The 65,264-nt window shown below is 39.6% G+C and overlaps 1 protein-coding gene across 3 annotated transcripts; it reads right to left on the reverse strand.

Moving 5' to 3' along the window:
* Positions 1 to 37,860: 37,860 nt before the first annotated feature.
* On the reverse strand, positions 37,861 to 55,723 carry HIBADH (3-hydroxyisobutyrate dehydrogenase). Of its 3 annotated transcripts, none has more exons than XM_010712839.3 (5): positions 55,542 to 55,723; positions 52,842 to 52,975; positions 51,982 to 52,058; positions 45,339 to 45,495; positions 37,861 to 40,895 (listed from the first exon to the last, which is right to left on the reverse strand). In XM_010712839.3, the coding sequence occupies exons 1-5, from the start codon at positions 55,675 to 55,677 to the stop codon at positions 40,737 to 40,739; spliced, it is 663 nt and encodes a 220-aa protein (XP_010711141.1). In that variant the 5' UTR covers positions 55,678 to 55,723; the 3' UTR covers positions 37,861 to 40,736. The 3 variants fall into 3 exon arrangements, with proteins under 3 accessions (XP_010711141.1, XP_010711142.1, XP_010711143.1); XM_010712840.3 differs by having other exon boundaries at positions 55,566 to 55,722; XM_010712841.2 differs by lacking the exon at positions 55,542 to 55,723 and adding an exon at positions 54,335 to 54,392.
* Between the last annotated feature and the right edge of the window lie 9,541 nt (positions 55,724 to 65,264).

Consider the following 65,264-nt stretch of genomic DNA (forward strand, 5'->3'; position numbering starts at 1 on the left):
TTTTTCCATACAGCTGAATGGTAGTTGCCACAAAAGCACACAGTGAGTCATGACTCCTAAGAAATTCCTGGATGAATAGTTGCAAAGGTGAAATGAATGGCTAACACCTGCCAAAACCTGCATGTAGAGTGCTGATGTCATCAGCAGGGCCATCATTTCACAGGCAAAGCCTCCGCTCAGGTCTTGACAGGTAAGGGTAGGAGGCTATGACCTTCAAATGGTCTATTTTAAGATGCATTTTCTGTGTGGTCCTTTTAAGTCTTGCTGAAGCCTGGGCAGGGCCCAGCCTTTTACTCATCAAGTCCTTATTTATGTTTATTTATAAGCTTTTCTATGGAGGTCATCCTGGTAGTACGCGAGTGCATTATGTATATTAATGGCCTTGTCCTCAAGCTATGCTGGGAGTGATGAAAGTGTGATGCCTCCTTTTAACCGCAGGGAACTGATGCATAGAGGGGTGAGGTGATGGGCCAAGGTCATGCACAGTGTCTGAGACAGCAGCTCCTGCACCCCAGCCTCAGCCTTAACTACTATTCTCACTGTGTTAAGTTGCAGCTGTTCAGTTCTGTTGGAGCTGATGGCATTCATAACACTTCCCAGGGACAAGTCTAAAGTGGTTGTGATGTACCAGTAATGAGGTAGATGAACAGACAGACACACAAGCATGCCATACTATTTGCTAGGATCAAAGCCTCATGAAGAGTTTCACAGACAACTCTTAAGCTCTTCTGGCACATTCTATAAGCAGAATGGAGGCATTGTCATCTAACAAGCAGAACTGAGGATGAATCTCTGCCTTTCCTTAGGCTCAGCACAGGAGCATTGGAAAGCTGTTTAATTTCACAGCAGCATACTGTAAAACAGACATCCTGACACCAAAGCCAACTCACCAAAGCCTTTTTGAACAAAATATTCAGATTAAAAGCAAGAAGCAATCAACATTCCAAACATTTGTTATCCTAAAATACCAAAATGTGTGTTAAAAAACTGTCCAGTCAAGCACTGGGAATACGCAGTTAGCATCACAATGACACTTAATGCAGTTAAGTATCAGGAGTAGCTATAACAGCAAAGTATGATATTCACCCACTTGCCAAGACCACCATTTGGGACAGCCCTGCACATGGAACTAGTTAACCTACATGATAGTAAAACACTAGCAATTTTTATTATATTGACCTTAGTAACTAATCAAGAAAATGAGAAAACACAAAGGAAATTGCAACCTGCTCTGAAGGATACTGCAAAAAGTGTATTACTCTAATCTCTTAGAAGTCTAGTGCGTTGCAGCATCAGAACAGATAGCTCAGGCTAACCGGCAACAGATTTAAGGTTTCAGGACACACAGCAGCTGAAACTGAAAGTAATGTGAAGGAAGGTGATGTGTTTAGCCTCAGGAAGCATGGAATTAAACTGTCTGCTGGTAGGAGGCGAGAGGGGGAAAGGCTGGGAACACAGCAGTCCCTCATTTCAGCAACAGCAACCCACAGGAAGGTGGGAGGGGGAGGAAAGAGGGGGATGAAACCACAGCAAGTTTTCCCTTCGGTACACCTAGCAGGAGATTAACAAAGAATATGCTTAATTATTGCTTCCTGCCCACCTGCCTAGTTCCTTCAAGAACCAGAGCTCTCTCACTCAAATAACATACACTTCCTTGGCAAATGCCCTCTTAATGGAAGCAGTTACAAATTGACCAAGTCAGTTCACTTCTTTTAACTAAGAAGAATTCCAGTTACTATCCTTTTTTTATTTTCAAACAGACTTGCTGATAGATTTTCAGTTTTCAAGGATCACAATCTAGATGTCATGCTGGGGTAAATCAGCGTAACTTTTGTTCAAGGCAGCAGTATCATATCCATTTACACCAGTCAGTCATCCATCAGTTCTGGATGATCAAACTCACTGTCCTAGTTACTGCCTTCAGTAATTGTGTTATCCTAGTGGTGCTAGATTTATTTGGTTAATAATTCATGTGTTGCCTTCAACTTACGACTCTGTGTTACACAAGTGATGTGCAGTAATTAAGTACCTTTAAAGCATCTTGAGTGCTGTTGGCAGGAACAATAGCAAGTATTTAAAAGAATATTTAATATCACGCACTGCCGGCACGCATGCTGGGAAGCAAGCTCACATCCCAGAGCCTACCCTAGGCCAATCACAGGAGAATGGCTTAATTGGTTAATCATATAAATTACAGTCACTTAATCATTTTAATCACCATCAGCCAATTAGCTCAGAGTTATGGGCTCTGAGGTAACAGTTATGCAAATGTTTGTTCCACTGCAAGCTATTAGCAGCCATATTTTCTATATCAAGCTGACAGTGACTGATGTGAAGAGAGAAGAGAAGGAAAGTGAGCATTTGTTTCATATAAACTTCTCTCTGGTTAGAATGGAGCAAATTATGGGAATGACCTTAAAGCAGAGCAGTTGTCTTTTCAGCATAGAACATAGCCTCTGTAGATTATGCTGGTGTGGGCTTGCTGAGGTGCCCACCTCATTTTTTGTGGAACACTACGGTGATTGTCTCAGTGTCCTAGCATCACTATCACAATTAATGAACTGTTTCACTACTAGGATAGAAATACATGTTAGCATTCAGCTACTGGAAATCTACAATAATGAGTAGCTCAACAACACTGGACAATTTTCTGGGGTGGGGCACAAAACTTTCACTGTGTAAATTTGGGTTTCACCTGCTCTATTTCTATTAGAGTGACTCCAAAGTCTCATCTCCGTTAATGCAGTGGCACCATGCTGGCTTGAGTAGAAATACTACACATGGTGAGGATAAAAAGTTGGATACAGGCCTTTTTCAGAGGTGAAAATGGTATGGATGAGATTTTTCAGTATAATACAGTTCATTTGCACTATTTGGATAAAAACAGGTGACACTGCAAGAGCTCAGACACAGGACACACAGAACAAAAGGAGCATGATTTGTATAGGAAAACCCATGGTGCATCAGAGCTGGGACATGCAAGGTGTACATCAGCAGTATTAGCTTTGTTCAGATAATACATTATCCTTCGGTCCTGTTACCAACTCTGTCTCACTTGATACACATGCAGAAGTTTCAGAAATACACTGCTGTGATTAAGTTGATATGGAGAAGGAAAAAGTCCAGTGATACTATTTCTTATAGTAATATATTTATCAACCAAAACTACACATAGTAGATAACTACGGTGCAAATAACACGATTCTCTGAGGAAATGGAAGTCTCAGCTTGATTTGCCATTGAAGGAGTAACACATCTCTTGGAGAAACACTACGCAGCTGGAAAGCCTCATACAAAACTCTACAGATAACAAATGTGCAGCTAGAAGAATGGCATGGTTAGGATGGTATTTTACATGCTTATAGTTGAAAAGACTATCACGGTGGAAAGAGACAAAAAAAGTAAATGAAATACTCACCCATATCCTAGGCTCACAGTAGAGAACTCCACAGAAAAGAGATCTTCAGAAAGAGATCCTTCCCTAGTGGCAGGCAGCCCTTAAATGGGGTCTAGGAGAGCTCCACCCCTTCCGGTCACACAGCTGAATTGCCTTCACCTGTGCTCCTATGGCTGACTCAGTGCTTGCCTCAGGTGATCAATCAGTGGTTCAGGCCATGACTCAACAGTTTCCATACAAAAATGCACTTGTTATACTTGATGTGAGAAGCCACAAGCAGCCCATTTAAAAAAAAAAGCCATGCTACAGTCAAGAAACTGAGATAAAAGTTTAAGGGCAAGTTTTCCATGAAACTTCACTAGCTTCCATAGCAACCATACCATTTTGGTTTGATTTTTGTTGTTGTTTCAAAACATTCTGGGTAGTAAAGTTCCATAACTGAGAGACTAAAAATAGCGATTACATACGTAAGTGTATGAAGCTCTCCATTGATCACTAACCAGTACAGGAACAACTAGTGACTGGAAGAGCTTTGCTTGGAGTGTTTCCTCTTGGGTACAAGGGAAGAGGAAAGAAATATATTTCAGAGTCTCAGTAATGCTGCTAATAAAGGTGCTATGCACGTATTTGAAATACCTCGAAGAACAAAGCTCTACGGATAGGTTGCCACCTCTGACATACAAAAATATCTGGCAAAGCTGGGGAAAAAATGGCCGATACCATTGCAGACGAGTCTGTACATGCAAAACAACTCTGAAGCCAACCAGTAAAGTCTACAGAACAGGCAGCCAAGCTGAATGGCAACCACCCAGAGGGTAATCCCATTCATAATAGCTCTGTGAGCTGGGAAAATATTTGCATACACGTTTTATGGAGGAAATTGAAATTGAGATTAAAGCCTTGATCTAATAAAAAGACTAGGCCAAACAGTGTTCTATGCCTGAGGAGACAAGATATATTTGTGGCACTGCACATACAAACACAGCCTGAGTGGCTGGGGAACCAGAGTTGCAGGAAAGCCGAGACCTGAGGCTCAATCCCAAATAAAATCAAGTTGGGAATAACACATCCTTTCCTTGCAAAGGAATGACATGCCTTATTTCACTCTTACAATGCCCCAGTGTTCCTGCATTTTTTGATAATATCAGTTAGGAGAAATCAGGTACTTAAATAATACTTTTACATTTCTGTCTTTAAGCAAAATCTTACCTTTCTGTAGCACCAGAGATGTTACCATTGCTGGCATTACCTTTCAGCTGTGTTGACAGGGTCCCCTGGTCTTTGCCATGCCCTCAGCAGAGAGACTTATGCCTGGTAAGCACTGCTTCCCGTCAAGGTTATTCTGCGGCTTCACAGACAACTGCCCGAAATAAATTAATAACACTACACACCTATCAATATTTATTACAATTACTTAGCAAGAATATAAAACAAAGGCTTCATCCACCGACATTGTCTCGTCAGACTTGTGCAATGACTCCAGGACCAGGCTCCCAAAAACTCCCCCTCCCTACAAACTATGTCATGTCCCATCAGAAGGTTGAGGTTGCTCTTCTGCTTCCATAAGGAAAATGGAGCACAGTCTAAACAGGAGATCTTCCCACAGAGGAATGAGAAAGCTGATAGGACTCTAGTTAGCCTTACAGTAAAATATTTCCTGGTGCCAAAGAGGATTGTTTTCAAGGATATTCATTTATTCTATCAGAGTGAAATACTCTAAAATCTTTCTAAGGCTGTAACTCGTATACAAAGCATATGCTCAAGATATTGGTTGTACAAAACCACTGCAGTTGATAACTAAGTGGTCACATTACAGAACATTGCTTTTCAGATATTAAGAAATAGGTACAGCTGTGATTTTGGGTGTGTCACTCTTCAACAACATTAAGGAGAAGAAGAGTTGTGTTATTTTTTTGCTAGTGTGTCAAATGACCATTACATTTCATATTTTGTGGCTGCTACTGAAAAAACACATTTCTCTGGATGCTTAAAAAGATGTCTTAGTGTCTTTAATTTTTCTTCTTTTCTTCCCCATTTCTTTATAAGCTCTATTGTTTCCCTGGTTCTTCATTCACTTCAACCAAGCAGTGCAAGAAGTGCTAGATCAGGCTTCCTGAAAATTAAGCTCAATTAAGCCAGGTGGCCTTTGATTGTTAACGATTGATTAGAAAGGAAAAGACAGATTTACAGCAAGTTCAGTCAATAACTGAACATTTTTTTTCCTTGGTAAAAGAGACTTCCTTTCTACCTATTGTTATTTTAGGTATTCTATTAAGATGCCTCTATTCATGTTGCTATGACTAGATAAGAAAGGCTTTTTTTATTCTCTTGGCAAACTTGTCACTTAGAAAAGAACATAATGCTGCTGGTGGTTTTACTGATTAGTGGTAGTGTTGACTATATTAAATATAGTAATGATGTTAATATGTTGCTGTTTAGGTACACAGTGATGCTTGCTTTCTGCATGTAGGGAGGTCACACTCTACCACACTATTTGTTTTCATTAGTGTGGTGAGGGTGGAGAGGTACATCAGTGCGTAACCCCAGAGCAGGAGTAAACTGCAGGTAGGAACAGCACTGCAAAAATGTTTTCTTTCTGATATTTCTAGCCTTACAAAAAGTATGATGAATCTTTGACCTGACTTAAGCAACAGTGTGTCTAAGGAGTGGCTTGCATCACAAACTCAATATTTGTTTCAGGCATTTTATTCCAGACAGACAAGTTTTCTGAGGTTGTGAATAGCAGAAAATACAGGTGGATGGCTAAATCCAGGGAAGGGCTGTGGCAGCAATGCACAGCACCAGTGGCAGTTTAGTATCTCAGGGAACAGTGTCTTAATTTTCTGAATTGTAATTTTGGCCTGAACTCCTATTTGGATGCTGCTACATTTACAAGCCTTAGTATCAGTCATAATTTAAATTGCAAAGTACCTCTGAGAAAAATGATAGTCACTTCTAGTTTTAGAGGCCTAAATACTTTCGAAAATCTGATAATCAGCTGCACAGTAGAGCATCTTGCAACCCGCCGCCAAAGCTCGGGGAACAGGCATGAACAGGATTTTCTCTTTTCCTTCCTCTCTATCTGATCTTTCTGTCAGACATCCTCACAGGCTGCGGGAAACAATGAGCAGCTGAATTACATCCAAAAGCAAGGGAGGGATGCATGGAAGCAGATAAAGTAATAGGTAAAGAAAACCACTGGTAAAGTGTTTTATGATGAGAGTGAGTACCAAAACTCAAAAGTCTCCATCAAGCACCATCAAGTATGGCCTGCGTTTATCCAGGGCATGTCATTTTGATACAGTGCAAAGGCAGTGTACAACAGCAGTTTTATTGAGGGCACGGGGAACCGCAGATTCCCTACTGACTTTCTCCCTCTGCAGTGATTGAAAGTATGGATCTGAATGAAATCTAAGGGTGACAGGGAAATTAAGACAAAATCACAGCTGTACTGCTTAAGAAACTTAGGAATAGAAATGACATGGTCAAATTAATGGAGGTGTTCTGTTGTTCAGATCTGGGAACATGGAACACAAGCCAGGTCTGGGCAATGGATGTTAAAGAAGCAGTAAAATGGGTAGCATTAAAAGTATAAAAGGACTATTATAAACTCCTGATGTAGCCTTCTTAATAAAATCTGAAAACTGGCATTGCTTCCAGTAAGGGCTACTGAAAGTGTGACTGTGTTAGTTCAGGTGGGGCCAAGAAGAGGGAAAGGAAGAGAAAACAGAGCATCAGGAGAAAGTGTGTTTTTCTTGTCTGATTTTGGTTTTTATTAGCAGAATTTGTAATGGGGGGAAAAAAAAAAGAGTAGCTGGATTCCTCCACTTCATGTAATGAAGGGGAGCCTGAAGAGTTCCCACAAAGAAGGATCTTGTTTTTCTGACATGCGACCTTTTCCACCTTTGATTCCAGAAGTTTCAGGCCCCAGCTAGCAGTCAAGACAGAAGTTAAACTAAAAAGACAGAAGAGCTTCTCTCCTTATCTTTGTGCTGGCAGTAGGGAGACATCATCTGACTTCTCTAAAAACTCTTAGCTCATTGAGGCAAAGAAAATGACCTTGATTTGGCTATGGACTGGAAAAAAGTAAGCTACTGTTACCTCACAAAAGTCTGAGTCGCTCATCCTCTGGAAAGGTCCTTGTCTTTTTCCCCACTGACTGCACTAAAGCAACATGCCCAACAAGGCGCTGTGAACCTGGAGGCATTTGTGACAAACCATGATCTCTCAGTATGCTGTGGATCATTCTTGCCAGTGCCAGTGCCACTTCCATCAAAGATAATGACTTCTTATTGTTGTGTGCTAAGTTTCTGGAAACGTGTCCAAAATTCAATTCTGGAGGAGTGTCCCTATCCTGTACTAGGGGCTAGAGGATTTATTCTTTGGTTATTACCGAGAGAACTCTGTTCTGTCCGTCCTTTTCTCATAAACTGTATTTTTAATTAACTAATGAATTTTCCTCTGAAAAACTCCATCTTCTTCTCATTGCTCTTACTCCTTTAGTCCTTAAATAATAACATGTAAAATGATTGAGAACTAGAAATAAAATAGATAAAAATGAAACAGCTGTTGACCCTGATCTTACAACTGTTCTTTTCAATTTTAGTTACTCTTGTAAAGATCTTTAATGAGGAAGACAGAGCAGTTTTATTATCTTAACTAATTCCAATCATTTTCTTAGTTGTGTCATGTAATATTCTGCTATTGATTATGTTAAAGCAGATTTTTTCTTAGAAAGAAGTAGGTTGGATACATTTGTGACTGGTGAAGAGATTTGGTTTACTGTTGTTCTCTCTAAGTGAGAAAGTAAAGTAGAGAAATGATTGAAAGACCATTTCACACCAGGTTTGAGTTGGATAGTGGATTCACATTGACCTCAGTCTGCAGTAATGCAAGTGTGAATTAGGAGCACTGTATTTAATTAATTTCTGCTTCTTCAGTGAATGATAAAACGTATTTATCTGCATATATTTATCCATTTACAGGATATAACTTCATGAACTGTCAGATCAGCTTCAGAGAAATCATATGATCTGATGACGTAAAGAATGAGGTAGGTGGCACTAAGTACGTCCCCTCCCGCTCAGTGTGCAGCCGTCTTGCAGGATTAATCCCAAACTGAGGGGTGTTATGGTTCACATTTATTAGAGTGAGCTGGTCATTACAAAAAACAAGACGCATTTCAAATTTTGATTGAAAACTAAATTGGTTGCTGGTCAATTAAGCAGAAATTAGATCATCATTCACTAGGCCAAGGCATCAACAGTATGTTGATGCATTTCTCAATAGCGATTTCTTGAAATCATTCTCAGCTGTAATCAGAGAAAGAAAGAGGTTAATTTCTCTGCTTTCTTGTAGCTCTGTCCCTTGTGAGTCCAAGATGTGGCAGCTGTGGTCACACTCTGGTGCATGGAAGCTCAGGAGATTTGAGGCTCTGCATAAGGAAGTCACATGATGAATGGAAGGCATGAGATGACAATTTGCAAAGTGTGGTTCCTGAAGATACACACAGGGTCTCATGCCTCCCAGATTGGGAAAAAAAAAGTGTTTTAAATAGACAAACAAACAAACAAACAAAATAATCTCACCAACTATGAGGTAGAGTATGGAATAAGAGTAGGAATTTCTGTGTATTTAGCCCCCTGGAAATGAAAAGACTGTGGTAAGACATTACAGGACAAAATGTTCTAATCATTGCTTGAATTTTAACAAGTAACTATGGAAAGAGGTGAGGAATCAGCATCAAGGTCACTAGTGTAGTAAATACAGTAATTGTTCACTGAGGAATATAGTTATGTCAAGAGCACTTTGTAAAAGTCAGGAAAAGCAGCTGTTTGATCCTGTGTTCATGAGTAATACGTGTCTTACAGGTCTGTGACTGCTTACTATGCATCATACTCTCTGTATTTCCATTTTTATTTTACTTTAATCCACATAATTACAAATGGCTAATATTCCCACAAGTACAAAGCTACAGGGATGTACTTTCATCTCCTTCTGAGGGCTTTATGTCATTTTAAGAATAGGAAAACCTCCCACAACTGGATCAAGTGTTTGCTCTGGAATAAAATTATATCCATAACTATAAGAGAATGTCTCCCAGTCCAAAGGCTGTCTGAAGATTCCTCTCAAAGATCAAAGGACTGTGCAAAGCACTGTATGTGGGAATCTATGTGCACTTTAAGCTCTCTGCTGGATAACAAATGCTGAAGCACTGTTGCAAAAACTTAAAGATTTCCTTTTGATTGTGTTAACCTGGTTTGTACCTCCATCATCACCATCTTTCCTTTACTTTCAAATGAAATGACAAGAATCAGAGGTAGAAAAAATAATACTAGAGAATTGTTCATTTTAACACTAGAGACATCCATTTCAGTAACATATTAAGTGCCTTGAAGATTCAAAACCATTTATCAGCATATTTACCAAAAAAAAAAAAAAATTCAACCTCTGGGCTGGTGTTGGTCAAGCACAAGGTAAGGACAAAGGTTAAGTCAGCATAGTTCAACAGCAGAAACTGTCCTTTTTGACTCTATGGAGGATGAAGGAAGGTGGACCAATGTTTTCAGTACAGTGAATATGGCATTAGAGGCCCGCAAGGAAATATGGAAAAGTACCCATGAAGACAATACAGTACAGAAAGTAACAAGTTGTGCAAGGAGTCAGGGTGTGCAGACTGAGAAAGAATCACAGGATGAGAGAAAGGAGACATCACATTGGTTGCAACATTGATCTCAATAGGCAATGAAAGAACAGGCAGATGACAGAAGTTGCCCATTGCAGTGAAGGTCCTGGGGCAGGAAGATTCTGCAATCTAACAGAGAGGCTGCAGGAGTCCTGGCCAAGAACCATGCTTTAGAAGGGGAGAAAATGAGGAAGATGTCTCCAGAGTCATAAATGGAACACAAGATTTTACTCCAAGCCTCCCTATTCCTCTGCCAGCACACAACTATGAGAACTGGTGAATATTCCTAGTACTGGTCTCGCAGAAGGATGCCCACTTAGGACTACTATTGATTAATCCATGAGCTCACCTACTAGAGGTCTAAGAGTTCAGCTCTGCTGATGGCCCATAGAGGCATCAGTGTGTTGCCACGTGATGAAGTTTGTTTTTCCATGAGCTTTCCTGAAAGCCCTAGGAAATTACTCTCACAAAACCGTATTTAAAGGACTTTATTAATACAGCACAGCTAATCAGAGGACAAGCTAAGAAATGCCAGAAGTGCCACAACCAGTTGACTGTTACTCCTCTGGGGTGTCACAGTGCCCACTAATAAAATGTCACAACCAAAATTATAATAAAAAAAGCAATCAGATTCTCCTCCTTCACTCTCCAGTGCAAGAGTGCTCCTAAGGGACCAGTTAACTTCCGCATGTGTATGTACTGTTCTTTAGGTCACAGTACAGCAGACTGAGACACAGAAGTTCAAGCCAAAACTGTTTTGCAATTAAGAAAGTGTTGCAAGGTGAAGTTGTGAGGGGAAATAATAAAAAAGGAGGTCTTAAGTATCATATATATATATTTCTACTTCAGTGGGTCTGAAGCATATGTTTTACCCTAAAGTACATTCTTGAGAAATATTGTGTTGAATTAGGCCAGACACGGGTGTTTAAGAGAATTCATGAACAAGGAGCAAAGCCATGTATGCTACACATTGTTCAGTACTTGGCTTAAAGTTCTCCGGCTATCTGAGGACAAAACTGATATAAATCACATTAGAGACATGAAATATGAATAAAACTTGAGAAAGTACTGACTGAGGAGCAGCTCTAATTGCAGGCACCTTACAACTAATGGAGATCCTGCTATATCTCAAGGAATTGCTTTCCAGCAGGCCAGTGAGATATCAGCAGAAATTAAGAGACTTTTCCACTGTCTCAAAGAACACTTTGGATTGAACCGGTGTCTTCCAAGCCTTAGCCCAAACTTCACAGCCCTAAGCGGTTGTACGTAAACCCCTCAATCCTAACTATAAATAGGCTTAATACATTTTAAATGGAAAGATTTTGAGAATTGTGTTTTCTCAACAATACAGAACAAAGCAGAGTCCAAGATTAATCGCTCCAGCCTTGTAATTAAATGCAGACATACTGTACTCTGACTGTGATTCTTGAAAGCTTGCCACTTGATTTTTTTTCAGTGCAATAAAAAAGAACACCACCAAATTTTTGTTTGAGTAAATGCAGTTTGCAATAGCTGGTGTGACAATAGGTCATTGGCATCATTACAATTAGAAATGCTTTCATGCATTAGTTGCAAATAATAATAATAAAAAAGTCGGTAGTGAAGCCACTGCAAATTATTCTGCTTATTAACATCCAGTATTCTTTAAAAAGCAGTGAATGCTCATCTGTTTATTTTGTGGTTCTGTTGGGGAACAGCCCTTGGATCTGCTTTGGCGCATGCCTGCCCACATGAGCCCATGCTCATAGTTGGATGGATGTAAGCCTGTCTGGCCCAGAAGCCAAACCCTCCGATCAGAGTAGTATTGTCAGTAGTGGTGTGTATTCATCAGTCTGGAACAAAAGCCAGGCTATTTGCTCCCAAATCAAGGTGTCTGCAGCCAGAACCAATGTCAGTCTTCCTCCATTCATGCCCCATGATCAGTTTTTCCCCAGCCCAAAGCAGGTAGGTGCTGTTGTCCCTCTCCAGACCTGACCTTCACTGTTGGCTCCATCTAGGAATTAAATGCATGCTGAATATTTATGATTTAGCTGTGCCAAGATCAAGCCTTTACTTCCCACTAAAAATCAGGTGGATGGTTTAATAAACAAGAAATCAGTTCCAAAAACTGAATCAACACATTATATGCCTTCAGGGCTTGGACCCCCTAGGCTACCTTCTGCTTCTCTTTTATTTGCAACCTGCACATTTTCTTTGCAGACCTAAGGCATTCGGTTACAAACAAAGCAAAAGCTGAGATTTTCTTACAATAGCTTATGTATTCTTAAATCAGATATCGGATTTGATGGGCCACAGTAGCTTAAGGGCAATAATTTCCATTTTCAGGGCATTGCTTCCCTGACCACCTATAGGTTGATGAGTCCCCTGGGACAGCAAAGGAACCACAGTGCTCCTATTTTTGCTGTGGGGGCCCTCTGATGATCCCTGGGAAGCCCTGCCCAGCACTGAACCAAATTTTTACACTGTCAGATATTGATAAAAGAAAGGAGAACAGTTTTAAACTAAAAGAAGGGAGATTTAAATTAGATATGAGGAGGAAATTTTTTATTTAGGGAATGGCAGGGTGCTGAAAAAGATTGCCCATAGAAGCTATGAGTTGCCCATCCCTGGAGGTGTTCAAGGACACGTTGGATGGGTTCCTGCTCAGCCCCAGGACTACAATAAGCTGCCTCTGAGTAACAGCCAAGATCAGGCCAAGAGTTGGCAGTTATAGATCAGGGACTGGACCAATAAGGAACATGTCGTGCTTGAGTATCCTCTGCTCTCTCTTCTTGTGTCTTCTGCTCCGTTTTCTTCTCTGAAATGCCTGTATATCAACACATGCAGCATATACCAACTGGAAGTATTAGAGATCTGTGTGCAGTCACAGGGCCATGTTCTCATTGCAGTCATGGAGACATGGTAGGACAGCTCAACGTGGTTGGAATGCTGTCATGGATAGCTAGGTATTTTTTAGGAAAGACTGACCAGCAAGGAGAGGTGGGGATGATGCTATGTATGTGAGATAACAACTGGAATGCATTGAACTCTGCCTAGAGATGAATGATGAACGAGTTGAGAGCTCATAGATGACAATTAAGGGGCTGGGTAATATGGATGACACTATTGTAGATGTTTAACATAGGCTGCCAGATCAGAAGGAGAAAGATGATGATGCCTTCTTCTGAATGTAGCTGAATGTAGCCTCACAATCACAGGCACTGGTTCTCATGGGGGATTTCAACCAGTTTGATATTTGCTGGAAAAGCAGCACTTCCAGGCACACACAATCCAAGAGGTTCCGGCAGTGCATGGAAGATAACTTTCTGATGTGGGCGATGGAGGAGACAACGAGGAGAAGTGTGTGCTGCTGGGCCTTGTTCTTACAAACAAGGAAGGATTGACTGGGAATGCGAAGGCTAGAGGCAGTCTTAGATGCAGAGATCATGAGATAGTGGAGTTTAGGATTGTACATGGGAGGAACAAGGCAAAAAATAGGATTTCAACCCTGGACTTCAGGAGAGCCAATTTTGACCTCTTCAGGGACTTGCTTGGTATCTCACTGAAAGGTAGGGAGGTCCAAGCAAGGTGGCTGATATTCAACCAGCCTTCCAACCACTTCTTCCAAGCTCAAGGTATGTGTGTCCCTAAGATTGAGAAATCAGGCAAAGGTGGCAGGAGACCTGAATGGATGAGCAAGTTGCTCATGGAAAAACTCAAATGGAAGAAGAAAGTCTGCAGAATGTGAAAAAGTGGTCTGGCTACTTGGCAGGAATATAAAAACATTGTCAGGGCATGCAGAGATGTGACAAGGAAGGCTAAGGTCCACTTGGAATTAAATCTGGCAAAGTAGGTCAAGGACACACTTTGTTGAGTGTGTCAATAGGAAAAGGAAGATTAGGGAAAATGTGGTCCTGCTGCTGAATGAGGTAACAGAGGATTCTGAGAAGGTGGGGTTATCAAACTCCTTCTGCGCTTTGGTCTTTACTGCTAATGCTGCCTTTCAGGAATTCCAGACCCTAGAGGCAAGAGAGAGTCTGTGAAAAGAATGGTCTCCACTTGGTTGAGCAGGATCTGGTCAGAGACAGTCTAGGTAAACTTGACGCACACAAATCTGTGGGCCCCAATGGGATGCACCCATGAGTGCTGAAGGAGCTGGCAGAAGTGACTGCCAAACTGTTCTCTATCATCTCTGAGAGATCATGGAGAATGGGAGAGGTGCCTGAAGATTAGAGGAAAGCCAGTGTCTCTCCATCCTCAAACAGTGCAAGAAATAGGACCCAGAAAACTACAGGCCAGTCAGACTCACCTCCATCCCTAGGAAGGTGATGGAGAAGTGTGTTCTGGATGTCATCTCCAAACAAGTGGAAGAGAAGAAGGTTAGCAGGAGTAGTCAACAAGAATTCATCAAGGGGAAATCATGCTTGAGTAATTTGGTAGCCTTTTATGATGTCAGGACCAGCTAGGTAGATGAGAGGAGAACAGTGGATGTTGTGTACCTTGACTTTAGCAGGCTTTTAACATTCTTTCTCATAACATCCTCATAAGTAAGCTTAGGAATTGTGGGATGGATGAGTGGATGGTGATAGCTCAGAGGGGTGGAATGAGTGGTGCAGTGTCTAGTTTGAGGCCTGTAGCTAGAGGTATTCCCCAGGAGTCAGTAATGGGTCTATTTTTTGTTTGACATCTTCATCAGTGATCTGGATGAAATGATAGAATGCATGCTATGTAAGTTTGCTGATGATATCTTAAGCTTTACCTGGACTACTGTGTTCAGGCTTGGGGCCCCCAGCACAAGGAAGATGTGGGAGTGGGTCCAAAGGAGGGCCACAAAGATGCTCAGAAGGCTGGAGCACCTCTCGTATGAGGAAATGCTGAGGGCTTGTTCAGCCTGGAGAAGAGAAGGTTCCAGGGAGATCCCATAGTGGCCTTCCAGAATTTAAAGCATGCTTATAATCAGGAGGTAGACAGTCAGATTTTTTCATGGTCTGACAGTGATAAGACAAGGGGGAATGGTTTTAAACGAAAAGAGGGGAGATTTAAATTAGGAGTTAGGAAATTTTTCACTCAGACTGTGGTGAGGCATTGGCACGAGACGCCCAGTTTGTGGGTGCCCCACAAGGCTAGGTTGGGTGGGACCCTGAGCAGGATGAGCTGGTGGGCAGCAGCCCTGCCCACGGCAGGGGAGCTGGATGATCTTTAAGGTCCCTTTCAAACCAAGCCATTCTATGATTCTATGAAATGCATGTTGCCAGTGTGTAGGGCCACCTCTGTCCCCCACTTGCACCATCTGTCCTTTGACCAATTTACCTTCTGTCTCCGGATTCCCAGAGAGGGGCTAAAGCATTGCTACACTTGCATCCTATGCTAAACAGACTTTGTATCACAATGGTTTCTGCTATGCCCCTGCACTGGCTGGTAATTTGAAAGGTGCTTTATGATCCCTGCAGAGTGAAATAAACTCATGAGAGGTAAAGCCTTGAGCCTGAATAGTGCCATAAAGCTGTTTAACTCCAGCCAGTTAGGCAGTTTCAAATAGTATCCCCTTGGGGGCTGAGTACATTCCTGCGGAAGAGGAGACAGAGGATCAAGATGTTCTGCAGGCACTGTGCTACTATCAGTGCTGGGACTTCTCCTGTCAGTGCAGATCATGCCCTTTGTTCCTCCATCCTTAGCCTGCTGGTCTGTACATCAGTCACAAAGTCACTCTCTAAGATTGTGAAGAGGTCTTCTGACTCTTACTTGGATTTTCAAAGCATCTCTAAATTTGATCTGATCCTTTGCTGACTATCCCAGTATACCTGCTATTTTTTCCCCTCAGTATCAAAATATAATACAGGTAGTGAATTAATTGATGGTTTTTCTTCCCATAGCAGTACTGTCACATTTGCATTCTGCCTTAGATATTCATTATAAATAAGACACTAAAACTGAGGAAGCTGCTGGTGTTTTAGGGAGTCTCTGACACACTTGACAAATCCTCCCAGAAAAATATAAATTGTTTGCTTTTAAATTTATTTCAGATCAGAATAAAATCATTCTTCTGATGCTGTTAAATATAATGCAATTTCTAAAAAACTGTGGCATGCTCAGCCAAGATGCAACAGTATCATTCTGTATAGGTAAACCACTCCTGCAGAGTGTCTTAGACATCCTTTGAAATAAAAGTAAGTTCTTAATATCAGATCTATAACCAAACTGTTCCAGGCCCATAGGAATGCAGGGAGAGAGCTGACTTCTTCAGTGAGAGTTGCAGCCATTATTTTGGCAGCACTGAATCTAGATTTATGGTATTCCATTAAGAAGGAATGCATTAACTCTACAACTGTCACCACTGCATTGATGTCAAAGGAAGTGCTCTGCCTGGCTTTGCTGACTTGATTGATGGAAAATAGTATATCAGTCTAGTTGCTCTCCCTCTGATGAGAAAGGCAAGTATCCTGGATCCCTGAAGCTAAAGCAAAACTCCATTTTTTTCCCCTCTCTTGGATAATTTTCATGCATTCTTTGGCCCTGGCCATGGAAAATGAAAAACAAGACTGTTGACTTTTTTTCACGTTGTCCAGAAAGGGAGCAACCCAATAGGCAGAGCAATGCAGTTGAGCCCTTTTCCTTTTCCACTCCAGTTCAGTTCCAAGCTTGCATGTTGCACCAAGCACTACCATGATAGCAGGCCAAATTGAAATAGTGAATTCTAGCAACTACAGATTCTAAGATAATCACAGGTTGAAACCCAGTCAAAATCTTGATTGTAGTGCAGAGATTTCTCACCACGTATCCACTCTCCCAGAAGGCTGTAAAAATATTGGATTCATCTCTGGCAAATACTTAAAATAGCACCTATTCCTGCAGCACATTAAAAAGGCATTTATTTTTGCAAAACAGGGAAGTCCTGCTATTGCTCTTGAGCAGACAGAGAATTAAGACACACAGGAAATGTCTAATAAGTAAAATAACCAGGGCCCATTCCCGGCCCCGAGGCCAAGCAGCACAGCTTGGTTCAGCTTTACATATCATGGTCTCTTCTTTCCCTTCCCCACCCCCTCAAAATGAGGGTATTTGAGTCGAAATTGCCTGCTGGGAGTAGTCCCTGGCACATGCTCTCCCCTGAAGCATCTCTGTGTGTTGTCTGGAGGAGCAGCAATCAACACAGCCAGAGCTCTGGTGCTGGTGAGTGTGCAAGCAATTAGAGAGCAGGGACAGTCACTGGCCTGTGTGCTGCCCTGCTCCGTCTGGCAAGCAGACAGCTAAAGGAGCTGTGAGCCCTGATATGGACCCATTAAGGACATGGCAACACAGAGGCATTCAAGTCCATGAATTTTGTTCTTGAAACTCTCCTCTAGTCCTGTTGGCTACATTTTGAACAGCAAACTGCTCCAGGTGGGTAACGTGTTGCGTTGGTGCTGTGGTGATCTGAGATGTTTGCCTTTCTGTTCTAAAAGACCTTGGTCTGGATGCCATTTGTTTCTCAGGGAACAGTGTACAGAAGAGATTGGATCCACGATGAGCTTGATCAGACCTGCAGATGAGATTCCCAGAGGTGTGCACACATGCATGCAGAACCCAAGAGATGTTGCCGAGTAAAACCTTTCAGATCCATCTAACAAACATAGGCAGAGAGTTTTTGTCCAAAACAGTACATAAGAGGTGGACATAGCAATAGAACATATTTTTCTGATTATTTTTCTTTGCGTCAAAAAATAAATTCATATTACGGAAGATGTAATTTTATCAACATCTTGCCCATTGATGGCTTTGATTCCATCAGGATGTCTTCTGTTAGTTTTCTTCCTACGTTATTATTAGAAGTTGTCCCTGAAGACTTAAATGTTCTCTTTACAGAAATAATCTCCATAATTCATAATATTTTTGGCCTGAAATTAGACCTTCCACAAAGCCTTCCCTTCTCAGCTGAAAGATTAATCTCCCTACTGTCTTGTTTCACTGCCCTCTTCTGTTACATATCTGCTTGTACTTCTCATCCAGAGCTTTTGCAAAAGCAAGCGGCGTACAACGAACTCATTAATCAATGTTTCTGGAGTTAAGATGTAGGGAAGTCTCACCCTTGCACGTCCTCTCATCATTGCTGTGCTTATCATCATCTTAAATTGCTTTTTCAGACAGCCACTCACCTCACTTGCTGTTTCATGCTATGCCAGCATCACACCCTCTGTAAGAAATCACAAATAATGGCATGTAGCGAGGTTCCCATTCCATTCAGCCAAAATAATCACTTAGAATTGTTACCTATATTTCCCTTACAGCCTCCTGATCAAATCAGTATTTCTAACACACAAAATTTTACATTTTCTATCAGCCAGTTTTCATCCCAGTCTCATGCTTTTATTAAACTATGTTAGCTACTGAATTAATTTAGTTCGCTGAGTTATTTCATAAATTATTGACAAAGATCATTCTGAAAAACCGTCATCCCTTAATTCTTTACCTTCCAAAATGTATTTATATATTAGGTTTCTCTGAATTGCCCGAGTAAGAAGCGAGACTGCAGCTTTCTGATGGTGCTACTGGAAGAACACTTTTATTCACAGCATGTCAGATTCAGTACAAATATCATAAACGTAGCTGTGCATAGAACAGTAAAAAAAAAAAGGTCCTTTCCACAGCAGGGGGCATTTTCTTTGTATTTGCTGGGCCACCATCTTGCCTTTTTCAATGCACTTAGTCATGACAGTTTGAGAGTCCCAGACAAAGTGATTCAGCAGTCTTAGGCAAAACATAGCACAGATGTGTTTGGCCAGTCTGCTGGTTAATTGATAACGTATCAGCTGGTAGCCTGAGGGGGAACCGGCTGCAGATGTCCTGTACTGAGAGCCATGTAGCTGTGATGACCATTAGGAGTGCTCTGAACTTCCAATTTTGTATTCTTGTAAAGAACTCTGATCACCTGATGAGCAGTTAAATATTCTGAAATAAATACGCTAAGCATATTCTCGACTATTGGATTTTATTATCAAAATCTGCAATTTCCAGGGACTTGTTTTTAATATAGCCATAGAAAGTACAGATGGAATGAAGAAGTGAAAGCTTTATTTGATAATATATATTTTTAATTGTTTGCATAAACCCTTGTAGGAAACAACTCTGCACCAGCCTAGCACACACTCTCATCTTTCAGTTTGATTACAGGCATCCAAACAACCACTGGCAGGACTAGCAGAATGCAAGCATCTGCATGTCTGCATCAGTTTCTATCGCCGTGACAATTATTTGTATGAAACTGGTTCTTTACAATAATACGCGCTCTACCATAACAGACCCAGTCAGTTTGCTACAATGACTCTTCAGAGGATTTAACTTTTTATTATATCAAATCAAAAAGAAAGAAGCAATGTGACTGAATAACTGGCTCTTGATCTAAAACACGTTTTATCCATTCATTTTTCAGCAGGCTATCAAAACTGCGCTGCATAAAGTTTATTTTAGCTATCAAAAAAGCTATCAAGATGCGTTACTCATTTTAAGCAAATGTTCCTATTGTAGTGTCAGATTTACATGTTTTTCTGGCTTTGTCTGACTCAGATGAATTCTTCATGGAGATCAAAGTGATAAAGTTTCTTATATCAGAAAACACACTTAAATCAACTTTCAGTACTTCAACGAAAGCGAGTTTCCCTTGCTGGAGCAACTTAAAGTACGTACATACATTTTGACATTCCTGATCCCAGTCCTGTGATGCTCTCAGGCCCAAATACTCTGAGTGGCTCCAGAGACACAGAAAAAGTCATGCAAATATTCTGAATTTGTACCCATATAAAAACAGGTCACCATGTTGAGAGTTTGACAGAAACTGAAATTACTTAACTTTCCCACCAAGACCCCAATACATCATTCAGGATAATTTTTACTGTCTTCAGTGGGCTCTAGGTTGCATATTTAATGAGCTGTGTAATTTTTGGTATATCACAGCCACCTCCTATAGAATATTGCTGAAACTGTAACATATCTTCACACATACTCACCTACTTATGTAAATGAAAGAAAAATCAGGTAAAGAACTTAAAAACTGTTTTTAGTGGAAAAAATACAGATCAATCCATCAGAACATTTTGTGAGCAGTTGTCTTTTACACAAATACTACAAAAGTTGGAGGATCCAGAATGGAAATGGCTGGGTTTTCCTTGGTTACTGAAATGTTGTAAAATTCTGAGCTGGAATTTTTTTTTTTTCCTGTAAAATGGATTGAGGTTGAAGCCTCACTCCAACGTAAGACAAAAGCAAATGCCAAACACTTTTTTTCTTTCCCAGAATTTCTGTTTTCCATCCAGTCCTACCTGCACAAAAGTGACGGCAGAATTGACCCCTCCATCTTCTATTTGCACAAGCTCTTTGATTTCGTACCACATTATTTTGTTGGACAGTATTTCTACCTGAGTTGATCACTGTAACTCATGATTTACTAGTCAACAGTGTTTTCAAATAGCTAAACATTTCTTCTAACATCTTATTAGCAGTAATGAAGACTATGGTACAGCTGTCTGATTTGTCCTCAAATAGCTTTTTCCACCACATGCTCTATAACTTCTGGAGGGAAATTTTCTTGGACGCCCTTACCTAAATGGGGCTCCTTTTGCAATTGCCACTTAGCAAGCACTTCTGTTCTGTCGCAAAACTTCAATTTCTCTGCTCTAGATGCTACAGCAAATGGGCAAGCTTGAAGCACGTGGGATGTTCCATGCCATGATTAAAGATAATGTCGATCCACTGCTATATTGCTCAAACAAGTACCACCAGCCCACGTGACAGAAATGTACTGACCTGTGCAAAGACAAGTTAAGAACTTGGCAAAATGGCAAAGTTAGAAAGCAATGTGTTGAAGGCACGTGTTTCAATGGATTCCCAAAGTGCTAACTGTGAATGTCCTTAAGTGGTGCGTGGATAGTTTAGATCTAAGCCTAAGAACAGTCTAAGTACCTACATAGTTTTTCTTACCTACTGGCTCTTAAGAGTGACCAATGAGGACTTGAAAAATTAAGCTAAATAGGCATCAGTAAAGCTATTGGATGTTCTAAAACACTTTCTTCTCTGCTTCCAAACCTATTTCTACATCTGGCATTAAAACCAAGCCCCAGTGAGACTATCAGATATGAAACCCTGCCATCCAGATCTTAGCACTAAGTCTCATTCAAAGATATCTGTCTTTCACAACCTGAGGAGAAGCATCCCCTTTAAAGATGAGGGCAAATATGAGATTTGCAATAGAACAGATGATTTCATGAAACTTTCACAATGTTGAAATGAAATCTCATTGGAGACCCTTAGGGGATTTCTCTGCCTTTAAACCAGAATCTGAACCTCAGCCAAGGTTCAGCCTTTAACTTGAAATCTAAACCCTAATTTAAAGGTGATCTTGGACCACATCTGTTCACCATCTTCTGAGTTTACATACTAAAGAAATCTCAAGTTGGCTTTGTTCTTTGTAAAGGTGATGTGCTGCTGTTTGAAAGGTGAAGAACAGAGTGATTTCATTTTATTATTATAGTAACTTACATTTATATAGTATGTTTTCATCCCAGACGATCCTAAAGTGCTCTAGAAACTATACAAAGGAATCTCTTAATCTACTTCTGAAATACAGCACTTAATGCAATAACACATAGTGGTTGAGGAGAGGATGTATGCCAGAAATCTTTAATGACCACAAGCAGACAGGACCTTGGTTTTAAGTTTCACCCAAACACGGTAGCTCTATCAGCACAGTCTCTTAAACTCCAGGCTGGGTCAACAGTTCAATTCCGACTCCAAAGAGAGATTGCCACCTACTAAATCATGGACGCCGTGTTCAGCAGCGCCGGCACATTCCACAGAACCCTTCTGCTCAAGCCCTCCTTGGCCACAAATCCCCTCTAACCTGTAAGATATGATATGCCTATGCTGGAAAGTGTAAGGAGTGGCAAAGCAGGGAGGAGTATCAGAGAAAAAATGTTTGCCACCCAATCTATACTTTTTTCTTGCCAGACTGGTCAACCTGCCAGATCTACTTTCAGTTATCTTGTTTATAAAAAGCCCAGAAAGAAGCTTGCTTAAAACATAATACCACTGAGGCATAGTTGCTAGCACATAAAGGTTAATCCATAAATCACATTAATTCATGTATTGATCACATCATCATCTTTAAAAATAAGCATAACAGGCCCTCTGGTAATATAAAACATGAAGGAAAAAAAAAAGTATACATCTCAAATGGTACCTGAATTATCTCTCTCCCCAGAAAACCCAGATTCAACTAATACAATTGACAATTCACTGTTTGTTTTTCATAGAGTGTATGTGCAAAAATAAATTTCTGAATCAACATGCATATTTTGATGAAAGCTATCAAAAACATCTTTTAAGCAATGTGATACAACTCAGATTTATGTCCTAAATATTTTTTAATCACCAAACTTCTAGAAATATGCAGAGATGAAAAAATATCCAGGCAATACTTTTACAGTATATATGTCCTATCACAAAAGAGCAAATAATGAGAAAAAGTACTGTCATAATAGCAGACAAGATCAGCAAACAAGGCCAAAAGAGGTTTCAAGCAGCAAGGCTTACACTTACTAAAGCTAAAGACTAAGTTTTTCAAGACTAAGTAGCAGGTTGGGAATTCTCATTTTTGATTGCCCAACTAGGCAAAACTCTAGTTTTCACTGAAGATCTTGAATTTGGCACTCCAAATCACTTACCCTATCTTAATATTTTAGTTGGAAAGTGAAATAAAAGGAAAGAATGAACTGTTTTTGTGGATTTTATCTGTGATAAGAAAGTGGAAGAAGCAAATACATCTTAACAATTAACTGCAAGTTTTGAACTTGGCCATTTTCATTTCCCAAGTAGAAAGCCATGAGAATAATACAGGAATTGAATCTACTTGCACAAAACTAGAAGGTTACAACTACAATATCAGGCAAAGGCTGCAGAAGAAGGATCCAAAAGATAAGCAGGAATAATGCTGGAACTCAAGAACTAATGAAGTCAGTCTCATTTCATTCCCTTCAAATTGATCATACACTTTTCCTGTAAAGTAATTTCATAAGAACTTAGCTTGGCCCCTCCAAAATTAAGAGTATTATAATATAAGAAACAATATCAAGTCAGCTTTTTCCTTGGTAAACAATGCAAAGCCTTACTGTGCTATTAAGGTACACAATCCAATTACTAAAATACGTAAAATTGAAATAATAAACATGTAGTTTTGATTAAATGAGGTTATAAAAATTGTGGTAGTAAAGTCAACATCTGAATCAATCATATTTATGAAAATTAAACTAGCAGAGCATGCATATTTTACTTAAGCAAGCTAGCATTACCAAAGGATTCAACATTTATTAGGGAAAGCTTTGTTTTCGTCTAAAATGATATCACCCAACACATGAGCTCCATCATTTCTTCAGTGCTAAGTAAGTGAGCTTAGTGGTAAATGCCTTTAGTAATTCTCATTGTTTACTACTTCCTATCATGGACATTTTCATTATTTTTGGTGCTGCAAAGTATTAAAATAATCACAATTTTACCCGAGCAAACAACGACTATCATTTTTGCACTCAGAAAGTGCAAAGGAAGGCCCATAATGCCGGTCTGCCTTACTCACACTGAACACAGCAATGCTCCTTCTGATCTATGAATACCTGTTTCTATGAGAGACTGCTTCTAGCTGATGCTGTTTGAATTTTAGCCCTAAAGCTTTCCCAGTTTCCAGACTTCTGCCTCAATTGGTTGCAACAGAAAAATAAAATTCAAAATCAAAATTTCAGGTTTGTCTTTGCATTCCATTTGGAAAAATGCATTCATAAAAATGTATATTTAGAATCTGAATGATCCAAAACAGATGGAGCGTGGATAATTTTCTCCCATGTGCTCCCATTTCTATCCCTAGTTTGCTTCATACGCAAGAGCAAAGGGTCATATATAATGCAAATGGTAGTAAGAAGAAATGCAGTATCAAGTCTTAGAACCCATCATGTGTAACAACACCTTGAGGGCCACTGTCAATTGCGGGAAGAAAAAAAGGGTGCCTGCTGCCTCGGGATGCATATTTGCTCCATTTATGGCCCTTCTGCTTCCTTTATTAGCCCAAATTGACACATTTTCCTTGATCTCTTTCTCCTGCTCCAGAGATCCATTCAAAGGTTATTTTCCCGATGAGGAAACAGGTCTTTAGGCAGATTTGTTATCCTGAATTTAACAACTATAAGGCTAATTCATCCCTCTTCGTGCAGAAGAGATATCTGTTCATCTGCTGGCCATCACAGTTGTTTTGTCCAACCCTTTCCTGTAGCCTCTGGCAACAGATTTGTGTCTCCAGTCTTCCTATCAGACACGTTAGACTATCTCCTCTAAACCTCGACCAGTGATGTCCAATTGCTTGAGGGTTTAAAACAGTTAAAAGGGATGTGTTTTTTTCTTTCTTCTTAGTAGCTGCTATTAGCCTTATCCTTATGTTTCAGTGAGTTTTCTTCCAGCAGGGAAACTGCCTGCTGCAGGGTGCTTTGTTGCTTTCAGAAATCTCTAATTAGGTCCCTATCTGATTTAACAAGAAGTCAGGCCTGTCCCCAGTCATCCTGAAAGCTTTACAAATCTTTGCTTTTTGAAGATCCCAGTGAGAAAACAGCTTCCCACCTATCCCACAGCTAATCTTTTCCACTTGCTTTGAAGGTGTTTACTAATACTTTACCCTCCTATCTAAATAAAATCAGAGCAATTACATAGGAAAACACTGTAACATAAATTTCCATGCTCAAAGGATGGTTGGGAATGGTTCCTTACCGAGGGTAAGGCCCTGTACTGGCAGTAACAGGGTTCATAAGGTAGAAACAGCTCCGCTACCGCTTTGGCAATGTCAGGATATTATTTGAACATCAGAGCCCTTGTTTTTCTTCTGTCTTTTTTTTTTTTTTTTTCCTTCAAAGACTGATTTATTTTATTTTAATTTTTATTTTAATTTCTTTCATTTTAGTCACTCCTTGCCTGGGAAGTATGGGAGGAAAATGGAAGGAGCAGCTGTTTGAAAGCTGGAAACACAGTCTGGAAATTGAGACCAGTAGAATACAGGCATTGATTGTGTGCTTGAGATCCCCCTGGGCTTTTAAAAGGAAATGTAACATTTCCAGAGTCTGAAGAGATTATTTCTGTACATATAACACAAGTGGGATTAAGAACAAGAAGTTTCTCTGATAGCAAAAACTGAAATAGCAATACTGATGTTTACCCCCTTAAACTTCTTTCATGGCTTTCATCCCCAAGGACAGTCCGTCTTGGCTCAGTGATTGCCTATGTGGCCCACCTTTCTGTGCAGTTTTCAGCTCAAGCCACGGACCAGATAAGATTCTTTCACAAAGTCATACAAAACAACTTATGAGAGGTGCTGGGTGCCCTCATCTCACAGCGCCAGGTCCATAGGAAACTAGAAAAATGAGTATAAAACTCAGAGTGCAGGAGAGCAGGAAAAATGTCAGCCTGAGCTTTCCTTGTTGTCACATTGTTCCCTCCAGGTCCATCACTTGCTGCCTATGACTGGAGGCAGAGCAATAGAGTCAGACCTGATGTGGTGTCTATTCTTACACAAGACCACAATTCAAAGGAAAAATTTTGCATAAATTGTTTCACTGCAACTACACAGTCATTCATACAGAAAACAAATTGCTGTACTTACACTAATAGCCACATTTCCAAGTGCAAATTTTAAATTTTAAAAATTTATTCTCCAGTCAATTCTACCAGCTCAGTTTAGTGGAAATAGGGAGGAAGAAGAGCTGGAGACACAGCTGAGAATACTGATTATATCAGAGAAAACTTCATCTCTCGACACCACTGAGAAGAAAGACCCAGAAATAGCTTTCATTGCTATGACATATCAGTAAATGCTGAAATCCATCATGAATACACCTGTATCTCACATCTAGCTATCACTGGGTATCTTGTACCACAAATTAATAGTACCAAAAGCTAAAAAAAAAGCCGCATACATTCTAAAGGACAAATGTATTGAATAGTTGTTATTGTGAAGTCTCTTCTCCCAGGTAACTAGTGATAGGATAAGAAGGAATGGCCTCAAGTTGGCCAGGGGAGGTTTGGGCTGGGTATTGGAACAATTTCTTCTCAGAAGGAGTGGTGATGTATTGGAAGAGGCTGCTCAGGGAGGTGGTAGGATCACTGTCCCTTGGAGGTGTTCAAGAATCATGTAGATGTGGCACTGAGGGACACTGTTAGTGGGCATGGTAGGGGGATGGACTGATAGTCAAACTAGATGATCATAGTGGTCTTTTCTGACTTATGTTCTTTGTAAGGCCAAAGCCCTTGCTTAATATTGAATTCAGATAAGACAGAAATTCAAGAATTCTGTCATCTATGACCCTGACTATGAAAGCCAGTAGCTGAGTGACTGAGCTAGAAAAGGCTGTTAGATGCATTCCAAAGAATGAATTTGTCATTTTTCCTCATTAACTGCTTGATGCCATCAGAAAGCATTTTATTTGCCTCACTTGACTTCCTCAGGACTCTGTGCTGGTCATTGGTACAGAGTTCGTTCCTCTGCCAGGCTGCAGGGGCCACCAGCCTCGGTAGGCTCCCTGCCTTCATCAGGCCTCTCTTAGCCTCCTCTTTGGATACCCAGCTGATTCATGCTTCCTGAGCACATCCCTTACATGTGCTGTCCACGCACTGGGGCCACGGCCCTGCAGCAAGCACTGGGAGGCCAGGTGGGCTGTGTCAGAGGGGCCCTTGGCCAACACAGTGCTGCTGGCAGCCGCCCCATGCAGGTGATGGTCTGGCAGTGAACTTGTGCTCCATCTGATGTAATCTGTCACTCTGTGGCCGTCCAAAGACGTCTCTGCCTGTGAGAGAGCATGTGTGTGGTTAGCACCCTCCAGGCTGTCACTGTTAGCAGTAGTACTAATGTGGGCTCGGCACAGCTGGCCAAAATACTCCTGGAACTTTTGCCAAGATCATATCCAGCTTTCTAATGTGCGCATATCTCTAAATATCAAAGCTTATCCTAAAAGCAACACTGGGACATCAGCGGTGCTAAAGAGGACTGTGAAGACGTTGATGTGCAAATGAGTGGTCTGGCTAAATCTCAGGTTAACTCTAATTTGAAAGCTACTTGGTATAGAAATTGTTAGATGCAGCAGGTGACTCCTTCGGAGCTAGTTTCTGCATGTCAATACACAGCATGTGCTTGTGGTAATAACTGAGGAGGTAAGCTAGCAGTAAGCTGGCAGGTGGCTCTTTTGGGGAGGGTCTCCATGAGAACTGAGATTTAATTTTGGGGGGGTATGAGGTCTGTGAGTAAAGACATGGCAAAATTCCTGCATATTGAATGTGCAAACTGACAGTGCAGTACAAGTGAGATTTGTCACCTGGCAGTGTTTTAGAAGCACTCTGGCTACATTGCAAGGGGCTCGCACACATGCAAGTCAACCTTATGATCTAAATCAGAAGAAAAAGGCAAAGTATAAGGCTAGCTCATCAGCACAATAAAAACAAAAACCTGGAGACATATTCACACATTAAAGCTATACTCAAGTCACCTGTGAGAGTGATGAGCCAAAAAGAAGGGCTGAGAGGATATACTCATTCATGATGTAACATACGAAAGCTCTGTGAATGCTCAAAGAAAACAAGCAATCTATTTAAATGTATTGGGTCTGTTAAAAACTTGCATTCTGCATTAAGGTGATAACAGAAAACAGTGACATTTTGCTGCCTGGCTCTTGCCTCCTGCTAAGTACATTGTATTATTGCCAAATGGTGACAAACAAAATTGAACATTTCTCCAAAGGTCACATCTATCACAGCTTTTATTTTCTCATTTGATTCAGTGTATTAGGGTCTTGCTATTTATTCTATTTTATCTGCTCATTGAAGTACACCATTCCTTCTCTGGATAGAAACCAAATGTTATTTAGAGAGTTGAGTGACTGTTTCACAGCAAATAGCCTATCCAGCCAGTTCAGATTTTCTTTCTGGTCATTATTTGTTTATGATCAGCTTGCTATTTGTTATCTCAAATTAGAGGCAGTACTTCAGCCTAGATCAATGGAAGATTTAGACTGCCAGGCATGAGATCATTGTACTTCAACAAGTTATGGCAAATGAAATTATTGCCAGTTGAATCTGGAGTATATTCTTCTGCATATTAGCAGAAAAGCCTCCAAACAGGACATTGCACCTATACTCGGACTGAAGTCTGCATTTCACTTTGATTATGACTATCACTGCTCACAAGGCCACGCTATAAAGGGAAACAGACAAATTTGTAGCACCAAGTACAGATTCAGACAAAATCTCTTTCCCACAGTAATAAGCATTAACTTGATAGCTATACCACTGCATGCTGGGATGAATTTCCAACTTAGAGCCCGAGCTGTGTTCACTGTGACTCCTTTTATGTATCCTTTTTGGGCACCATTACAGATCTTTCACCTAGAGCCTGGATGTTATTTTTTTTCCGTTTAGTTCTGCTTATAGAATGAATAGTACAAGATCTTTTAGAAAGGAGGCTTGGTCTTTCACAGAGGTCTTGGGCACCTCTCTGGTTGTGTAGGCAGAACATTACAGTGAAGTCGTAGGTTTCTGATCTGACCCCAGGGCAGAGCAGAACACACCATCTCATCGCAGAGCAGCGTGCCTGACTGTCTGTGGGAAATGCCTCAGATGAGGACATGCAGAGAAGCAGGGTTTAGTCCTTGTTTCTCCCCAGAGAAACTCTGCCCATGGGAATTTCATCAACGTGTGCTTTTGGGGTGGGAAAACAGCGGGCAGTGTCTTCCATTTGGAGTTAGACATCGTTATTGTGGAAAACCAACAAAAATCCCTGGAGACAAAAGCTGGCTTATGAAACACCCACTTTGAGAAATTCAAAAATAAGTATCTTCTACATACAAAACGGTACAGCATTTTTACCCTGCCATCCTTAGACCAAGCCACATCCTAGCTGCAGAAACCACTCAGCAACAATCCCGGTTCTTTGAACACCAAAATGGGATCTCTTATGGGAACACTGGGATATTTAAGGTCATCAGTTTTCCAGTTATATGCAAGACAAATGCCCATCCATGATATGACTGTTAACAGCACCACAGAGCACTGACAGGTCAGGCAGCACAATCATAATGGTAGCAAGCAGTGACTTCACCTTTAGGGTCTCACTGATTTCTTCCACACACCTAAGGCTGCAGGGGATGACAAAACACTGCTCAGCATGGCCACATCTGCAAACGTCACCAACAGGTTGTTCTCATTTTCCTCTTCATCTGTGAAAAGTTTAAACTGCGCAGTTTCCTAACTGGGACCCTGCAAATCCTGACTTCTATATATTTAATATTAGGCCACCAACTTTTAAGTTGAGAAGATTTGTACCTTTGGCATTTTTGAGACATCCTATCACATGGTTATACGATGTAGAAGTCGACTTCATTCTTCATGTTGACTGTTTCCTCCAAAATTATTTGTTTTCATGGTAGAATCATAGACTCATAGAATCATTATGGTTGGAAAATATCTTTAAGATCACCTTTAGGATATGATTTTTATACAAAAATCCCAGTACTTCTTGTAACTTGAAGAGCCATATTCTAATTTGAATTGCACCCCCCAAAAAAGAAAAATCAGCCACATGTGAGAAAAATTCATGCCCTACTGAAATAAATTGCAAAATTTCCATTAAATCCGTAAGTACTCAGATTTTCTGAGTTGCTTGTGGTAGAAAAGTGCCCAAGTGGCACAACTCAAGTCAAAGAAGGAAAGAAAGATGTGCACATGTCAGTTGCAGCCACAGTGGTTTTTCTACTTCACATTCATAACAGTACAATACATCTCAGGTCTGCCTTACAGCACAGCTGATTAATATGCCTAATGCTGCCACGATTTTCCCATGCAAGGAAGGAGACAAGGAAGGAAATTCTTTAAGATAAGGATTTTTTTTCAATATTAAACACTTCTTAGTAAATACCTTGGCAATATTCCTTTCGTACAGTACAGATTGTTTGCATTTATGGCATGCAGTAAATTAGTAGGACCTATACACTGTTTTTTATTACTTTAGGTAGAAAGATCACAGCCTTCTCAGTGTAACTGAGCAACTGTAAATTACTGTTAACAACAACATGAGAGAGAAGGAAGTGGAAAACATTAATGCTTGCTTTCTATTCTTCCTTTGTGGATTTTGGGAAGGGAAGCTTTTAAATAAAATGAATAAATGAAATGAAAGAGAGACTAATAGGTTGGAAGCCCTGCATCTCTACCAGGGCTGCTGAGGACTTTGTAGCTCACCATCAAAGGAATTCTTTGCAACTCGTGCGGTTGTCAGCCATTATGTTGTTAAAATACATTTTTCACAAATGCAAATGTATTTTGAAATCTTTTAAAGTCTAGAGTCATAAAAACAAGGTCTCACAGAGCATAGATTTTAACCAAAGTTACTGTATCTTGTTTCCACAATAATAATCTGGTTATCTCTATTGAAATACAAAGCTTACTGGGTGCTGCAACTCTTCTAACAGAGAAGCAACTGGTTTATACTTAGGCTGGTATCAGCATGCTTCCCAGAGAGAACACTTACAAAATGCAGGATATGGTTTTGGGGACGATGTTTCACCAAACTGAAGATACGTTTCAGTTTGGATTTCTCTTTGGATGAGAGAAAAGAGAATCCCCACAGAAGTCCGTGAGTGTGGCTATATACAGAATCAGTGTCGATAAATGGAGGATCAGACCCATACTGCTAGAAGGCAAAGGCTTGCAATCTCACACTGATCTGAGATGGCACAGACAGATCTCAGCTGTTACAACAAACAGATTTTCAATAGCAGTGAAAAATCAACTTCTCTGGCAAGGAACTTCTACATTTCCAGCAAGTCTTGGAAGTTCAACAGTTGGTTTTGAGGAGCTGGTGTCCACTGTCCATGTATTTTATATATGGAGTTCTCTCCAGACTAATTGCAGTGTGCTCTTGGGTACAGAAGCCCCAGGAGGAAGTCAAAGTGCATGAAGCAGACCTTCTGTCTACTGCAGTTCTTTAAACAGACGACACAACATGTGTAACAGCTGTGTGAATATTAGGGATTGCAGAGTACAAGAAAACAGAAGTGCAGTTCAAATGGAGCAGAAGGGCTAAGGGAGACAAAGCGTGCCAGTTAACAAGAAAATGGAAAGGAAAACCAAAATCAGTGGTGGCTGAATCTCAGGTTGGGTATTAGAAAAAAAGGAAGAACGGTGATGCATTGGAACAGGCTGCCCAGGGAGGTGGAGTCAACATCTCTGGAGGTGTTCAAGAAATGTGGAGACGAAGCACTGAGGGACATGTCAGTGAGCAGGGGGGGATGGGTTGATGGCTGGACTAGATTATTTTAGGTTTTTTTTTCCAGCCCTAGTGATTCTATCATTGTTTTTAGGGATGAGAGTGATGTGTCTGTGGATCACGAACATGTACATTTACGTGTGACAGAAGAAGCCAGAAGAACATATGTCAGACTGGCTGTGGGAGGAGGCAAGAAGAGATTGTATTTTTATAAACTGGTCCAGAGGCAAACAGCAAAGTTTGCCAGAGAGGGAGAAATGAGAATCAGCAATAAGATAAACAACAGAAAGCTTGGCTTATGCAGAGTACATTGAAGATGCTGCCTTGTCCACCTTGGAGGTGACGTGAAGCAATATGAGCAGATGCAGACACCTAAGTGGATGAAGACAGAAGAGGGTTCCATGAAGCTCAGAAAGATGCATTTGTTTGGGTACTGAAGTGTGAAGCCACGCACGGCGGGGAGCCCATTGCTGCCCCTGGTTGGCCTCTGGAGGTTGGTGGGAGTTGGGCAGCAGCTGCAGTGCTCAGGGGCAGGGCACCCCAATGGAAGGTGTCGCACCCTGCATCACAGCTGTGTTCTACTCAACCTCACTTTTCACCCTCGGCCATACTCAGCACTCAGAGCACCAGAAAAGCACAGACTCCAGTGCTTTGCAATGCACAGTGTGCTGGCGTGGTGTGAAGGGGCTAAAGACAAAATACATTTCTGCCTGCTATTTGTATCCTTAAGCGTAAGATTTTATTACAGCTTGCTGGATAGCTGCGTATTTTACCAAACCCTTTAAAATAATTCCAAGAATTTGACACATTGGTCTCCAAGAAGAAAGTGAAGAATTCCAAGAGGTGTTTTACATGCTGTGAAATTGCAGGTTCTTGCCTTTGTTCTAAATTTACTAGTAATTAATTTCCTCTAGCAATCCCATATTTGAATCTTGGCACTATAAAACGGAGGGGCTGAACACAGGCCTTCAAAGGCAGACAGCTGACGGACTAACGCAGAGTGCCCTGTAATAATGTAGATCTTATTTTTTGAGGAGGTGTTTGGGTAATGTTTCTATCGAAGCCTAAGTGAAAAACTAGCATCTGGCTGGTGAAATAAATAAATGAAAGCCAAGCAGGGATTTACAGGGAAGAGTTTATAGCTATATTTAGCATGCTCGAGAGTATGATATGTGTTTTCCTCAGTCCAGCCTTCCACCCTATTTTTTCAGGCACAAAGACACTAACCTATGTTTACTTTTCAAGCAAAAGGGAAACAGTGTAAGCAGTGAAAAAACAGATTCATTGCGCTTACCCTGGAGTTACCAGGGTAAGGCAGAACTTTATGATTAACTTTCCCGTGTCTAACATAGGTATATTGTGTTCAAAACTACTCATATGCCTCCATGATACCCCTGACTGTATACCTGTCACCCCAAATTTTGTGAGATTGTTAATGCAGAAAGAATCTAGTTTATCATTTTTAAGATCTTCCCAGCTGCAGCAGGTTTACTCTGAAAGTGCTGACAGCAATTTCATCAATGCTTCATGGGTTCTATTTGTCCCAATTTTCTGGTTTTGTCTCCATCAGAAAAAGCTGTGGTTTTACTGCTTTCTTGAATAGCAAAAAGAATAGCAAACCATTGGCCAGGGTGAAATAAATGGAGAAGTAATGTACTTTAAAATGCAAACGATACTGAAGTACGGTGCTCTTCAATGCTCGAGGGTGAATCCCACCATCTGCTCTGGCTGTGGCTAAGGCTGACCTCCCTTTGTGTCAGGGAAAAAAAAAGTAACTGTGCAGATCAAAAGAAGTTTAAACAGGGAAAACCTAACTCCCAAATTCGCAGGCTGCACATGGCTTCTGCAAACAGAACAGCGAGCATCCAGGAGGAATTTATTTTATTCTGAGGTGATGAGTATTTTACAGCCTACAGAAATCCTCTTTGGCGAACCCTTCAGCCCCGGGATCCTTCTCATTCACACACCCATGTCTGCTTCACAATCCCCTCTATGTATCCTCTTCATCAAACCAAAGATGAAAGCCACCAGCAAGCAGAGAGAAGTCACTTTCTTCCGAATTTCCAGGTATGAGCTATTTGTGCAGTTCCCACCCTCCGGCATTTAAAGGTGCTCAGGAAACACACCAGACCGTTGGTCACCATTTGCATGTTGACATCTTTCCAAGGAAAGATGCTGTTTCTAAGTCATGCTCCCCCTTCTCACAAAGCAATTTTTGACTGAGACTGCTAACTAAAAGGAATCCAGTAGCTTTCCTGCAAGTAAATAGCTCGTTAATGCTGGGAGTAGGGCTTGAGTGCAAAGACTGTCCTATGCAAATCAGAGCTGATGAGCCCTTAACTAATCTGTTTACAGACCAGAGCTGCTGGGCAGGCCTCAGCGATTTTCTATCAAAGCAAAGAACCATTCTTTATGGGCATCTGGTTGTCCCTGAATTGGTAGTTTAAGCATATACCCTTGCTTCAAAGAAAGATCAAAGGATTTATTACTTCTAAATGAGTGCATTATTTCCACTTACTACTTTCTTGTTTGCAATGTGTTATTAACAGCACCATGGCAGGGTTACCTCCAGACTTGAGTCTCTCATAGATTCTAGAACGCAATTTTAGATGGGATATATAGCCAACAACATGCAGGCTGTTGCATGGATGGAGAAGAAAGAAGAAAACGTATTAGAGCAGCCAGTTACGGAAAATTGATTAAAAAAACAAAGCAGCTACAACTTAACATACAAAAATGGCAAATTATCATTTGAGCTTTAAAAGAACACAATGTATGTGTTTCAAAATGACAGCCACAGTTCTGCAGACAGAGCCAGTTCTGGCTCCTCCTCATATGAAAAGAAACACACATCACTCCTGCTCGCAGCAAAAGCCGAGATACCGCAGACATGAAGTAGCACAACGAAGGGTTCAATGAACAAATTCCTATTACCCCATAAATGCCTACCATCCCCATCCTTTTGGCTTACTGTTTATAGCTCCGTTTACTTATTAAGTCTGGAAGAAACAAGGGAGACACATTCATTATGTGCTTTCTGGCACTACTGGGAGCACATGGAAAGCAAGTAAGACCTAACATCTTATTTACACTCACACTGAAGGCCCACAGTTAGCTCAGGCACAGAGCTGAAAAGGGAATTTTCAAGAGGAAGTGCAGAAGTAGATTCCAGGCAGCAAGGGCCAAGGCAGACGCAGCTGCCAAAACTATAGCCACAAGCGGCCCATGGGAGAATTTGGAGAGGCTGGTGTGATGTTTATTGCTCAGACTTCAGCGTTGGGTGGTGCAATGGGGACAGGAACTGCATTCTGCTGCCTGGGAGCTCAGCAGCGGTATCTAGAGATATCTGTGGACTTGGCGTCTCCACCTTTATTACAGTGCCAGGGGGAGCCCATTGCAGTCCCTATCTGTTTTACAAGAGGCCACCTCACACTGATAGGGCTGGCAAGCCACACCGGCACAGGGTCTGCTTAGTTCTCCTCTTTTTATTACACCCAGACTCAGTTTGCATCCACATCAGCTAGCAGTTCCCTATCTAAGACAAGCAGAAATAAAAAGCATCGTAGCACTGGTGGTTGGGGACACAACCTAGTGGCCTTGCAGGAAGAGCATCATGTTGGTTTTAGCTACTGTGATAGATGTAAACCTACTGATTTCCACTGGTTTAGGAGTGTTGTTCTCACTTTCTCCTGGCAGGGACCAGATGTTGGCTAATTTTTAGCATTAACTGCAAAAACAACCCCAGCAAAGCCAAAGGCAGTGATGGAGTAATGTAATAGCCCAGTTTAGTGTCTCCACCACAACTCACAGGAGTAACAAACTCAAACAACTGATACACTGCAGGCTTCTGGTTCCATGCAATCCATAGCTGCAAACAAGCAGAGTTTGCACTGAAGCCTGACTGCAAAGGAATCCATGCATGTCTTAAATCCACAAATCTGAAGCTCCAGCTTCCATCACCATTGAGTGGCATCAGTTAGCCTTCCTTGTGGGTTGCAGACTGATTGGAAGCCTGATGTTATTATTACATAACACCAACAATTCACATCACAGTTAAACGTAACAGTCAGCAGACGTTTACCAGCAAAATCCTGTCATACATAGTACAGATAAAGATACTAATGCATAAAGGCACTGGAAATAGCTACTCACAGGCTAGAAGACTTTTTTTTTAGTGTACATAATTGTGTAGAGACAAATGAAAGTAGAATATTTAACCAAATACATATCAGTATGGCATGTAAGGATATAGCACTAAGAGACGTGATTTAGTGATGGCAGTAGGGAGGTCAGGTGGATGGCTGGATTTGATCTTGATGCTCTTTTCCCACCTACATGATTCTGTTCTATGGCTCTATGATTCTATGTAAGCAAACTGCAGCTGGCTCAGGTGTGTCTACAACCAGTGACTCAGCCCAGTTAACACTGTGGCACCATCTGGAAGAAGGCATTAAGAACAAGTATAAGATATATTATTGTAAGTATTCTTTAAGTTACTTTCCAAATCCCTTTCCAAATCACTATTACTTTTGTTTTACTTGTCCAGCTTTTCATTTGAATTTCAACAAAACAAAATTTCAATATACAATTAATTTTTTTTTCTTAAAATACTGTAGGCATTGAAATGCTCTGTAACAATACTTGCTTTTCTTTCCAGGGTAGCTGTATTTCAGGTATGAGCAAACTTACCTTTGTATCAGTTGCATGATATATATCTGCACTCCAAGTTTTTTTGAAATCAGTAACATTCATAGAACATACGTTAGCATATTTATTATTTCCAGGCCTAACATTTAGTTTACTAAATAGAGCGCTGTTATCACCAAGGAGAGGCTCAGCAACACCGAATGAAGAAACACACTGAGCCATCTCCGACCTTAAATGAAAATCAAGATCTCATTTCAGGCCAAGGTCAAAAGAAAGAGTTGGGTGTCAGCGCAGAAAGAGCCAGACGGCTTTTTATCATACAGTTGCTATAAGAGGACATTAGGTACTTTAAAAAGGTTTATCCACCTGTTTCAATTTACTGCAAGTGCTCACCATCTATGATGAATACGACCACCAACAAAAAATCATTGCCATATGGATGCCTAATTCTATGTCATACATCTACTGAGTGCACCAGCCATAAAAATACTCATTCTCCGTCCACCTAAGAAAATTTTCTAACTGTTGTTATTATTCTTATTGGAGAAAAAATTATGTGTGACTGTGCCAGCGGACAGGACGGTCTGTGACAAATCATATATAGAAAGCAACAAATCTTAAAAACACCAGCAGCCTTTAAAGACCATACATCCATTATGCTATTGCACACAATGTCAAATATGTCTTGTAAGCTTGCGCTTTTCTAAAACACTGCTTATTTGTTTGTAGACCTTGAATTAAATTTCACCCCCTGCAGAATTTTTCAGTTTTGCAAGGCTTGCAGCAAGGTCTAAGAACTTGATACAGATGTCAACAAAAAGGCTTTGCTTTACGTAAAGTCCTATGACTTTGAGAGGATCCTACCAATCCGTAAATCCAGAACGCCACAGAGGGCCCAAGCTCCATGCACTGCTTCAGTGAGCCATGAAAACACAGCGGAGACTTCTACTTTGCATCAAAGTTTCTACAACGTGTTAGACAGTTTCCTCTTGTAAGACAGAAAATATTCTCAGCTTTTCTTGAGCAAAATGGAATTATATCTGGTTTTATATGGAGAAGGAGACAGTAACGATGACACAAAGGCAAATCAAAAGCAAGAGGCACCACTCCAGTCTTAAAATACCCTTTGAGTAGGGTCTGGATAGTTTTGATCTTGCTGATCAAGATGGAGAACTAAGATTGCAGAAAGACATCGATTACATAAATATCATAGCCCTTGTACAACGGTTTTCTCTGCTCGCTCCATGAACAGGCTCAGTCCTTATGTTCTGCAGATCATTTGAGAACATCCTTTCATGTCAGTTGTAACATTTATACAGCTGAAAAGATGGGCAGCTCTGTTCTCAGGCTGGAAGTGACAGCAGCTGTTCTGTGCTCTCAGCAGCTCTATCATCTGCTGCAGGACAAAGCTGGAACACAGATTGGCAATATCACCCCCAGCAGCTCCAGCTGGCTCCTTCCTTTCACAGCCGGCACCCCAACTTTTCAGAATCCTGATGCCATCAATGTGGCACAGTCCTTGCCTGAGAGATGCCCTGAAGCTGCATCTTGGCCACATCTGCACTGGAATTACATCCCCATTCCAAAAATGCTGTGAAATCCTGGCAGTACTGTAGTTAAAGGCAACACTCCCATTGATTAAACCAGAGCCAGACTATCACGTATAATACTTTTACTTGGTCAGAATGCCTCCTCTTCCACCCGAGGCTCGTAAGAGCCATAAATAAAGTTAAAGCAACATCATACTCAGCAGTTTTAATAGAAGGCCTCCTCTGTTAAACGACCACCAAAAACAGTTGCTTAAGATGGGTTATACAGAATCATAAATGAGAGAAGACTGCTTAGGTATATTTTTAAAAACCATCACTACTTTTATTGGTTGATAATGTTTTGCTGCTAGTCAATAAATGCATTTGATATAGGTGAATTTCCAAGCAAGCATGATGGGAGGGCTAGTTTAACATTCCAAACAATTTTAAAAGAAGTTACCTCAAGTTTCCCTTTGGGACATTTATAAAATACGCAGCTAATTTGCTGTACCTAATTTGGGTGTATGCACTGGGAAGTAATTAGTGTAGAAATTTAACCAATTTCACTGTCTTTCTGTTCAGCTCAATAAATTGCTGTTTTCAACGCCTGTTTCTGGCAGTGACAACAGTTTTAGTACTTGCTTAATTTCCATAGGCCAGAAGTATACCCCATGCAGAGCAAAAAACGCATTACACACACAGGCAGATGCAGAATAGATGTAGCTAGCATAAATACCACCACCACTATATGCATCCAGTAACACAGTATTTCCCTGCAGAATTAGGAAAAATATGTGTATTCTACCAGAAATTGTATTACTGGCTTCAGATATTGGATATTATTAAAAGTTTCAAGGCACTTTCCACAGTAAGATTTATGTTAAAAGTTGTTTCTAACTTTGCCAAACTAACTGCTTGGTCTAAAATTTTACATGCTGGCTGTCTGCCCTGAAGCTGGCTTTTGTTTGGTTTGGTTTTTGTTCTTAATTTCAGCCAAAATCCTCCTCTAAGAAACAGATCAGAAAACATTTAATTTTGTTGGTTTGCCAAGAAAGCATTCTGGCAGTCTCTACTCCAATGTGAGCTTCAGAGTAGGAATTTAAAATTTGATCAGTGGTTGTAGGAGAGGAGAAACGGACCCCAAGAAGACTGAGTTAGCCTTGAGCAGAAACATACAAGTAACTCAAATTTTCACATGCTTAACAAAGAGTTTATGATTTCAGAAACTAAAAGTTTCAAAGGGTCTGTCTCACTGAACATATTCCGTTCCTTATGGCTCCTAACATTTATATCTGCATGTACCATATTAAGAAAGCAAATGATTATGCTTGCTGCAAGCAAATACATTAATAGAAACTGCTGCATCAGGCTGGGCTGGACACTAGGAGGATGCATCTATTAGAAATCCTCAGTAATCCTGCTACCAGACAGCTCTCCAAGTCAAATATAGAGGAGACTTAACCAGACCTCTCCTACCATTCCTTCTCTCATTCATTGTAAAACTGCCAAGCGAACAAGGATCCTATCAGCAAAAGCATCCCTGTAGTCTCAAATTCATTATGAGACTGGGTCATCCTTGTGCTGTGTGAGGCAGGAATGGTGGAAGAAAAAAGCCACCTCTATGTGATCTTGCAGTCAAAGGTTGAGCCACACACCTCTAACAGTGGTTCCACATTTGTGCATTTTCCAGCACTCATGCGGTTGACTTGGCAATTTTAATAGTTTTTATTGCAGATAGTTTTGTGTCTGATTTCAAGGAATGAATGGAATCAATAGCTTTATCAAATGAGAGAACAACAACTATTAAAAAGTAGGATTGCTCCTAGTAGTCTTCAACTCACACAACATTAACAAGCCCCTAAGCTCTGAATAACCTGGGATGTCATAGTCTTTGAAGCAAAGTGAAAGAATACCAGATCAATCTGTAGTTTAATGACTTCACATAATGTTAACAGGTTAAAATGTAATGTTCAAGTTAGTAGAAGTTACCAAATTAAGCTAATTCAAACACAAAATTTTCTTACCTGAACGTGCACATATAAAGGAATCTGTCACAGAACCAAAATTGGAATGTAAATGCATAATTGACCATTGATTGAGCCTAGAACCTGTGAGTCAGTATGGATGTGAGTACTTAAATTTATAAATTTAACTTTACACCTTTATTTTGCCAGAAGCAGTGAACTAGGCAAATATACTACGGTATGCATCACGCAGTCAAGAGTTCTTCAAAAGCCTGTTACTGAAAGATAATTTATAAAAACCCAAGCAAATTAAAAGACCACTTAGTATCTTTTTAGTGAATTGTGTGTGTGCAAGATTGCATCAAAGCTAAAAGCAAATAATCATAGAGCAAGTATTTACCAGCATAGATTTTTATTTCTTCTCAAAATAATGGGGTTTAGGTTTATATTACTGCAGTAGTCGCCTAAAGCAAATGCACACTTGGTTAGAACTTCTGGAAAGTGCTGTTTTTGAGCTCTGAAAACGTGTGACAGAAAACGTGTGACAGAATACAAGAAAATATAAAACTGGGTTAGCAAAATACAGTAAGAGTTTTACAGCAGAGACACACATACCATGTTATTTTAACTAAGTCTATCAGGCAAACATGCTGTAATAGCTCTCCACTTAGTAACATGTGCCCATAAACTTAATCTGCAACCTGAACCCCAGGTAAAATTCACTACATATCAATCCAAGGCTAGTAGGTCCAAGAAAAAAAATAATAAAATCCATCTCAAGCTATGTTTCTTCATTGAAAAAGAAATCTTCCCTTTTTCCATACAGTATTCACTTTTAATTTTGATAGATCACTAGATATCATTAAATCACTATATAACTTTACTCTTCAAGATTCACCTAAGTTTGCACTCGTAATGTAAATTATTTTATATGCAATTAAGTGTTTAATAAAAAAAATATTCATTTATTTATTGCATCTAGTGAAAAAACTTTTGATGGTTCTTATAAAATGAAATCACTGTCTGGCTAGTTGCCAAACAACCCCTTCCTCTGGCTCACTTTTTCAAGAATTGATGAAGTCCCGGAGTTTGTTGTGATTTAGACAACCAAAGATTATTAGTCTGTATGAGATCAGTATGCACAGTATTTCATTAAACCCATGTATTTCTCAAATGAGCTGTAAGGATAAAAAAATGTGGTTTATTATTGTGTCCATTGCCAAAGGACAGCTCACAAGCTTTCCTCCTCACGTAAAAACTGGAATACAGCTGAGAAGTCTTTCAGGGCATAGCCTTTTGCACACATCATCCTGTAGATCTGATGTGCCTGGGATCCCAAAGGAACTGGTGTCTTTGTGTTGGTGGCAGAAATCTGGGCCAGGCCAAGATCCTGAGAGGAAGGAGAGAGAGGAAGAAGGCAGAGAGGAAGAAGGGAAGGAAAGGAAAAAAGTCAAGAAAAAGAAGACAAGATTATCAATAGCAATGTACATACAATATGTTAAATAACTTTCATTGTTAAGAGAAGTCTACTGTATAAGATTTCAGTCCTGGAAGAAAGAAGTCTTTGTTTAGTTTTTAATTTTGAAAACAGTAACTCAGTGTTATTCAATAGGAAAAAAACAAAACAAAACCCAACCCAAAAACCCAATTCACACACAGCTCTGCAAGGAAGACAACTTCCTTCAGGACAGAGGGAATTTTCTTGATCATTATGCAACCTGATAGCAAGGCTCAGACTTTTTTTTCCTCCACTTTACTACACTATCTTCAAAATTAAAATTCTTCTGGATATTCACGTAAATATTTCACATATGTTTCGTATTATTTGAGTGAGACGACATTTTTCTTGCTAAAAACAGGTTAAAAACAAAGCTGGAGGTATTTGAACAGCAACAAAATTAAAGCCTCTCACTGTACTTACATTTACTCTAATGTGACCGTGCAATTAATGAAAGAATGATAGGTGTGAGCCACTTCGTGAATATAAATGTTCTGCAGCCTCACTGAAGGGATGTATTAAGGAATTCCCTAGGGAACTGTCCTGGTTTTTTGCAACAACTTGATACTTTCTGTAATGAGCGAAGATGAAGGGATATAGAGAATAATTCAATTGCATTTTTAAACACTAAGTTTGGGGCAAAAAATAAGGTTGTCAGGAAGAATAATTTGAAATCCTATCCTCCCAGAGCATTTGGTCAACTATATCTATAATCCAAAATAAACAGGAGAAAAATGAAAGGCAAGTACCAGCATAATGACTAACTAAAGTTAGTTAGAAAAAAAATCAGCTTCATGGTGGACAGAAATGATGAGTCAGGTTGGAGGACGTCTTGAATTTTAAAGCTGAATCAGACATGAAGCTCACTGACGAAAGAATAGCTAACAAGGGCCTGGATATAGAAACAGATCTCTTTCCAAGTATGACAGTAATGCCTGCTCTCAAGGTTGCCTTTATAAGGTACTGCAAGAGAATGGAACTTAATTATGAGGTCCACATTTTAAGAAAGCTGCAGAAATACTTCTCCAGTGTTACTAATGTGTGACTACATTTGCTGTCCATCCAAGACTGCGGTGGCTCATAGAATTTGCACCTTTATTGGGTTTAATTTAAAAATATATCTATATTTATGACAAATAAGAAGAACTGAGAGGCTGTAGTACTGCTGAGAGCACTTTTGGCTTCTCAAGAATGACTTACAAGACAGGTCTTTACTTTCTGTGCGTCCGTATTTGAATTAGCACAAGGAAATTCAAGATCTTACTCTATTCTCTAAATGTCACTTCGATCTGTAAATCGGCCCTATAAAGGTCATTCTGATACAAATCAGAATTATAGTTACTCTTCCTATTACCCTTGAATGACTTCAAGATCTAGGAAAATGGGAAAAACATACGTATCACATGCCACAGGATTCAGATAAGATTCCTCATTTGCATCACTGCAGATCATTCCTTTTTGTCTAGCAATGACTGATGACTTAAGTCTAAGAGCAGTGATTTCAGCCTAATTTACAGTAAGATATTCCATGATATAATCCTAATCTTGTCCAGCCCGTCTTTGAGAAATGTTGCCATATTGTCCACTTCATTCAAAAAATCTTAAATCACTTCATGTAATAGTAGAACAGCAAAATCATCCTGCTCCTAATGAAGGTCCATAGTTTCAGTAGTAGTGGTCTATTTTTCTCTGAAGGGGCTTGCACAAAAACAGTCCCTGAAAATTCTGCACTAGCACAAGGACAATTTTATAAAGCAGGTCTGCTTGCTTTTACAATGAAACTTGGGCTTCAAGATGGCTGAAATATTAGATAGCATCTCAGCATTTACTTGAACGAGGACTCCTGACTCCAAAGTCAGGAAGGTCCTAGGGGTTTCTGTTTGTTTTTAAAATTTCATTCTATTAATTGGAACTTTGAAGGAATAAAAACACAAACTGTATATAAAGTTTAGCTTTACAATCTTTAGGTAAAAGATTGTAAAAGATTTTGCATCTTTTCTCTCAAAGCTGGAGATTCCTTGAATGAAATAGCACAAAACAGCTCTAAAGGAAATTTGTCATTTGCTGACCTTTCCAAAAAAGTGAAAATCAGAGCATAATTTACGGGTCCTCTCATACTCTACAAAGCTGATAAAATCTTGCAGATGTCTTACTGTACCACTATTTTGTTCACTTTTTCTCAGCTTGAAAAAGGGAAACAGATTCTCTTTCAGGAGACAGTTGCAAACTTATTTTTAAAAAGTAAAAGCAAACAACAACAACAACAAAAAGATCCATAAAAAATGGTCACAGTAGAAATGTGTGGTTCCTTAGACTTATTTTGGAGCTGATGTAAATGAAACTTTGTCATTTGCAATAAAGCACAATCAGTCAAGAATACTATGATATAAATCTTGCTTTTCTCAGGATTCAAGGACAACATTTAATCAGTAACAATGCTGCGAATGCGGTTGGCTTTTGCTTCTTGTTAAGTGGCAAAAGCATGCTTTGTACTTCCCAGACAAGAGTCCCCAACTCAACTTATATACTACATGATTTATCACATACCAGGATGAAAGGGATCATAGAAGTCCTCTGACAACTAAGGAGCAGTGTCTTAAAACTGGTCATACTTCACCATGTAACATCACAAACGTGATCAGCTTTCTCTTGGCTCCTTACTCATTCAACTAATTTTCTATCAGTACTAAAGAGGCATGAAAGGAATTTGTCTTTCCCTCTTACTAAGGCAGCCTATAGACTGTCTAGAAGACAAGATGGACAGGTGAGGCATCAGGAAAGGTGAAGAGCAATTAAAAATGTCTGAGAAACAATCCTCTTATGGGTTGATAATACTTTAAACAAAAGCTGACAGTTTCAACAAACAAGCACAAGCCAAACTGCCGTTCCTCCAATGAAGATCTTAGACAAAGGTCCCTCTTAGAAGCAGAACAAAAGGGAGAAAAAATTCAGCATTTACACAGAAAGTTAAAAGGGAGGGGAATATGTCCCATCCTATTTATATTATGAGGTTAATCAAGACAAGAGTAATAGTTAAGAACCAGAAGAACAGAGATTCCAGTGTGAAACAATGCACAACAGGCAGGACGGATTTTGAAAGCTGCATGTGATAGAAACGAGCTTTGAGACACTGCCAGGATCAGGTTGCTTACCTCCAATCAGTAACCCTGGCCAACCTCAAATGCATAATATGAAGCATTTTATAAATCAGGAATTCTAATAATGTTTTCTTGTCTCCTGTGTCCAATGACATGAACATCACATAAAAACTGCTGCTTTCCAGTATTTTAACACATCCCTCAAAGACAAAAGCTGCTGGCTGTTGTTGCATAAACTTAGAATACTGCACACCAGCCATCAAGAGATGAGACCAGAGTTCTCTTCCAGGGCTGATTTTGTAATTCACTTTAGGCAATCATTGTGTAAACGCAGAAGTTCAAAAGTCAGTGCCCTACAGTTCCTCCCTCCAACTGCATCCTCATCAGCATGATGCACAGCCCTGACCTCCTTGCCTACTTTCCTCTGGCCTCCAAGAGCTTTGCTTTCCTGACCACAGAGTGACTCAGGACCGTGCTTTTCCTTGAACAGCCAAGAGTGTGGCAGTAAGTGTACCCTCCTGGGATGGGATAGCTGTAAGTTACAACTTCTTCTTGCTGAGAAGGACCTAAAGCCCAGATCTCTCACTTTGCAGACAAGTAATTTAAATCACTGGGTTATTCTTTCTAAGAAGTATTACATTTGCCGCCACTGACAACAATTCAAGAGAGGTCACAGCACAGCACAGGCACCTGTAGAAAATCAGTCTGCAGAGGCAGTGGTTTGAGGCCTGTCTGCATTATGCATTTCACATGACCTTAGGCAAACACCTTAGGAACTGGCTCAGCAAGGAAGGGAATGCCAGAATGCATTTGTGGTAGCACAGCATAAGGTATCTGGAAGAGATTAGGCCAAAAGTTTTAGATGCTTTTGCCATTATGGGCAACTAATTCGTTCAGCAGGGTTTTCCTGAACTTGAGCTGAGGTTCTTAAGTTCCAGAGCAGTCATGCGAGAGCCATCTAAAAGGCTTGCTGAGCACTTGCCATACACACAAGTCCATCGGGAGCTCTAGGGCAACTGAGAACTGAGAAAGAGCGTATCATCTCATTGAATGGCTCTGCAACAAGACTAGCTAGGAAGAGGCTGGAGATTAAAGGAAAGCCCACTACACTCATTAATTCAGAGTAATAGGTTGAGATGTCCTCTGTCAATGCACGCGTATTTCCTTGTATTCATAAGAATGTTTGCTAGAAGCCCAGAGAGAAGCAACTGTACCTTTACATGTAAGTATTCCGTACCTTAGCCATGAGCGTTGTTCCAAAGCCACCTTGATAATTATTAGCAGATGGTACGCCTTCCATCACTCCAGGAACAGGGTTGTACGTATCGCTTGACCAACAGCGACCCGAGCTCATATTTAGAATCTTGGCCAGCAGCTTTGGGTCAAGCCCTAATCTGTCAAAGGTCAAGGAAGAGAACTGTTAATGTCAAAATGTGCAAGACATGGGTGACTTGTTTTATATTTTAGGACTCTGCCATCATTTCTCTCCCTTTACTATGAGCCATGAAAAATGACACAGTATTGATATTGGGGGTAGCAGAGCTGTATTTTAGATTAAAGACCATCAATCCACCATTTAAGCAGTAGGTTTTCAGGGCTTTTTTCCTTTGCACTAAGCAAAGTGCCTTCAATCTAGCAATTCCGAAAGTGCAAGCAAAATAAAGGCCTTCTCAGAAGTGCAGCTCCCTTCTAATTGTTATAAGGCATTCTGTTCTGCCAGTGACTAGATCACATACCTGTTCTTTGTAACAAAATTGTACTATCTAGAGCTGAACAAAGCAATTAATTGAGAAGCAAGTACCAAACCTGATACATTTCTAAAAATATATATATTACTATTGTATACATCTCTATTTCGCTTTGCTGTTACTTGATCTTCATTACATACTGTAGCTTATGAGGCAAGTCTGCCTCTTACCGTGACATATGCTATCTATTCACAAACATACATCATAGTTCTGGGTCAACTGTTGATAAGGTTACTGATCCTGGTAAAACAAAGCTTGGCCAAGTAGAAAATTTGTTCTAGAATGGTTCCATTTGTTCGAAAATAGAGCTGATGGCATAAACTGCTGCTCACTGTAGACTGAAAGTATATTAATATTTCAGAAAATTAACTGTTTTATGAATTTGTATTAATGCTGACATCAAGTTGCTAATATAAATATAAATATATATATATATTAAAAAAAATATATATATATATACACACACACACACTACCTTTTTAGCATCACTGCTGTAACAGCCTTATTTATAACTTGCTGCACCAGCCCTTGGGACTGGGCTTTATCCTCCTCCCCATTTACTGAAGTCCTCTAAAAGCTTTCAATTGCCATTTCTTTAAAAAAAAAAAAACAACACGTATTTTCCAGCACCAATATGTCCTCACAGTATTTTAATTGTACTATTATCCTGTATAGCATATCAAAATCTTCATCGAGAACCTCTCAAAATAAAGGCCTTAATTGTTGTCATCAAAAATACCAAAACCAAATGCAACCGAACCAAACGAAGCAACCAAAAAACGCCAGATGCATTGGGAGCACACAATGCCTGAGCTTTCAAGCACAAAGCAGCTGCTTTTTGGCCAAAAGAAGTCTTTTGGTTTGTTTGTTTCCTTATCTTTCTTACACCCAGATCAGTATTTTTAGCAGTGCAGTGCCTGCGTGCAGCGATCTGTAATTACAGCTACAAGTACACTGCAAGGCAGAAAAGCTATTATTTCCAAATGCATATAACCCTTCCCAAAAATGCTCTCCTCACAGTGTACCAACTGCCTCTCTGTGAAAATACATTTTAAAAGATAACTGTGTGTCAGGCAGATATGTAAAATACCACCTGCATTACATCTGGCATATTTTTGCTCCAGCAAAGGAAAAAGGCAGACAGCATCAGTTTAAATCCCTGCTCCTTCAAACTCCGCTGCTCTTAAAACATCATGCAGATTCTCTGCAGGAGACCTGAACCTATTTTTTTTTCTCCTTTGCAGCAAGTGTATCATTAATAAGAGCAAGTTAGAAGCGCTTTGCATTTCATCTTTCTGAGGATTCATCCAGTGGTGCATATATAACTGACAGTTAAAATTAGACATATTAAAATCAGTTACTGAAGAAGTCCTCTGTCTTCCACTGTGCCCAAGGCTTGTAATGGTCTGAAACTAGCTAGAATATACAGTAATTGTCATTCAGTGAGAGTCTATCCTAGAAAGTCATGCTTCAGTGGAGAAGACTGAGTTTCCATTTGAAATCAACAAATTAATCCAAGACAGGTATCTGAAAGGGCAAGTTTAATAGGAAGCAGCTACTGGGCTCTCAACCATGATAAAATGTTATTGCTGTTTCCCTGTAAATTGGCTGGGAACATATGATACTCTCTGCATAAGAGCTCCATGGCTGTTCAGGAGATATACTGCTCAAGCTATCAAAATGATGACAGTCTGCCAGTCCCTATAACAACTTGCCATTGGATGTGGCAAGAGCTTGTGCATGTGCGTGTAAATTTACAATTACCAAAATATTCTTCTCCCTTATAAGTAGAAAAGAAGTCTATGTATTAACTGAACTTCTAATAGAGCACAAAAGCAATTCATTGCCTCAAATTACAGGCTGTTCAGTAACATTCCTCATGAAATGAACAGCAGAAACTAAGCAATGAGCACACAAACAACAACAAAAAATGGTACAAGTAGGATCCCTTTGAGCCACTGCTTAATATTTAAGTTTTACTGAGCTTTGGCAAAATAACATACAGCATTTTTCACACATACCTCCAGGAGTTCAGTCTGGAACAGAGAGAGAAACTCACAAGACATTTCACAGAAAAGAAAAAAATACATGCCCTCATATTATTGTGTATGTCTTATGTTATGGTGTAACAACTGTAGTAGCTGAACTGTTGATTCACATCTCAAGGTGAATTTCTCTTGGGAGAAATACCATATAAAGTTGCAAAATATTCAAATGGAACCTTATGACCTTTCTACCAAGCTAAAAATAATCGTGCTATTGGTGTTTTAAACAAGGTAAGTGCTCTGAAGCATCTTTAGTAACCTTCAGAAGACTGAGATGAAGACAGCAGAGACAGAGTTCTCAGAGGAATTCAGTTTAAAGGTCTTTCTAAAATCTGTGATGTGAATGCCCTCAGGGCTACATGCCTCAGGCTGGTGCACAGGCCTCTCTATGTTGCTGACTCCCATTTCTGCTCAACTACAACCCAAGGATGCTCACTAAAACCAGATCTGGAGGCTTGGCAACAGATGGCAAAGTTCTTTCACCATCTTCACACTTTAAAGATCTAAAAAAGCAAGGAAGTGCAAACTTATTATACAGTAAAACTGCTAAGGAAACAGCAGTCTTTTGACACAAATCTGGGTACCAGAGTAGTTCCTTCTAGTGGAGAAGACTTCCTTCCCTGTTAGAAGCCCAACAGTGATTCTGCAGTGCCAAAGACCACTTACTGCTGTCATGGTCCTTCATATCCCAACCCCATTAAACTACCTTGTACTGTCTTGTGTCAGCAGAGAAGCCCTTCCCTGAACCTCTGAAGGGACTAAGCACTGCTTCCATCCAACCCAAACACAAACTTGTTACCATCAATAACTCATGTCCAAGCCTTACTTTGCTAGTATTAGACATTGCTACACTGAAACTCAGTAAGCTACTGACATTCAGATGAGAAAAAGAAAAAAAGAATAAGAAAAGCAGTCTTCAGCTCTGGATAGTTTCAACTAATGTTTTTATTTCTTATTTGTGAAGCTTACACATATTCTGTGCATTGATTTGACACAGTAATTCACTATGGCATTTTGAGATATGCACATTACTGAATGTGTTTAAAAACAGTCTGGATGTGGTGCTCAGGGACATGATTTAGCAGTGGTTTGTTAGAGTTAGGGTAGTATGATTAGGTTGTGGTTGGACTTGATGGTCTTGAAAGTCTTTTCCAACCTGAGCAATTCTATGATTCTATGATCCATAAAAACATGTAGTAAAATCTACTTATGTGAAAATTTTCACTAACATGCTAGAAAAACAGTAATACAAATGAAAATGTAAATTCATTTCCAGAATGTCTGCCACAGCTTCAAAATTTTTAAAGGCAACATTCATAAAGCATGAAATTAGTGGGAAAAAAAAAAAAGGTATTTCAATGGTCAGACTTCAGACGGAATTTTTTTTTTAATATTACTTATTGAATCCAAATCCAATAACTTCCAATGAAAGTGGACATCTACATTACTAAAGGAAGATGATATTGAGTAAAGTCTAAAAGCAAGCAAATATAAAAAAAAGCAATTATGTAGCAATATCACCTGTTTTTTCTGGGAGCTTATGGGGATTTTTTGTTCATTAATGCCAATTTTCCTTCCTCCGGACAATATTCTATTTGCTACTTATACTAAGTATGGAAAAATTCTGTAATTTCAAATATAAATAAAACAATAACAGATGTAATTTAAAAATCTGAAATGAATAAAGTGAAAATTGAGGCCACATGGTTAATGAAAACAATAGAGAAGTGGTTTATTAATAGTATAACGCCATACTGTTTTGAAGAAAGAACATATTGATTTCTGGAAGGTACTATATTATGACTTTCTAGTGACATCTAGTTCAGTCAGTAATATTTTGAATAACTGATCATCCAAAGTCCTTAAAACTCAAGACTAGAATACAGCAAATATGTGTGATGCATGACACAGAGATTTTATATTCTATCTAGAAGTTAAAAATAAGTACGAGCTCCACTGTATCCACTCTGAGGGTATTTTACGGGTTTCCAAAGTCCTTTGCTATTATTAGGTTGAGTCAGATTTTATCAGTTCATCTTCCAACTCTCCCCAGGTAGTCAAACCATTTCTCACTAGGTAGTCAACCCATCAACCACTTAAAAAAAACAAAAAACAAAAAACAACTAACCCATTTAATAAAAATTGAAAACTTTTAACAATTAGAAAACAGTGACTTGCACGTTAGAAATCTGTACGCACCAAGAGTGGAAAGTTCTTATTCTACTTGTATACAAAAGTCATCTCCGGGACTTAATCCACAGCACATTAAAATCAGTGCAAAGATCCTGAATTGCTTTACATTACTGCCTACGACTTAATCTCGTTTAGCCCAAAACTGCATGAGGTTTCTGTGTTTCATATTATTCAGCTTACAATCAGCAGGTTTCTTCTACAATAACTACAGTTTCCTCTTGACTACCATCATTGTAAGCAAGGAAGGTCAGTAAATCGTCACCTCTATAGAGGATTTTCAGTCACAAATACCGAATACAAATTCAGCCAACATTTTCAGTAGAAGCCAATAAAATGAAAAATGAAAATTCTAAAAATCTTACAGCAGTGGCTGCAGGCATCCATTTGTTCTCTGCACAGATTACATGCTCAGAATACCTGTGTTCCAAACCTCTTGACTTTATTCTTTATTTTTAATTTTAAACATAGTAATTTCTACAAATACAGACAAAAAATTAATGAAAAATCAGTTGCATATGCCTTATTAAGTGAAACATGACTTAAACCAGAACATGATGAAAGCTTTACACCATACTGAATTACAAGAGTTGTATACAATGCCACTGTTTTTATTATGGCTTAATACAGACGTGCCTCTGTATCTTACAGACTCTCAATTTTAAAATGTAAATGGTACAGGATATTGATAAACCAATTAGCACTGATGCAAAGCAAATTCCTCTTTTATCTCAATTACAACATGACAACTTAATAGGTCAAGATAGTCTAACATCTGAGACAAGGGCAATTCAATAAAACAACTGCATCTTGATATGGTAATTAAGAGGAAATGTGAATCCATTACACTGCCTCGTGTATGTGCACACATGTAGGTGTTCTTTTTTATTTATTTAAGCATTTGATGCCCTCTTGTTGTTTTTATAGTGCAGCAAATCCACATGAGCACACGGTCCAAAGCCCAGTTGATAAGTATCTACACTACCTATAGTTTTAGCAGACCAACTGGAAGGATGCAACCGTGAGATGAATAATTTGTGAAGAGCCCTTAAAAGATACACAACTGGAAGATAATCTCTTCAAACCTAACTGCATATAAATTTGCAAACGTTTTAGATCTGGCCAAGAGAATTTAGGAAGATTCAAATACTATGATACTGAAGCAGTACTTGCAGTTATGGTATTTAAAAAAATTCAAACAAAACAGGAAAAATAAATTGGTTGCAACTGGAGAGAAAGAATCATTTTGTTTCACTATACGGCTTCTTACAAGTCAAATGCATCACCTGCTAGAAATGAAACTTTTAGCACTGAAAAGAGCAAAGGTGAACATACTCCAGCTCTTTGAGAAAGCATTAGTTTTGGAAATTAGGTCAAACCACAGTGATAGACTCTGACAGAAAGGATGTTTTTTTATGCGCTGATCTTAATCTGATACATGCACTGCATAAGAACTTTTACTTTACAATATATTTTGGAAGATCTTGCAAAGGTAAACAAAGCCAACATGAGCCATATGAGAGAATAATATTCAGAATACATTGCACATTCGCTTAGAATCTGAATACCTATCTCTATATTACCCCCTATGCATGTGATGTAAGACAAACATTATTGTATAGAGCACTATAACAGAATAAACAAAGTCTTATCTTCAGATGCAGAATGTAACAACCTTTACAATCAACACAAGAGAATATTCCTGTATTCCTGTTCTGAAGAGCCCTACCTTAGTTAAGTAACACCTTTAGCATGCTAATGGCTTTTATAAGAGAATTTCTGGCAAAAGATTTTCTATGCCATCCAATTATCACTGTCTCAGCAAAAGTCAACTGTAAAACACAAGACTGTTAACACAGAGAAAACACCTTCAATCCAATACAAAAATCAAACAAACCTGATTCCAAGATTCATAGTCTCAGCAGTTCCAATCATACTGATGGCCAAAAGCATGTTGTTACAAATCTTTGCAGCCTGAAAATAAGTTTATCAGTCAATTAGTTTTTGCATTTTCTAATGAAAATGCATTACATTTATGCATAAGTAATACACTAAATTGGAGATAGTTTTGATTAAATATGCTCAGACAGCTCTTCTGTAAAGGTAGCATCAGTAAGCATAAATGTATAGCAGTACAACACGCCAATGAAAGGTGCCCTATGGTTCCTTTAGAGATTAGGAAATGTTTTTTTCTTAGTACAGTAGTTCAGCTAGTAAACATGGCAAGTGGGTGCTCTTTATCCTTCAGAACATTCAATAAATCTAAATTTAGAAGAAATAAAATAAAAATCGGTATCCTTTAACAAGTATAATTTAACAAGACAATGTGAAAAAGCACCAGGTCAGATGTTCTGGTACTAAGCTAACTTACAAGGAAGTTTTTCATACAGAGGATGGTGACACACTAGAACAGGTTGCCCAGGATGTTGTGGATGCCCCATCCTTGGAGGCATTCAAGGCCAGGCTGGATGTGGCTCTGGGCAGCCTGGTCTGGTGGTTGGCGACCCTGCATATAGCAGGGGGGTTGAAACTAGATGATCATTGTGGTCCTTTTCAACCTAGGCCATTCTATGATTCTATACAAAATACTGGAGAATGGTGCTGAAATACTATTTCATCATGGTTGAAGAATAAGGAAACAAGTGAGAAAACATAATACAAGGCATTTCATTTTGGAATAAAAGAGTAAATATCATTCAAGAAAAATAAAGTAGCCAAAGTAAAAGTCTGAGATAACTCTTCATGCCTCAGCATTACCTGTCCAGTTCCAACCTCTCCACAGTAGACTACATTGGAACCCATGCATATTAGCAACTCTTTGGCAGCATCAAATTCCTGTTCCACTCCACCAACCATGAAAGTAAGGTTTCCAGCTCGAGCAGCTCCAACACCTGAATCAAGACAACATTGGATTTAACACCAGTACTTTTTAAAAGTCTTAACAACTTCACCTGATCAGTAAGGGTCCAATGATGTAAAATGTATGCATTTGGTAAGTATATATAGTCTGAGTACTTACGGGATTGTATATCTTAATTCTCAAACACTTGAGAAGATAAAACCATCTTAAAGAAGGCTGTATCTTCAGCAATAATGGCGAACAAATAACTCATAAGAATTACAGAAAGCTGGCAATGTGACTTTTCATAATTTCATACGAAGGGACAACCAACCCTTCCTCTGACTTAGCATCATAAAATTCATTGTAACTGAATCACTACATAAAATGTCTGTGTTGCCAAACTGCTCTTCAAACATGACTATTCACAAACAGTTGCTCAAAGTTAGCTCTTGTTTTATCAGCTTTTCCAAACTCCAGGCTAGGTTTTTAATCAATGCTTGCTGGATAACTGAACAACTAAAAGACACAGATGTGTGAAACCTACTGCTTGCCTCCTGAAACGCCACAGTTTATCATGTTCCTAATTAGAAGCAAAGTTCTACTATGTTTCAGAAACCTTATATTAGCTTTCTATGCATAAACATAACACATAGACAATCATATTAAGTACTATGTAAAACCAATGTAAAACAATTGACAGGCACACATACATACAAACACACTATTCCTGGTTTTATTCCAAAAAAATCTATCCGATCTTCATCCCAGATCAGTAAGAACATCCCATAGTTCTTGATCATATTCTTCTTAAGCACAGAAAGAGCACTTTTTTTTTTTTCCCCATGTAATATTTAGCATCTGCATGAAGTGTTTCACTCCTTAAAAGATGCCTAATTCTAATCAAATTAATCTTATAATGTCGATCTCCTCAACACCAACAGATTTAATTGGTAGAGCTTCTAGGAAAATTTACCCTAAACTAATTAACACATCGGCTTCCCCACTATTTTTCACTTCACAAGAAGTATAACCAGTATAAATTTTCTATGTAATGCATCAAGCTTTGGCCTTTTAGGACGTACAGCTACAGGTTATGGCCACTTTGATATAAAATGCTGGTTTTATTTGAAATAATTTGAAATAAAACTAGTTAACAGTGTTCTTGCAAACAGAACATCCAAGTAAAATGGTTTGTTCTCCCTTTATGGGGTGGACCATTCTGCTTCTACATATGTCAGACTGTTCTCTAGGTATAATTTACAATTCTTTTTCACGAACTAGCTACCATCACATCCATAACAATCCTTATATTGAAGTAGCTTCCAGGCTGTAAGTGGAACAGGTGTAGTCACAAATTAAAATCCACTCCTAAAATGGAATTTCACGTATTTTTCTTTGCACTCATTACCTCTTGTCTTGGTACAAGAAAGATCTGCCTCTCTCCTTCTCATCAGACATTTCTATATAGTAACATCCCCTTGAGCTTTCTCCAAGCTTCACCTCACATGAAAGATGCTCCAGTCCCCTCATCATCTTAGTGGCCCTTTGCTGGACTCACTCCATTACTGGGGAGTTCCAAACTGGAATGTCTGGAAAAACACAGACCCAAAGCTTTCAACTGATACATACAAAACATGCTGCTCCTTGAAAAGCACTTCTGTACTGAAATATTGACAATGGTAAAGACTTTACTGCTCTTGTTAAGACACCCTATCTGCAGCCAATCCCTTATCTCACTTGAACAACTCCTCCCCAGCCAACTCATGTGGCAAATCCCGACAACTTGGCAAAGAACAGAGCCTAGATTTAGAACACAAACAGGTCATTGTCATCTTGTTGGCTACCAATTTACTATGTACATGACTGCAAAGATTGCTACATTAATAAACACAATGATTTTCATTCCATTCCTCCAGCTATTTTTATTCAAACCACATAATGGCCTTTACCACTAATCCTGTGATCTGACCTGCAGCAAATTAAGTAGACAATTTAAGTCAAAGCTTACAAACAAAATCCAGTACTATCCATCATAGGTCAATAGCCTTGTATCTAGATTACAGACTGCTAAATAGCTTCAGAGAGTCATTTATTAGAGCAAAATTAATGCTGACAATAGTTTTCAGCTGGTTAATCTTCTGACAGCTGCACTCTCTCACTTGTTCAAACACTTACATTTCAAGTAGAAAAAATAAATTAGCTAACCAGAAAAAAAAACAAAGAGCAATTTGTCGTATAATGCAGAAGGCTTGGAAACTTCTGTTTTTAAAAACAAAAGCCTATGTAGTTCACACTAAATTTTATCATTGAGGGTCCTCCCCAATTACTAGCTGTTTTATCAGAATTAAACAAGCAATGAACATCGGTAATTTCTGCAAGTTTAGGCAGGGAGGAGCAGAAGAACTGTAACTTCAGCTAAAAATAGAAAGTCATTAGACAAGAATACACTGCTTTATTTAAAAAAATCACAGATTCCTCACCAACAACACAGGCCAGTGAAGTATTCTCAGTTTCTAATGCTGATGAAGGCAAGGAAGAAAGCAGTGCAGCTCAATGTAATAAAAAGCAAAGCTAATGACTACTTTTCACGTTTTGACTTCTGTAAGATTTCTTACCACCGCAAACATCGCTTTGCGTACCATGCCAGGTCAAAAGTCCATATTCAGGATCTATTTGTTCTTTCCAAAATACTGAGAGCTTCTTCTTGTCCCTAGGGAGCAGTTTCTGAGAAACTGTATTAGTGAGTAGCATGTGCAAGACCTCCTCCTCTGCAAGGCAGGGCTACTGGAGCCCACGGCTGCAGCCCTGTGCTCAGCCTCTCTGTAAGTGCCCCCCAGCCCACATGCAGAATCCTCTAAGGAGGTCATGCCAGCAGATTGCACAGAGTAGCTCAACTCTGAATCAGTAAATCATAAGACTATCAGAGTGTTTCCCAGAGATATAAATTGACAGGAACAGGTTTGCAGATAAGAGAGCTAGCCAGTGGGAGGGACACACACACACACAAAGAATCTGGGAAAAAAGCACAGTGAGAAGTTCTAGAGTAGGTCTGCGATACGTATACCCACCTAGGGACAGGCTTTCCACTTGGGTACCAAAAGGTTTTGGACAAAATCTGGAAGATTAATGTCTCGTAATGAGAACAGGTAAATAGAGAACAGCTCCTTAAAACATCCTGTCACATCTGCCTGAGTCATTTGCAGGGCAAGGATTAGTGCAATTCATGTGGTTCTCACTCAACGCCCACAATTTGCCCAGTGAACCTGACATAGAGCAGCTCCTAAGTTCACAGTTTTATATGAAAAAGTGAATGGAAGCTTAGGGGCCCTCATGAGAGCAGCAACTGGCCACAGCTGTCCTGAGACAGTTTGGATTCAGACAATCTCAAGTTTTAGGCTCCCAGCCAGGCAGCCTATAGGTTCTCTAGCCACCAAGCACTTCCATATCCATTCTTCCTTGCTTATTACAGCTCCTGCAATATTTAGTACCTTGGAAACAGTCTTGTAATTTGCAACAGATGCCTCCAGCTCCAAAAACAAAGGCCCTACCCCTACAGCTACATCAGTAAGAGGAGTTTGTCTACAAGCAATTTGCATATTATAAAGAGTAGAAATTGCTAGGAAAAAGAAAGTTAATGAAGATGCTTCTAGTTTCAGTTGTGTTACATTTCCAAAAGAAGGGGAGGGCACAGACAAGTTAAAAAGAAGTGGCACTGCAGGGCTGTGCATTAGAGGAGGATTCCGGCTACACTGCTGAATACACACAGCAACCAACCATTCCCCTATGCCAAGACACTTAGATCACTGTTATGTTGCATCTGCAGATAATAACTTCTGCTGTTGACAAAGTTGAAAAGAAAAATTTAAATCGAACATGAATGAAGCAGCACTTAGCTGCTTTGAACAAGCTAAGGATGAGGGTTATAACATGAAGAAGCTCAGAAGGTAAACATCCATTTCAATGGTGACCTATTCAGCATACAGCCTACTGAGCAAGATGTAATTTCAGCAACTGGCTTATGACCCAAAACAGATGTAAAAATCAACAAGAGAAAGTAAAGTGTTAAAGTTTGAATTCTCTCCCTTATTTTACAGTGTTTTACCTTCAATGAGCAAGGGAACACTGGTTCCTTATCCCAATATTTTTTGCAAAACTGTAACCCAAGTGATTGTAGTTCCCCCAAACAAGCAGTTTCTTGTTGTGATTGCTCTCCTTCAGTTAGGATGAACTTAAGAGCCTGCATCTGTCTATGTGTGTACGTGCTTACAAGTGCAAAGCAGTGCCTTTTAAGTACCCGCCAGCTCAAGAGAAATATTTTGGCTTTTGCCACTCGCAAGAAGTTAAACCAAAATACACAAGGAAAGATTAACCAGAAAGGTTACTATTGTTCTGTTACACGTATAGATCAAAAACCAACTAAGAGGCAACTGCAGGTACAGGCAACCAACATGTATGGGCAACATCAGCTATAAATCCTTACTGGAAATAAAGGATATTTAAAATTATTTAAAAATATAATTTCATATACAATTAGAATTATACAGTATTATACAAATTATACAATACAATTATATAAAAATAATTTAAAATTATACCGTAAATGCAAAATAACCCAGAGGAAACTATCTATTTTATCCAATATAAATAGAAGGTCATTCCCTTCTAGTCGCTTCATAGATGAAGTGTTAGGGCTTAATCTATTTCTAAGAAATGAGTAAACAGAATGACCTCAGATAATTAAAAAAAGCAAAACAACACAGAACAAAACCCCCCGCCGCTCCATGGGATCGCATTTCTCTCCCTATTACAAAAATCGGCACCAAAGGTAGAGCTATGAAGCTATTCTATCGCTGTAGAACCGAAACACAGTAAATCACTTAATTTGCTCCAAAGAACTTAAATGTTTTAACCAGTCTGCCATCACCAGAGATAAAGAAGAGGGCCGATGGGACCGGGCTGCGATGTGAGCCGTCTTTAAAATGCAATTGTTCTAATCATTTTCTACAGATGCAGCCTCACAAGGGGCTGCTGTCACAGGGACCATTTACGACTTGTTATGGTGTCTCTATTGTTTACCAGAGACATTCGCTAAAAAGGCGACAGCTGGGACAGAAAGCTGCTACTCAACGAACAATATAATCCCGTGAAAGTAATCAACAAATTTAAGGGTGTTAATTAACTTTACACTTTATCATGTTCAATTAGTTGTCCTTTCTCGAAAAGATTGCCGTGCACAATCGGTTTAAAGCGTGCCATGTTTGATTTGTAAGCGATCACGGTCTCTGTTCCTTAGCCCATGTCAGATGTCCTCTGGGGTGCCGGTGACACAGACGGATGGCTCTGCACATGCTGGGGGTGATGCGGTATAGCTGGGACCAGCAGCACGTCAGCCCGGCCTCGCACAACCGGAGCGGCACGCGTGCACAAAGCCCCTCTGCCGCAGCACAGGCAACAACCCAAAGTTTGGTTTTTGCCGAAGCACAAAGGCACAAATAAACGGGCAATTTTTCATCATTATATCCCGGAGCACGGGGCTTGTCTTTTAGGGGCACGCTCGGGATCATTTCCTCCCAGCAAGACCCTGAGTCGTGCCGCATTATGCGCACGTTCCTACATTTTACATAATGCATGGCCGCCTCTCCGCGTGGCAGCTGAGCAAATGGGAAGTTCTTGTGGATATAAAATTCTGCAGTGACTTTTAAATGTCCATTCTGCGTTTATGACGGCAGGGATTCTAGCGGAAAGTTAATTTAATTTATTACTAAAATCTGCCATTTTCCCTTGCACGCACCGGTTTTGCTTGCTAATGGGACAAGGCAAAGCTCATGATGAAGCGATGGCATACTTGGAATTACGCCTTAATGAAAGCCATTGCTACCTCACTCTTCTGATGAATAGAGCCTCGCACCAGCATACCTCATGAACTACTGATGTTTGAACAAAAATGGAAATGGAGGTTCAGGTCAGTGCTTTGAAGATTTATACAACGAGAGCTCAGTGCAACTCCAGGAGAAAAAGCACGCCTGAGGAAGTAGATGCATCCCTTTTACAGCATCACCCAATTATAAAAGCTGCAAAATTATGGCTGTGCAAAGAGAAAAAACGAATTGATTTTTATTCTGCAGCAACAGGCAAATTAAATGCACATTATCATAATTATTAAAGCAGTTACATTGTACATAAAAACAAACTGAAAAAAGAAATACCAACAAAAAAAACCCAAAACAATAAAAATGAGAAGAAAGCCCCATGGAAAAGTTGTTAACTCTGAAAGCTAATAATGGACTAGGTTAAATATTTAAGAGGAAATTATAGGCTATATCAGAAATAGCTGAAACCACAAAACAAAGCAGTAGAAAACATTAGTTTTCTGCTCTGAAGAAGATCTGCAGGGAGAAGGGAAGCGGTCGATAGATCCTTAAATTGGACGCAATAGCTGTTCTTCTATCCCAAGTTGGCAGCTGCTACATTTGCAGCCCTGGTTCATTATTTACCCATAATGACCATCAAGCTCCAGTCAAAGTCAGATCACAACAACTGTCAGCAGCTCTTTTAATTAGCCTTGTTTGAATTCAGATAAATATCACAATGGCCCAGCTTCTGCTGAAAAAGCAACAGAAGACTGCAAGGAGTAAGCTGCTTTGAATTCCAAACAAACAGTATCGTGAAGAAGTCTAGGAAACAAAAGTTTATTTTTTAATTGAGGAAGGAATGATGATGTGCATGCTATTATTTCTCCCTCATGCGATATTCATATCACAGCCCACCGTTCCTGTTTACGGGCGGATTTGTGCTTCTCAAATGCCAACTCAAAGCATCACTCCTCAACCTATAAGGTAAACTTCAAGAGATGGTCTACAATTACTAATTAAATCTCTAACCTCTGTGAAATTGTACGTTGTGAAAAACTGAATCAGAATTAAGGAATGCACATATTAACAGGATTATCCTCTCTCCTAATTTATCTCCTTCTGTTTGTTTATCCTCAGGGAACATAATCTTCTGTTGCATCAAGCCCCTCTCATTCTCCCTGTGTCAGCAGCAGAATAATAATTCCCTCCTCCTCCTCCACCCCTGCCTCCCACAAGCACAGGCAAGAATGAGGAGTGGATCAGGCTGTGAGCATCAGCACTAATGCTCCATGCAGCTATTTTCATAACAGTAGCATAGAGTGAAAGAAAGATGAGAGAGAGGTGAGCAATATGCTACCTGTTCTAGAGAACCCAGTGTGAGAGAGTAATTGAAAGCATTTTGCCTCCTAGAATAATATGGAGACAGAAGATGTGGCAGAGCACACTTTAATACCCGTTCTTTAGCACTTGTGTTGCTCTTGTGCTTGGCTATATTTTTGCTAGATGCTGCGCAAAGACAAAAGCCAGCACCAACCTCTCCCATTCCCTGTGGCAACCAAAGAGACACTAGTGTACATGCAAGGACCCATAAGGACATTGAGGGAACATGCTGAGGGAATCAGGATACATATATGTGAACAACAGGAACATACATGTGCTACAGTGGTTCAAGAGCACAGAAAAAAATATTTAAACATCATCAGGAAGGCAGTGTGGAGAGAATGATGAAGAAATAATAAAACAGGCAGAACAGTAATGAGAAGCTTTATGCTTTTAGAGGAAGCACTGAGTGGAATTCCGCAGGGATTACTGCATGAACTTGGCCATGGACACTAGCATAAAAATCTTCCATCTGATTTAGATGTATTACAGAAGGATGCCAAAACACAGAAAACAATATGTCCTCTCAATAAATCATGCAAAAACTGAGCCGAAGCTATTGTTAAAGAGGCTTAACATGAAGCAAATGCACCAGAAAAAATTATGAGATGGTATTAAGTAGCAACTGACACCTCCAAATGATTAGCCAAAAAAAATAAGTTGCAACAGACAAATGCACACAGAAGGTGCTTTAACCTTGTCAACAAAGTACAAGCTGAAAGAAAGGCCTGATGAGGCTGTTCTGTTGGCAGCACTGTGTTTAGTTCTAGTTATTGGAATGGCAAAGTGAAATACCAGAGCACCTGGAAAGTTACCAAGGAGAATGGTTCACAGCATTGCAGTAAGAAAGGAAATAAAGCACGATCGATTAAATTAGCAGCTTATTTTTAATAATCCAAATTCTGCATCAAAAACAGTTTTCAGCAGTAGTTCATGCCAGTTATCTCTCATATGCCCTCTCTTTAATCCATACTCCACCATAAAAAGCCCTGGAGAACAGGAAAAGCCCTTGGCTGTCCCTGCTGCAGTACCAGAGTTAGCTGTTCCTCAACATCTATGAGTATGGTCTAAATCTCATTTAGGGCCACAAGCCTATACAGAAATATTAAAGCTTACCACCAACTGCAAACATCTACCATCTTGGGCTAACTGCATAGGGGTTAGCACAGTTCAAAGCAGGGATTTCAGTTTTTATCCCAACATCAGCAAGAAGGCTGGCCAGCCTGTGCACAACTGAAGTGGTATGTTCCAGGTATCCCATAAGCCAAGTGTTCCAATCAGACTTTGGGATAGTCCAAATGTAAAAAGCACACGGCACTAACCTATTTCGTTAACCATAGCTGTGTTCTGATTAAGCACAGCATAAATACAAAAGAAACAAAGAAAATAATCCAAGATCTTTGGCCAGCACTACTGTTTGAAATTCTAGGGCTTCAGTGAAGATCTGAAAATGAAACATAAACATGCACACGGTTTCTCAACCATGTGGGCCAGTGCTATCCTCCACACAACTGTTTTCAGCAGAAGGCTCCAGCACAATTCCCATGCTGGCTGGATTACGCATTACATCCTAGAAACAAAAGAACTTCTCAATCACATATTGCAAAAACAAGAATAGTTTATGTTTAGCATTAGAAAGATGGCAGAGCCTCATATTTAACATACACTGATGGCTCCACAACTCCTCTTTCTTCAGAATATTTCACACCGTACAGAAGATCAGCAACTTAAAAAAAATACTGTTATGCAACAATATGAGAAAAAGCTGAAAGGGATGAGCATTTGCAGTGTCCCCTTCAGAAAGAGTAAAATGCTGGAAGAGCGATTCCATCTGCTCTAGCCAAAATCCACAAGCAAAACCCAAACAAACAACCAAATCACCTCATAAGCTTAAGGTTTGTGTGGAACAGCAAAGGCCACACGCAGAACCAGAATTCCACCACGGCATCACAGCTTTCGATCTCATCAGCCTCAAGTGAGCACCATACAGCTGCTGTGATCTGCGACCAACAAAAAGAGACATTTGGCCACATTTGCTGAGCTCTGTAAATTATAGAAAGCAGTTTGCCATACGCCACCACGTTTGCAGATTTTGCTGGTTGGACGTGGATGTCTCTATCTAGAAAGCATGAAATACTCACGTATAATACCTTAGCTCAAAACAAAATGCAAACATGCTTACACTCCACTGTGGAACAGATACACTGCAGCCAAAACCCCACATTTTAACAGCATAACAAGGACTTTATGAAGGAACAATAAACCAGGAAATATCATTTTTTATATATCAATACTACTGTATCAATACTACTGTAACATTATATCCTTTTACAAAAACAAAAAACACTTTTGTCCTTTGCACTTTTCTTTCCTATGTTACTCAGATTGGCCCCCAAAAGCAACAAAACAGAGCAGCATTTTCCTTTTCTTTTTTCTTCTTTAATGAAGAAGGCATTAAGCACACTGCTAAGAGAAAAAGAAAATTAAATCACACTGAGGCATGCATTTAAACTGCATTGCTCCACAGGTATGAGTTCTAATGCTCTGCTTAATAAAAGGTTCCCTTTTAAGAAAGCCAGCTGCAGAAGCATGAAGTCACACAGATCAATTTCTTTTGATGCATTCGTTAATTCTTTCTTGTCGTATAATAAAAACATTGCAAAAAACAAAAAATCAACAACAAAAAAGTATTAAAATGGGGGTGGAAGAGCACAGCACACCTAGCCCTAAGCATTTCTGGTTTATCTAAGAGCTGAAGATGTAGCAATGCCACAGTCTGACCCCAAGCAGTAGGAGCTCATTTACATTTACAAAATGTATCTAGTTTCGAACAGCATCAGTCTAACGAAATTCTGAACAACACTGGGCTAGACATAGTCAGAAAGAAGGGCTAGATGTTATTTTAAAAGTATCAAATATTTTCTGCTAGATACTTGCCCAATCCAGAGTTTTAATTTTACCTACTTCAGGTACAATCTCTGATTGGACAGCCAACAAGGTTTTACCAAATGAAATTGGAAAGAAACACTTGGAAAAATAACAGGACTGAAGACCGCATAGAACATTTTTGAAATAACTTTTGGCTTTTGTCCGTTAAAGTGCTTTGCGTGGTATGAGGACCACAGATTTTTTCCATCAGGTGAGCCACTATCACAGCACATGGCTGCTGATGTGCTGAGCATTTCTGCAACCACCCTGTCACTGAATCTTAATGTAGGATTCAGAAAGAACCCATACCTCACCTTTCAGTTTCTCCTTTAAAATACATGATTATTTTTAAGCAAGCCTAACTTTATAACCATAGAGTAATATACTATTTTTTGCTGCCTTCTTTCAGCATATTCGTGGTTAATTCTAGAACTTTTATTCCATACTAAAAAGAAAATGCAAGATGACATCTGCTACAAGAGCAGATGAAATTGGAATGATCCAGACCTTCCAATTTAAGGCATCTTGTAGTTTTTTATTTTTATTTTTAAGGCTGTTCTCATATCTATTTCCTGTTTAGGAATCCTCTGCACATAATTCTATTATTATTCCTTTGCAAAATAGAAAATATGTATCTTCCGTAGAACTAGATTTAGCATTGCCCTCCAGCCTAAAATGTAATGTACCATTCAATGTTCTCAAATTTATTTAATGACTCTTACCCAATGAATTCAAACTCTGTAATTTAATTATGAGCCATACTTCTTTACATCACACTAATTCTAAGTTTAGTATGGAAATATTTTTAAAAAGAGACACTATTTATATTATTACTTTTATTGTTTCAGGAAGGACAAATATGCAATCGTATGGTTTAAATTTACCAATCTTTACATGCTCCAAATGCTGCATTTTCATGAAACAAAACACATTTTCACACTGAACTGTACAAAATGTCAGCTGAAAGAAATTCACTATAATTATTGTACTTTTTTTTTTCTTCAAGTGATTGCAACTATTCCAGTGCTACAACAGTTGCACAAAACCAAATTAACCTTTTTTCTCTAATGTAAAGGTACCTAAAGTCAACATGCACCCTGGTCTTCTATAAGAAGAAGAAAATAAGACTGCATTTTGCCTATGAACAGAATCAAGAGGGTAACAAAGTTAATTATTCCTCATAATCAGTAATTATGATTAGATAAGAGAGTCTTTGGTAATGAACTGCTCTAATGATGGAGGACCTCCATCCTAAGAAATATAATAGTACATTAACATAACTGTGTATGCAAAGTACATAGAACCACTGCCACAGTTAACTTGTCATTGAATGATTAAATAGGAATTCATAATTAGAAAAATCCACAGCGTAATTTATTGGCCTTCCCGACGGTTCTGGTTCATTAGAAGTTGATTACCAAACAGTGACCTCTAGTGGCCCGCAGGTCGGTCACGCTACCTTGTTTCTCTTAGCAGCTCCTAGCCGCTACTTCGCCTGCTAACCTCACCAGAAAGAGGCAGTTCGAGGAATTTAAAATGTTTCCCTCGGTAATCCATTTCTTACTTTTCCTAACGCCTACAGCGTGTTAATGGTTTCAAAAAAAGGTTTCCCTTTCTGAGAGCAGTTATAAATGTATACGTTGACACAAGGTAGACAGATACAAAGGTACGTATGCTGGAAAACAAAACAGGCAAAAACCAGCTTCTCAATTTTAACGTTAATAGCAAGGCTAACATAGCTCTCGTGCTAATTAATACCGGTACACTGATTAAACTTCACGTTTTCTAGAGCTATTTGAAAACGTCCACACTTGCAGTGTTTGTTAGAGACCATGATTAGCTCGGGGTACTGTACCTTGAGGCCAAGGGCCTCTGAGCAGTGCCTCTGAACGCTCACTCCTGCACTAAAGCAAACAATACTGGCGCAGACAGGCAGGGCAGAGGCAGAAAGCTCACGAGAAAATAAGCCCCGTGTTTCATAGTAAGTGCTGAACAGATGCCTTGCAACGCTTTCAACTCCCATTTCATTTACAAGAACACAACTTAAGTAAGATCCGCAGCTAATTGCAAAATCTTTGCAAGCATTAGAGGGTGGAATTTCCCCCTCACTCAACATCACAAACCCACTGGTAAGCTATTTGGGAAGTTTTTAAGTTTTCCATTAGGATATCCACACCT

The sequence above is a fragment of the Meleagris gallopavo genome, chromosome 6 (assembly GCF_000146605.3).
Source record: "Meleagris gallopavo isolate NT-WF06-2002-E0010 breed Aviagen turkey brand Nicholas breeding stock chromosome 6, Turkey_5.1, whole genome shotgun sequence".
Classification (NCBI taxonomy): Eukaryota; Metazoa; Chordata; class Aves; order Galliformes; family Phasianidae; genus Meleagris; species Meleagris gallopavo.

Coding starts and splice junctions, on each gene's coding strand:
- HIBADH (XM_010712839.3), bottom strand. CDS start 55,677: ATGCTACTCACTAATACAGTTTCTCAGAAACTGCTCCCTAGGGACAAG. Junction 52,976..55,541: donor GCAAAGCGATGTTTGCGGTG/GTAAGAAATCTT, acceptor GTCTTGATTCAG/GTGTTGGAGCTGCTCGAGCT. Junction 52,059..52,841: donor GAGAGGTTGGAACTGGACAG/GTAATGCTGAGG, acceptor ACTTATTTTCAG/GCTGCAAAGATTTGTAACAA.